The sequence below is a fragment of the Pleurodeles waltl genome, chromosome 12 (genome assembly GCF_031143425.1).
Source record: "Pleurodeles waltl isolate 20211129_DDA chromosome 12, aPleWal1.hap1.20221129, whole genome shotgun sequence".
Taxonomy (NCBI): domain Eukaryota; kingdom Metazoa; phylum Chordata; class Amphibia; order Caudata; family Salamandridae; genus Pleurodeles; species Pleurodeles waltl.
In genome coordinates, this window is record NC_090451.1 from 311654633 (window position 1) to 311726721 (window position 72089).

Below are 72089 nucleotides of genomic sequence, written 5' to 3' on the forward strand. Positions count from 1 at the left end.
GGCCACTGTTGTTTGAAATGACCCACTTGCTAAGAAATGGAGTACTGACAGCACCTGCACTAGAGGGGGGATCCCTGTGGGTTGGCGGATGGGTGACATCAGGTCTGGCTCCAGCTGGGCACACAGTTCCTGTATAGTGGCTCGGTCAAGCCTGTATGTCAGTATGACATGTCGTTCCTCCATTGTCGACAGGTCCACCAGCGGTCTGTACACGGGAAGATTCCTCCATATCCTCGCATGTCCCAGCGGACGGTGCCTACGAAGGACAACAGCGAGCACAGAGTCAAGCAACCCACAGGTACGTAACCACAGCTTGCACATAGCACGATTCCCAATGCATTGAATGGCTTGTATGAGTGTTGGTGCATGGCCTAGGTATGTGTGACGCAGTTGGTAATTAGGCCATGTGGGCCCTTGAAATGGCGGCTGCCTGACCTGTGAAGTGCGACAGTGGGATGTGAGGTCAATGCGCTGACGTTGCACACCGCAGCGGTAGGCGGTCGAAGACCGCGGCGCTAAGCCGCATTGGTTAACATAGAACCCTATGGGTTTCAGGAGCCAATGACGATGTGCGCCGGCGGTCGCGGTACGCACCGCCGCGGGCGTGACCGCCATTTTCTATCTGCTTAATCACTCGATACCTGATCTTTGACAGGAGAGGACCTACACTGCAAGTGCTGCTGTGACCTCGGTCTGAAAGAGACAATGGCTCATGCGACTGGGGAAAGGGCCCCTACCTTCACTGCGGAGGAGTTGGAGAAACTTGTGGATGGGGTCCTCCCCCAGTATGCGCTACTCTACGGTCCTCCAGACCAACAGGTAAGTACCCTGGGACCATGCTTAGTGGGCAATACCTGGGTTGAGTCGGGTGGATGAAAGATGGTGGGGAGGGGAGCGATTGAGGCATGCATCAAACGACAGATGAGAGCTTGTGCCACATGGCAAGGGTGGGGATGGGGGGCCACTCACATCGAGCATGCAGAAGGTGATGACAATTTTTCTCTCCCTGTACATGTCACATAGGTCAGCACCCACCAGAAAGTCACGATTTGGCGTGCCATCACCAAGGACGTCCGGACCCTGGGGGTCCACAACAGACGGGGCACCCACTGCCGGAAGAGGTGAGAGGACATCCGATGCGGGAGCAGGAAGACGGCGGAGGCTCTGCTGGGGATGGCCTTCCAACGTAGGAGGGGTGCCAGTCGTCAATTGACCCCCCTGATGTCCCGGATCCTGGCGGTGGCCTACCCCGATTTGGATTGGCGCGTGAGGACATCACAGCAGACACAAGAGGGTGAGTACAAATACATTCTGCTGACTTTGCGCGCAGTGGAGGTGTCTCGGTGGGGGAGGAGGGCTGTGGGTATCCCTAGGCCAGGGCGATTTCTGAAGGCTAGGCCCCTCCGTAAGACATGGCCCTGTGCCCCCACCCCCCACCTCCATAGGGTGCCAAGTACAGGTATCTATGGCCCTGTGTCATCTTTGTGTGCAGTTGTCGTCCATAGGCTTGTAGGCCATATCCCACGGATTGCGTAGTGGACCACAAGTGCGCGGCGTAGTGCAGGGGGCTTCTGTGTCTGTCTTGTCCACCAACGGTAGCGGTAATCCATGCACTCAACATGTCTTTATTTCTCCTCCCCCCCTTTTTTGTGGTCTTCCTGTTCATGTGTGCATTAGCATCATCAGCCGGAGGAGAAGTGGCATCGGAGCACAAGGGAGCTGCATCTCACATGGCCATGGCTGGCCATGCAACTGACTCGGATTTCACCAATGAGACGGAGGGCGAGGGGAGCTCCACAGCGGGGACGCGTGCTGATGTCAGTGACAGCGACTCGTCCTCTGAAGGGAGCTCCTTTGTTGTGGCGGCAACATCCGTGCCCCCCGCAACAACAGGTACAGCCACCACCTAGCGCACCAGCACCGCCCTCCCAGCAGCCCCTCAGCGTTTGCCCCGTGCCCGCTCACCCAGGAATGTGGGCATCTCCTTCGCCCCAGGCACCTCAGGCCCTGCCCCTGTCACCCCTGCTGCCCTCAGTGAGGAGGTCATTGACCTCCTAAGGACCATCATTGTTGGGCAGTCTACCCTTTTGAATGCCATCCAGGGTGTACAAAGAGAGGTGCACCAGAGTAATGCATACCTGGAGGGCATTAATTCTGGTCAGGCTGCCCATCAGCGATCGTTCAATGCTCTGGCCTCAGCACTGACAGCAGCAATTGTCCCTGTCTCTAGCCTCCCCCCTCCAACTTCCTCCACCCAGACCCAATCCCCTGTACCTCTGCCTATCCCAGACACATCTACAGACCAGCCTGCACACACCTCAACACCCAAGGGAAGCTCATCCAGACATAAGCACCACACATCACACAAGCATTCACACAAGCAACATCCACATGCAGACATACCAAAACCCATTGCCTCCACTGTGTCCCCCTCCTCCTCGTCTCCCTCCTCCCTCCCTGTGACGTCTCCACTCACACTTGCATGCACAACATCTTCAGCCACTACGTCCATCACCAGCACACCCACCAGAACACTCCGCACACGTGCAGTCTCCACCCCCACTACCATTTACAAGTCCCCTGTGTCCTCTCCAATTGTGTCTGTCAACCCCTCCTCCAAACTACACAAACGCAGGCAGCCACCCACCCAACAGCCATCCACCTCACGACAGCCTCCAGCCCAAGCATCTGCACCCAAAGACACCAGACTTCACACTCCTACAACCACATCCTCTTCCTCCACTCCCATACCCACTACACCTACTCGTCCCTCTCTTTCCAAATTGCTTTTCCTTTCCAAACTTGACCTCTTTCCTACAACTCCCCCACCCCGTCCATCTCATAAGACTCCAATCAGCACCTCAGCCACCACAAAACCGGGACCAGTGAAGACTGTTGTCCATGGACTGTGGAGTCCCCCACCCTCAAGGGCATCCAGTTCAGCCAGGAGCCAAGGCACGGCCTGCCCACCACCGGAAAAGCATCCTAAGATTGCCAGTGCCCGGCGCGAGCGACCAAAGACCCCAGTGACCAAAATCCCTACATTGGCTCTGTCAGGAAGTGGGGTGCCACCTGGCACACGGCCAAAGGTGGGAAAGGGCCACAAGCGTGCAGGGAAGGGTGGGAAGGGCAGCACGCCCGACAAGTCCGGCAGCAGGCCAGCTGGCCAGGAGGGCCCCACCAGCCCCATCCCAGGTGTGCAGGAGGACACACACAGGCCCGGTACTGCAGCCCAGGAGGGCCCCGCAAGCCACGTCCCAGGTGGGTAGGAGGACACCCACAGGCCGAGAACTGCAGACCAGGAGAGCCCCGCAAGCCACCAGACAGATGGGCAGGAAGGCCCCGCCAGCCACATGTCAGGTGGCGAGTGACATCCATGCCTGGGCCAGATCCGCTGACCAGGACACTCATCTCAAGCACTGCTCCGTTGGGCACCGCCGTCTCAAGAACCGCTGAACTGGGCCCTTCATCTCAAGCACCGCTCTGCTGGGCACCGCCGTCTCAAACACCGCTGAACTGGGCTCTTCATCTCAAGCACCGCTCCGCTGAGCACCGCCGTCTCAAGCACCGCTGAACTGGGCCCTTCATCTCAAGCACCGCTGAACTGAGCCCTTCATCTCAAGCAGCGCTCCGCTGGGCACCGCCGTCTCAAGAACCGCTGAACTGGGCCCTTCATCTCAAGCACCGCTCCGCTGGGCACCGCCGTCTCAAGCACCGCTGAACTGGGCCCTTCATCTCAAGCACCGCTCCGCTGGGCACCGCCGTCTCAAGAACCGCTGAACTGGGCCCTTCATCTCAAGCACCGCTCCGCTGGGCACCACCGTCTCAAGCACCGCTGAACTGGGCCCTTCATCTCAAGCACCGCTCCGCTGGGCACCGCCGTCTCAAGCACCGCTGAACTGGGCCCTTCATCTCAAGCACCGCTGAACTGGGCCTTTCATCTCAAGTACCGCTCCGCTGGGCACCGCCGTCTCAAGAACCACTGAACTGGGCCCTTCATCTCAAGCACCGCTCCGCTGGGCACCGCCGTCTCAAGCACCGCTGAACTGGGCCCTTCATCTCAAGCACCGCTCCGCTGGGCACCGCCGTCTCAAGCACCGCTGAACTGGGCCCTTCATCTCAAGAACCGCTGAACTGGGCCCTTCATCTCAAGCACCGCTCCGCTGGGCACCGCCATCTCAAGAACCGCTGAACTGGGCCCTTCATCTCACGCACCGCTCCGCTGGGCACCGCCATCTCAAGAACCGCTGAACTGGGCCCTTCATCTCAAGCATCGCTCCGCTGGGCACCGCCGTCTCAAGCACCGCTGAACTGGGCCCTTCATCTCAAGCACCGCTCCGCTGGGCACCGCCGTCTCAAGCACCGCTGAACTGGGCCCTTCATCTCAAGCACCGCTGAACTGGGCCCTTCATCTCAAGCACCGCGCCGCTGGGCACCGCCGTCTCAAGAACCGCTGAACTGGGCCCTTCATCTCAAGCACCGCTCCGCTGGGCACCGCCGTCTCAAGCACCGCTGAACTGGGCCCTTCATCTCAAGCACCGCTCCGCTGGGCACCGCCGTCTCAAGCAGCGCTGAACTGGGCCCTTCATCTCAAGCACCGCTGAACTGGGCCTTTCATCTCAAGCACCGCTCCGCTGGGCACCGCAGTCTCAAGAACCACTGAACTGGGCCCTTCATCTCAAGCACCGCTCCGCTGGGCACCGCCGTCTCAAGCACCGCTGAACTGGGCCCTTCATCTCAAGCACCGCTCCGCTGGGCACCGCCGTCTCAAGCACCGCTGAACTGGGCCCTTCATCTCAAGAACCGCTGAACTGGGCCCTTCATCTCAAGCACCGCTCCGTTGGGCACCGCCGTCTCAAGAACCGCTGAACTGGGCCCTTGATCTCAAGCACCGCTCCGCTGGGCACCGCCATCTCAAGAACCGCTGAACTGGGCCCTTCATCTCAAGCATCGCTCCGCTGGGCACCGCCGTGTCAAGCACAGCTGAACTGGGCCCTTCATCTCAAGCACCGCTCCGCTGGGCACCGCCGTCTCAAGCACCGCTGAACTGGCCCTTCATCTCAAGCACCGCTGAACTGGGCCCTTCATCTCAAGCACCGCACCGCTGGGCACCGCCGTCTCAATAACCGCTGAACAGGGCCCTTCATCTCAAGCACCGCTCCGCTGGGCACCACCGTCTCAAGCACCGCTGAACTGGGCCCTTCATCTCAAGCACCGCTCCGCTGGGCACCGCCGTCTCAAGCACCGCTGAACTGGGCCCTTCATCTCAAGCACCGCTGAACTGGGCCCTTCATCTCAAGCACCACTCTGCTGGGCATCGCTGTCTCAAGAACCGCTGAACTGGGCCCTTCATCTCAAGCACCGCTCCGCTGGGCACCGCCGTCTCAAGCACGGCTGAACTGGGCCCTTCATCTCAAGCACCGCTCCGCTGGGCACCGCCGTCTCAAGCACCGCTGAACTGGGCCCTTCATCTCAAGCACCGCTGAACTGGGCCTTTCATCTCAAGCACCGCTCCGCTGGGCACCGCCGTCTCAAGAACCGCTGAACTGGGCCCTTCATCTCAAGCACCGCTCCGCTGGGCACCGCCGTCTCAAGTACCGCTGAACTGGGCCCTTCATCTCAAGCCCCGCTCCGCTGGGCACCGCCGTCTCAAGCACCGCTGAACTGGGCCCTTCATCTCAAGCACCGCTGAACTGGGCCCTTCTTCTCAAGCACCGCTCCGCTGGGCACCGCCATCTCAAGAACTGCTGAACTGGGCCCTTCATCTCAAGCACCTCTCCGCTGGGCACCGCCGTCTCAAGAACCGCTGAACTGGGCCCTTCATCTCAAGCACCGCTCCGCTGGGCACCGCCGTCTCAAGCACCGCTGAACTGGGCCCTTCATCTCAAGCACCGCTCCGCTGGGCACCTCCGTCTCAAGCACCGCTGAACTTGGCCCTTCATCTCAATCACCGCTCCGCTGGGCACCGCCGTCTCAAGCACCGCTGAACTGGGCCCTTCATCTCAAGCACCGCTCCGCTGGGCCCTTCATCTCAAGCACCGCTGGCCCATTGGCGGAAGGGGCAGGTCCGCATCTGTGTCGGGCAAGGCTGCACGAAGCACTCTGGGCACTAGTCCCCCTCCAGTACCAGAGGAGACTGTTATCCACTTGAGAGACTGTGGCTTTGCACTCCCCAGGATTGAACAGTGGGCAAACCACCCACTGTAGAGACTTGACAGACTGTGGCTTTGCACTCCCTAGGATGGCACAGTGGGCAAGCCACCCACTGTTGAGTCTTGAGAGACTGTGGCTTTGCACTCCCCAGGATGGCACAGTGGGCAACCCACCCACTGTAGAGACTTGAGAGACTGTGGCTTTGCACTCCCCAGGATATGGCAGTGGGCAAGCCACCCACTGTAGAGACTTGAGAGACTGTGGCTTTGCACTCCCCAGGATGGCACAGTGGGCAACCCACCCACTGTAGAGACTTGTGAGACTGTGGCTTTGCACTCCCCAGGATGGCACAGTGGCCATGGAGGCCCCTCGTGGATCTGGCGTCGTGGACTCATCTGGCTGAGGTGCCCCCCCTTCCCTTCCCCCTGAGGTGCCTGTAGTTTTCCTATCTGATGCCCCTGCAGTGTTCTCTCCGTTGGAGGCAGGTATCCTGTCTGGGCTTTGCCCATGTGTTTTGGCCCAGTGGCCCACGAACAGTGGCTGAAAGACATATCGGACTGGACAATTTATGTATATAAAGTTATAGATGTGTGATATATTTTATACTCAGTCTTACAATATAATTATATATTTATAATCATTTCCTTTTGCCTTTGCATTCTTCCGGGGGGTTTGGGGGTGTAACTGTGATGTGTTGCCATGCATTGATGTGTGTGTTGTAGTGGTTGAGGGTGAGGGTGGGTGTGTCGCATATGTGTGTCTCCGTAATTTTTTGCCTCCCCCTCCCCTGTGTCGTAGGTGCAGTACTCACCGTTGTCTTCCGCGCCTGCGTTCGTGCTCCTGGTATTGGAACAGGAAGACAATGGCTGGTAGGATGTGTAGTTCGGGTTCCATGCTGTCCAGATTCCTCGTGGGGTGTATGGAGGTGAGCGTTTTCCGTTTGAAATGTCTGTTTCTGCCGTGTTTTTATCGGCGGGGCTACCGCCCCGGAAAAGGTGGCGGATTGGTGGGTTGTGATAGGGTGGGCGGTACATTGTCTCCCGCCTGTCTGTTGGCGGTGACCACCACGCTGTTTGTTTGTCCCGCCGTGGCGGGCGGTGTGTTAAAGTGGCGGTCTCTGTTGGCGGTTTCTGCCAGGGTCGGAATTGCATTTTTTTTACCGCCAGCCTGTTGGCGGTTTGACGACCGCCACTTTAACACTGACCGCCAGGGTTGGAATGACCCCCATAATTGCTCTTCTCATCAAGATTCTCATGGTTCTAAACTATGACAAGGTACTGGGGGTTTACATAGGAGACTAAGGTGGTCATTTTGATCCTAGCGGACCGCCAGGGCTGCTGTGGCAGTCGTACCACTGACTGGCCGACAGGCCAGCAATGAAGACAGCCACATTACGAGTGTGGTGGTTTGACCTGTGCCAAACCGCCACTTTCCCCTTGCTTAAAGCCAGGGCGGTCAGACCGACGTGCCAGAGATAAGCATCTCTGACCCGGTGGTCCACCCAATACCGCCGGCGGTATCACGAGTCCCCTTTCCACCAGGGATTTTGTGGCGGTAGCACTGCTACGAAATGCCAGGGGGAAAGGCCACTGGTGATGGGAATTTGTGTTCCTGTTGCCAGAAAACAACTCCCCTACCCCATCTACCAAAGAGCTCCCCACCCCCACCTTCCCTTACAACATTCCCACCCCCCACCTCCCCGAACCCCCCCAATCACCACCCCACCCCCAGCTTCCAGTAGTGACGCATACATGTACTTACTCACTACCTCGATCCACGTACTTGCTCCCCAGCATACACACATGCATCCACATGTACCCACAGGCACGCACACCCTTACTCTCACTCAGTTACACTCACAACACCCTTACACTCACACAAACAAACACATGCAACACCCCCAAATCCATACACACATTCATGCACACACGCACACATGCACAACACCCCCACTCAGACATGCACTCACTAAAGTCATCCCCATTGACACGCATACACACTCCCTCCCATCCCCCTCCTTTCCTTAACATACATACACACATAACTCCCACCCCTGTCTATATGCATCCACACACGCACCCCGACCCAGCATTCACATTCACCCACACATGCATCACCATCACTATATTTACACACAGACACACATGCATGCATGCACAAACACTCCCCCTCCTTCCCCCATTCATTACACACATACACACACTCACACACATCCATTCACACCCCCCACCCCACTCCCCTTGCTGAGGACACTTACCTCGTCCAATGAGGTGCTCCTCCCTGAGGGGTTGGGACCCGGCGCTCCCACCTCCGGCCCTGCCCTGCCATCAGGACACTGCCAGTATTGCAGGTCGTAATACGGTTGACAGAGTCTTTTTGGTTGGGCGGTGCCGGCGGTGGAACCATCTCTGTGCCTCCAACCTCAAGCACAACTACTAGAGGATTTCCACCCAAATTGTGGAGAAAATCCTTCAGTACTCATAATATGGCGATTGGAAGACTGCCAGCACTGGCAGTTCTCTGGTGCCCGTGGCTTCGGCGGTCTGAGAAAAAGACCGCCAAAGTCACAATGACCACCTATGTATGTAGTATGTCTTTTGAGGAAGGCTTCATGATCCATAGCCTATACAGGGCAGGATTGGTAATATGTTATAGGTTTTGTACCTTTTGATAATACTTTCTTTTCTTATTTCCATTGTTTTCCCCTGTGTGTGTTTATTCCTTTTTGTTCCTGTCTCTGCCTTGCCCTCATTAAGAGTCTGGCGGTCTATGGTCCGCTGTAGTTGCCGTCTGCCCACCAAATTATGACCATGGCAGAGCCGCCGTGGTCGAAACGCTGCCACTGCCAGGATGCCTCCATCAGGCAGCCTGGCGGCCTCAGCGTTTCAAATCCATCTGGGCAGTGCTGCAAGCAGCGCTGCCCTGGGGATTATGAGTCCCATTCTGCCAGCCTTTCCATGGTGGTTAACACTGCCATGGAAAGGCTGGCAGAATGGGGGACTCTGGTGCTTACTGGGGGCCCCTGCACTGCCCATGCACTTGGCATGGGCAGTGCAGGGGCCCCAATACACAGCCCTGTCACGCATTTCACTGCCCGAATTACAGGCAGTGAAATGCACGACGGGTGCTGCTGCACCCAGAGCCTGCGTCAATGTAGAGGCCCTGTTTCCCACTGGGCCGATGGGCAGAAACACTGTTTCAACCCTCCGGCCCAGCAGGAAACTCAAAATAGGGCAGGCGGGGCCGCCCGTCAAACTCATAATGACCCCCATTGTATATTGGATGGATATCCACCTATGATTTTGAAGCGTCATTTATGCTGATTGACATGACACAAAATCAAGCGATACAAATAATATGGCATTAATCCGGATCGTATATAATTTTATAATTGATTTCTTTAGATGTTGAAGCTAAAAATATGCTAATTTCTAACTAAATTGTTATAGTTGTATAAAATACTTAAAATTTAGAAAATATTTAGAAAAAATCTAAAACACATTTTAAAAAGTTATCCAATGTAAAAAAATAAGATTTTTAATATACTTTATAAGTTTATAAATGTTAGTTACTCTTCATTGAATATTTGAAAAATGTCTTACTAAATAAAATCCAAATTGTATTTTAAAATTTTAATTTGTATGTAAGGGTTAGTAGTAGTACAAAATCTTTATTCGACTTTCAACAAGTCATAAAAAGACATAACAATCATAAAAGATCTCCAATTATGATACATATGTTTCTATATATAATAAAAAGTTGAACAGGTAAAATAATAGAAAATGTAAAAACACACAACAATAAATCAGTCTAGTGTATCAATAAATAAAAACCCTATCACAATAGATTATAATTTGATCACCTCCCCCATAGATTTCCTTATCTTTAATACAGAACATAAAAAGTTAGCTAAAATTCCGCACATCTCTAAAGAAGATAGTGACTGGAGACAAGCATAGGCTGTGCGACACTGGGGGAGATTGATTGACCTTAAAAGCGGAACAACTAGGTGCTTCCTCTGGTAGGCGTAAAAATTACAGAATAAAACCACATGGATTGTGGATTCAAGTGTTTTTGCATCACAGGGCATGGTTTTAGCAAGGTGGACCAATCGTTCATAATTGGAAATGAAACTAGGCGACGAAATGTGTCTAGCCTAAATCTAGCAAGAACGTAACGGTCGCGAGGGAGTACCACGTTTGCCAAGTACGGCTGCATGCCCTCAGCCGTCAGAATTATTTGGTTATAAATGACTGAGGTTTTTTTTTATTCTGCCCCCCAACGTATTTCTTCTAGATAGTTTAGTGCCAAGATACTCAGGTCCTTCCTGGATATCTTCTGCAACGAGACTGGGTTTGTGTAGTAGTCTTTATTGCCCATTTTTTCGAAGAAGGTCATAATGTATTTTAACCATGGTACCCTTGATGTATATAATGATTTCGTACAGTCGGTCAGGATGGCCTTATTAAAACTGGTGTGTTCCGAAGTCCAGACTTTATGCCATAATAGCAGTGGCTGGATCTTTATCAAGTCTGCAATAAAGGGAACCCCGAGTTCCGAGTGTGTGACGTACGATGAAGTGCCTTTTGGTACCCTCAACAGATGTCATAGAAAATCATTTTCCACTGTCTGCACTAGATCACAGTTTGTATGTCCCCAAATTCCTGCCCCGTACGTAACGGCCAGGATACACTTGGCTTTATAGATCTTTATCATGTTAGGTGGTGTGATCCCCCCAAGCCTTTTAGAGAAGAGTCGTAGTGCCATCGTTGTTTTGATCAGGTGCACTCTCTTAATCTTCCTGCAGTTGGCCCAGGAACCCAGCTTATCAAATGTTATGCCCAAATATGAAAAGGTTTGCGCGATTTTGACCTTGCTATCTAAAATAGTGGTGTTATAAGTCTTGCTGCGCTTCCTTCCGCAGTTCATGATAAAAGTTTTGGAGCGGTTGACAGTAAGTCCCAGCTGTGTCATGTATGTAATGCAGGTTGTTAGGAGTTTCTGGAGAGCTATTGGGGGCCTGGCCATTAATACTGCGTCGTCTGCGTAAAGTAATGCTGGAACAGGTCGCTTATCTATTTGGGGTACATCTTTACACCTAGTGGCCAATTCTTTGTCTAGGTTATTTATATACATTGAAAACAGGAACGGAGCGAGAACGCAGCCTTGGCGCACTCCTCTGTGTAGACCAAAGGGGCGAGTACATTCCCCTTTTAGGCCGTACCTCACTCTTGCTCTGCACCCTGTGTACATTTCGCGAATAAATTGAATTAGGGCCGGATCCACCCCCATGCTATTTAAAATGTCCCACAATTTATCATGGATTACACAGTCGAAAGCTGATGATAAGTCAATAAAGGCCAGGTACAGATTGCCTGCTCTAATCTTAGTATACTTTCCAATAATGAGGCTTAAATTTAAACTTTATTCCACTGTTCCGATTCCTTTCCGGAATCCATACTGGACCGGGGATAAGACGTTCTTTTTCTTTGCCCACGTTTGCGGCCTATTCATAATTATTCTCCCTGCTAGTTTAGCTGTTGTGTCCAGCAGGGAGATTGGCCTGTAGCAGGCTGGATTAAGGCGGTCACCCTTTTTATATATTGGAATTATGTTGGAGACTCTCCAAGATGGTAGGGGTCCGCGTGTGCAGATAGCCCTCAGTGTCTGCGTCAGTACAGGCCCCCACAGCTCAATATTGGCCTTAAATATATCTATCGGAACGCCATCAGGGCCTGGCGCTTTCCCTGATTTGCTTTCTATTATGGCTTCCTCTACCTCCTGAAGGCTAAATTGGGGGGTTATAACTAGGCGCGGACCTTCCTGTGAATCGTGGTCATGTGTATGGTCTAATATATCACTCGTCAGTGAATATTTTTGGGAGAAATGTGCTACCCAGTCTTCTTCGGAGATGGCGATTTCCATCCTAGGAATGTCTCTGTCCCCTAACGCGGGGGAATTTATTGTCTGCCAGAAGAGTATATTATCATTCTTACGACTTGCTATATGGAGGGTTTCCCACAAGTTTGTTTTTATAGTCAATTTCCTTTCCTTTATTGCTGTCTTATATTCCTGTCTGCGTTTACGTATGTCACTCAAGCACCTTTTTGGGGCATTTAGGGCCTTTTTCAGTCTCTTGTGTGCTTGAGTGCAGTTATGGTCAAACCATCCGCACGTCCTTTTTTTTCCCTGCCTTATTGCTTCTAATACAGTAGTGAGGGCTTCTTTTATGGTTTGAGTGATCATCGTAAACGCACTTAGACATTGTCCTGGATGTGGGTTCTCTCTTAAACAGTCTGCGAAAGCATGTTTACATTGGCATATTACCTGTTTCAATAAAGACTTGGGGTCTGTCTGAGACCACTTCATAGTGTATCCATTACGCGGTACCAGTTCAATATCATCTACCAGTGTAATACTATCTTCCCTAACTGCTAAAAGGGGGGATAGTAGGAGATTCATGCTCTGGGGGTAGTGATCACTAATTGCGATGTCGTGCAAGGTATAGTTTGTAAGATAGTGTGCGAAGTGAGTAGACATTAGAACATAATCGATCACTGTATTTACTCCCCTTCCGTTATACGTTGGTTTAAACTGTGGTTCGTCCAGAAATAATTCATTTACAAAGGATAGGTTGTAGGTTTGAGCCAGTAAATTCATTTCATCTCCTTCAGTGTTGTGAGAGAAGTGGAGGCTTGCACCTATGCCTTCCGAGTCCCAACCACATATCTTATCTGAAATTTCTTTACACGGATGGACGTTAAAATCACCACCCCATATCAATAGGATCTCGCGGTTATTTTTTCCACATATTTTTTTTAAGTCATTTCCCATTTCCACGAGAATGTTGGAAAATTCTCCTGGAGCAACGTTGTTGTAAAAATTAATAATGACCAGGTGGGTCTTGTGATCTAAGTCACTCTCTATCATTTGGTAGTATGGGCTCGTAAATTGCATCACTAAATTCTGTAAGGACAACTTATTAGAGATATATGTACACAGTCCCCCTTTAGGTCTACCATACCTGGACTGCTCGGCAGGAGTGTGGAATGTTTTGTAGCCGTTTAAATGGGCAGGGGTTAAAAGCCATGTCTCCTGTAGACAAACACATAGATAATCTTCTAAAAAATTATCCCAGATCTCGTTGCCTAACTTATTTGCTAGACCTGCAATGTTCCAAAATAGTAAGACTATTTCAGGTTTCTGGTTAGAATTCTGTTTAAAATTACAGGGCTGGTTCTTTGGGGAGGGAGGGGGGATATTGCCCATAGTGGTATTTGGTATATTACTAGATTCATCATCGCACTGGCTGAGATGAGGTAATATCTCATTCCTTATAGAAACCGTTGTATGTGATGTACCTTCCTTTTGTAGTTCCGTCCCTGATCTATGTATTATCTGTGCCTCTCTATCATGGAGAGCTAACTGTTTCATATCGAGTCAGTCTATATTTTCCAGCGTTGAAAGAGGATAGAATCTATTGCACATTATAGACAAGTCTGGGCTGGATGAGGGTGCTACAGCTCGCTGTGAGCAGGTGGAGTTGTTCCCCTCTGGTCTTTGATAAAAATATCCCAGGGGTAATAGCGAGATTCCTTGTAAAGTAGCTTGTCTGGCTCCTAAGTCATGAATAATCCTATTCACTAAATTTGGTGAGCCAAAAGAAAGGACCACACAGTCTCCCGTCAGCGTTTTCCTGCTGATTCCTATCCATTTAATTCTTCTGACCATTTTTATATAATCAAAAAGTCCTCACCATTCCAGGGCTCATTCGGGCCCCGATCCAATTGAGGGCCTTGTTTCTCAAGGCCGTGCAAGTTTCTCGTTGTTGGCCATCTATCGGTGGGACATTAGCCAAGACCACAACATATGGTGTAGCCTCCGGGGGAAGATGTAACAGGTCACTAGGGAGATAAGCGAGATTCGGGGATCTAGGCCTGCTATTTGTATTTCTCCCTGGATTTAAATAGGGATAGGTATTCGCTGCCCTGCGCATAACACTACTCGCTGTCTTGCATAAAGTGGGATTTAGAACTTTTTTATCTGAAGAAAGATTATGAGGTAAAAATGAGGGTTGGTTATATTGGTTCATAGAAGGAGCTATTGGTGAGATTGGGGCTCATTCTGGAAGTTAACGTTCCGATGTATACTAATTGGCCTGTTAGACGGAATAGATTGTGTGTTGTTCTCGTGTTCTGAGGACCGCAATGTATTTCTGGGGTCCTTGCTAGTAAAATGCGTGTCTTCCCGTTGTAAGGACTTTATTGTTTCAAGGCCTGCCTCAAGACTAGACTCCATCCCCTTTAGGCGCTCCGACATTGAGTCCAGAGTGGCTCCGATAGATAATTTCAATGAGTTTACTATCTTGTGGAGATTTATGAGGAGTGATCAAATAGTGTCTCCTGCTAAGGTTGAGGGTTTCTTCCGGGTTAGTTTTTTTGAATGTTTTTTAATTGGAGTAGTTATTAAGTCTATCACTGGCGTTTTTTTTGAGGTCTTGTCCACCAGGCCTGTCTCCGGTTTCCTTGGTCGCTTAGCAACAGGGGATATTTCATCCATGGAATAGATTATGTTCGAAGAGTCTTTAATACAGCCGTTTGTAGGCCTTACTTTTGAGTGTCCGTCCCCAAGTTCACTAGATGGGGAGTTATGTTGCGGTAGTACAGACCCTAATGAATCACGGGATTGCTCTTTAGATAGTGACATTTTTGCCTTCAACAGTAGCAATTTGCTTATCTATCATTCCCATCGCCCCAGAGATGTATTTTAATATAGATGAACTGTCTTTTAAATTTGTTGAGGTGTTTAATTTTGAGTGCTTCCTTTTGCCCATATTTTACGTAGTGGCCGGTAACTTAGAGAGCTGTATTCGTATGTCTGAAGCAATTTCCCTTAATATGAAAGAGAAAAAGGGCTCTAATCACTAGGGGACCAGCTTAAAGCACAGAGATAAAGAGGGGGGGACCAGCCCAGGCGAGGGACAGAGGGTTCCTGCGTGAAATGGGCCTTGCGGCCAGTCCAGTTAAAAAGTTGAATTTAGAGGGCTCCTGCCCCCTCAGCAAAACACAACGCGACAGTTGAAAGAGAAGGTTGAAAGAAAAGGGGAGCAAACAAATCGTCACAGTAGCTTCCGGCAGCCTTATGCTTGTAGGTATCTAGTCCAGAGTTTTTTTTTTGTTTTTTTTGGAGAAATGTCAGGGGGGTGGCCCTGCCCTGCCTCTTCCTGGCAATGACGGGCCTGCCCTTGGCCCAGGCTTTGCCCGGGCACTGCCCGCGCGCGTCCCGCGACGGCGGGATCGCTAATCAGATTTAAAGGGCTCCTGCCCCACTGGTCTCCTTCTCAGCGCTTCCCGCAACGGCGGGAGCGCGATTTCGAAATTGAAGGGCTCCTGCCCCACTGGTCTCCTTCTTAGCCCTTCCCACGACGGCGGGAGCGCTAATCAGATTTAAAGGGCTCCTGCCCCACTGGTCTCCTTCTCAGCGCTTCCCGCGACGGCGGGAGCGCGATTTCGAAATTAAAGGGCTCCTGCCCCACTGGTCTCCTTCTCAGCGCTTCCCGCGACGGCGGGAGCGCGATTTAGAAATTAAAGGGCTCCTGCCCCACTGGTCTCCTTCTCAGCGCTTCCCGCGACGGCAAGAGCGCTAGTCAGATTTAAAGGGCTCCTGCCCCACTGGCCTCCTTCTCAGCGCTTCCCCCGACGGCGGGAGCGCTAATCAGATTTAAAGGGCTCCTGCCCCACTGGTCTCCTTCTCAGCGCTTCCCGCGACGGCGGGAGCGCTAATCAGATTTAAAGGGCTCCTGCCCCACTGGTCTCCTTCTCAGCGCTTCCCGCGACGGCGGGAGCGCGATTTCGAAATTAAAGGGCTCCTGCCCCACTGGTCTCCTTCTCAGCGCTTCCCGCGACGGCAGGAGCGCTAATCAGATTTAAAGGGCTCCTGCCCCACTGGTCTCCATCTCAGCGCTTCCCGCGACGGCGGGAGCGCAATTTCGTAGTTAAGGGGCTCCTGCCCCACTGGTCTCCTTCTCAGCGCTTCCTGCGACGGCGGGAGCGCGATTTCTAAATTAAAGGGCTCCTGCCCCACTGGTCTCCTTCTCAGCGCTTCCCGTGACGGCGGGAGCGCGATTTCGAAATTAAAGGGCTCCTGCCCCACTGGTCTCCTTCTCAACGCTAAAGGTTAGTAGTTTTAAAATAGTGTCTTATAATATTTTTAAAATCAAAAGAAATAGTAATGTCTGATCTTTTGTACTATTAAATGTGTATTTTAAAAATATATTATAGAAATTAAAAGCTTTCTTTTGAACTTCATTAAATAAATGTAGTGTTCAGTGTTTATAGCTTCCTTATGTTGGTATAGACTGGAGTGGGAATAATAGATGTCATCCCTTTAGTGTCCCCATGTTGGTGTAGGAAGGAGTACAAATAGTAAGTTTTACCCCTTTAGTGTCCAGTACCTCCCCCCAATTGGTTAGACTGGGGTGGGAGTTTTAAATGTCACAACTTTAGTGTTCAGCACCTTCCTCAATATTGTTAGGCTGGAGTGGAAATAGTTAATGTCACCCTTTTAATGTCCAATGCCTTCCCCAATATGGTTAGGCTGGAGTGAGTGTGGTAATTGTTACCCGATTAGTTTCCAAAATCTTCCCCAACTTAGTTTACATTGGAGTGGAAATAGCAAATGATGCCCAACACCTTCCCCAAGTTTATTTTGGGGTGGGAATAGTAAATGTTACCCTTCTAGTGCCCAACGCCTTTCTCAAGTTGGTTTAAATTTGAGTTGGGATAGTAAATGCCACCTCTTTATTGCCCAATACCACTCCTAAGTTGGTTTAGTTTTGAGCGGAAATAGTAAATGTCACCTTTAGTGTCCAACACCTTCCACAATTTGATTTAGTTTGGAGTGGGAAAATTAAATGTCACTCTTTTAGTGTCCAACATCTTCTATCAGCTAGTTTAGTTGGATTAGTTTGGAGTGGGAATAGTAAATGCCACTCCTTTAGTGTCCAATATTTTCCCAAGTTGGTGTAGATTAGAGTGGATATAGGTGATATCATCCCTTTAGTGTCCAACATCTTATCCGATATGGTTAGACTGGAGTGGGAATAGTACATTTCACCCCTTTAGTGTGCAACACATTTCCCAAGTTGGTTTAGGTTGAGGTAGGAATAGTAAATGTCACCTTTGTAGTGTGTAAGATATTCACAATATTAAGTATAATTTTAAAAAAATGGTTTTATTAAACATATTTTTTTATGTAATTTTAGATTCAGTATCATTTTCTTAAACCTTTTTTTGATGCATTTTTAAACATAACTTAATATATTTTTTACTAATTTATATGAAATAATTGTATATATTTTGTGCAAATGTTTAATTTATACTTTTCAAATTTTGCAACATTTTTTAGAATACTGTTTGACATGTAGCATTTGTTTTACTTTTTTACATGTACATTACGAGGTTGCACACCGCCAATGTGATGGCGGTGGTCCACCACCACGTCTCAGATGGGGGAAAAGGGGACTAGAAAGGGAGACACTTACCTGTAGGCAGCCTTAAATGTCTGCTGTCACCATGGAACCCATGGCGCACGTCCTGCCACTGTTGTTGAGCATTGAAGGAGCACACCTACCTGTGTCATTAACCATAAAAACAGCTTGCTGTGCCGTCATTCACATTGTATGGTGGACACACTACGGTCACCAAGTACACGTCTCATTGTGTACACAGTCTAAATCATACATAAAGTTGGGCACATTCAGTCACAGTACGCCCCCTTTGGGAAGGTTACTCACACTGCACTGCAACACTACACAAAAACACACAGCCACACATCTCAGGCACAGGGATAGTGAAGGCTGCATAACATTTTCCCACACATCACCAACAACACAGCATCATCATATATGCAAATACAACTCACATACTCACATTCCTCACAGGTCATGGACTGCCATCACATAAAACACACATATGTATAGATGTGGCATTGAACACAAACACCACTACCATTAAACAGCCCTGCAACGGACACACACATCACCCACGCCACAGCACAATGGAAGGACATTGGCATGCACAATAGACAGAGAGACAAATAGACAGAGAGCAATATGCTAACAATACCTGCAAAATAGAGATTGGGGCAACATCTGGGAAGGAGGATGCAGTGGGACATATATTACTTTGCACACACCCCTTAAACAACATCTGCACAGGAAATGGCCCTGCATGTGTCACAGGCACAAACAGTATTAGACCCAAAGAATATGCCCATTTGCACAATTTGGAAGTAGAAGTCAACAAAGCACATACAATTCCAATTGCATGAGGCATACATCTACAGAAAGTAGCTGCAAGGGACACACAGCTAAATGGGCATGCACACAGTCAAATGTAAACAAAGCTTTCACAATTGAATACACTCCATGTCTGCACAAACAAAACTCAAGCTGACACACATAAGATGAATCTATAATCCTTATCAAGGGAACAAGTCTAGCACCATACATGCTCACATTGGATAACACAAGATGAAATACTTTCCACAACAAACATAACACAATGCTATGACACCACCTCTTCATTTACACCCACATATCCATATACTCAACATACACATTTGCCTTGTGGGACACCATCACTGCCTACAAAGCCAGATACTGCAAACAGCAACAAATGGATCAGCAAACAGGCTGAAACACACACAACTGTAGGCGCACAACACAAGTTACTCAGGAGCAATATAACTGCCATTAGTTTGGAGGCCAGAGCATGAAAAGAACACTGTCAGCCAGACCATGGAATGCATTGGTCTGTTGCAGCTGACTTGCCAATCCCTGGATGGCATTCACAATGGCTATCTGATCAACAGAGATACTTCTCAGGAGGTCAATACCCTCCTCACTGAGGGCAGCAAGGGTAACAGATGCTGGGGTGGAAGTGCCTGCTGCAAAGGAGACACCCAGCCTCTTAGGTGAGCTGGCACAGCCAACTGGATGGGGAGCAACGGGGGGTGATATAAAGGGGGTGGCAGACAAGGGGGAATGCCCCAATGGGTCTGCTACCACTAGGCAGTGTCCACTTGAGGAAGAATCTGATGATGATGTTTCGGTTTCTCCATGGCACTCCTCTCACCCTCGAGGCTACTGGGTCCCTCTGTGTCAGTGGTGTCATGACTCAAGGTACCATGGCCAGTTGCTTCCTCACTCATCTATGCCCTGTCCCCTTTGCTTGCCGGTGCTGATGCCACCAATACAAAGAGAAAAAAGGTCACCACATGTCCATGATGACACTTGAACTGCGGCTCTGATTAGCACACAGTACCATGATGTCAAGTAGGCCCCAGCAACAAACTCCACCTAAGTGGCCCATACATGTGCCATACCATGTGCATGCGTGCCATCTGAACTGTCAACAGTTGCCCACAGGAAAAACAGGAACACAAACAACTAAGATTGCAGGGCTGAAGTTGTGCAATCATAATGACCATACATTCATTAGGAGGCTCCATCAGCCTCAAAGCTTTGCCCCATGCAGCAGACCACATTCCCCCCTTGGCATACAATAGTAGGCCAATACAAAATGCATTTCCAGAGATCCCAGACAAGGTCATGCCCACATACATTAAACCCATCAATGAGAACTGATTACCAAAATCATGCCATGTTGATGACAACAGGACAATGGGAAATACCCATGTCACAATGGAAACATGTCAACAATGGAAACTTCACCAAGTGACATTTGTCCCAATAGAGTCATGTAGGTAGTATTAATGTTGCTCGAATATGCCACACATGTGGCTTGAAAATGGGCACTGTAGACATCATATGCAATGTATCACTGAGAGATGACCCCAACATTCACAACACAATGAATCAGCGAGCCAGAGGATAATCACCACATATGTCTGGCACCCCTTACAATGACATACTCTGAGTGCATCAGCAGAAGCCTTTAGTCCCTCGAATGTTGAAAAGGCCCTGAGAAGTATTTGTTGAAGGCCCTCAACATGTTGCCCAATTGGAAGGTACGTCACTCTCCATATTCTGGTCATGCAAACCCAGATGTCTGTCTGTGGATGAATGCCTGTACCAAATACATGTTATATTTACATAACTGCAAGTCACTCCATGATGCATGCCAAAAGTCAGGAGACAAACCTTACCCATTACACTTGTGCAGTGCATCTAGCCACCTGATGCCACATCAAGGGAATATATATACACATTGTGGCTCTACATTCCAGGCTTACTTGTAATGTCCCTCATTGCTACTGCAGAAATACATGCCAAATGACTGGTGAGGGTATGTGTCAGCCAATAAATAATGGTGGCACACTCCTATCTGTGGCACAACATGAAATGTAGCCCCATTGTTAATGTCCTATTCCACAAACAATGTGCCATTCACACATTGTGAGGGAATACAGAGATCATCCCATCAACAAAGGTAGACCATGCATGAAACTGCAGCTCACAAATGTTTAATACAGAGAAAGGGGCACATGTTAACTTGTAGACACAAACAAGTCATGTTGACAACAATGATGGCACATAAATCATTTCAATGGACATTCTCCATTACTAAGGGAAAGCAGTGATCTAAAGATGCATCCAAAAAACAATGTGAGCTCTGTCACATGTATGCTGGACATCTTCACACTACAGACTCCAGTGAGGCACCAGCACCCATCATACGCTGAAGACAACTAGCTTCTGGGAGGCAGATGCCTATATACACTTTTACGCAGACACATGGTAGAGGACAGTGATCCATCACCTACTTACCTTTGGCCTGAAACATTTAGGAGTAGTGGTCTGTTATACCCACTACAACAACATACACTACTTGATTGATCAATGTACACTTTCATATGTCATCCCTGGAGAGTAAATTGTTTGTGAATTCAACCCTGTTGTGTCCTAGGTCCCTGGGACAATAGGCAAGGCACATCAGTATACAACACGTAACATGGCTATAAAAATAATCACTCATGCTGTGTGACATGTGGCTCGTCGCTTATTGTCAGGGGGAGCTGTAAGAATCTGAATCAATCACTTGGCAATTTGACAGGTAGGAATATGTCCCGTACTCACCCCTTTGTGGCTGCTGTGCTGCCCTCAAACACCCATCAAGCTTCACATAGGCCACCGCCAGAATGTGGGCCATTAGAAGGGTCATGGTCTGAGGAGTACCCCACCCACATCGGAAGGACAGTCCCAGCTGAGCCTCCACAATCTTCCGGGCCCAGCGTCTCAGGTCTTCCTACCTTTTTCTACAGTGTGACAAATACAAGCCAGTAAGTACAGGGCCATGCCTACAGACATAAATTTCCCATTCTAAAGACCAATCCACCCCCCGCTCGGGCCCTACAACGGCTAAGCAAGTTTACTGACATTATGTGGGCCATGCTCTATCAACCTGACTGAGATGTGAGCCACTATGAGACTTATCACACCTCCGTGGCTGCTGAAGGGTAAACCCCTTAGGCATAAATGGACCAACACAGACACCCTATGTGAGAATGACTCTCTCTCTCTGCATTGAGCCCCTACAGGCTACTGCCAGAGTTAAAACTCACACATCACACATGGGTAACAATGAAGGGACTGGCATGGTGGGTACATAAAGTGTCCATGTGTGGACATGTGACGTAACAAACACATACACTTGCCACTTCAGGGGTTTGGGTTCTGGGTTATGTACCTGTACCATAGAACATGCTTTTGGACATATGTGTCCATCCCACAGAGATGCCATCCAACAAACAAAGGCATGCATTGTCCAGTTTCTGCTATGTGACCAAGCAACTGAGTCACATATCATGGCCTCCCAGGAATAAACGCACTGTCTGCACTGTGAGAAAGTAATTTATACAATAAGTCTGCACAGGAGAAATATGACTTGTGTGAAGATGACAAAAGGGCTGTGGGAGTAAGAGACCTGTCATGAGTCAAAGACACACATTGACAATGTTGTTAAGTGCCCATGTGGACTAGATCAGTAACTTACCTCTGGACCCATTCCTAATCTAATCAAAGGAATGAGGCATTCTGGGCAGGATATCACACCAAAGCCTCACATTGCCCACATGAAAGGATCTGCTTGGGTACTGGGAGTGGCCACAGTGCCACAGTTGTTTAGCCAGGGTGACTCCTCCCCAGCCTAGACTTGGACCCATACTGGGAGAAACGTGTGACAAGCCCTGGTCTCTGCAGGCTGAGCAGACAGAACCTACATGACACTATATTCCCATCACTTCCATGCATTACAGTACATTATGTAGCCAACAACAAATTGGAAGGTGGTGTGTGTAGCAACCTGAAGGGCAGAGGCAGCCATGATATGCCTTCCAAATAACAGTCTAGCAAGGCCAGATGCATAGAGAAATATCTGGGGGACCATACACATTGCACACATTACTCACAAATAAGTTAAACAACATGCATACTCAGCTCATACTGCCATGCACATACATGTTGTCTGACACATACAACAATCATGAGTAAAGAGATGTATATGGATGGCAGTATTGTCTCCTCACCTAGTTATGTACACCCATCACAAGGAGGATCTGGGATCCCAAAAAACCCACACAACACAATATGAATGAACTCAACATATGGCATTGGCAACCAATACCTGCACATTGACCCTCCCATTGATGCCATACAGACTACAGACACATGAATAGTCAAACTGGCATACATGGCCACAATCTAGCCTGTGAGGAGGGAAAGGATGGTGAAGTACAGAGAAAACTGTGCACATGAGGTACTTACCTGCTCCTCTCGTGCACCATATAGCTGTTCATACAGGAGTAGGACCTCATCCACTAGCCCCTCCAGCTCCTCTGGAGAGAAGACAAGGGCCCTATCACCTGCTGGACACGGCATGGTTGCTCCAAGAGGTGGTACTCAACAACTCGGTAATGGAGGTCTTGCTGGCAGCAGTGTCATAAGTCAAGTGAGTGATTCAGCAGAACATGGTGGTCACATCTTCCATGTACACGGTCGTCACCACCAGCTGACAAAGCCATTGGTCCGTGACCGCCATTGCCAACAGAGTTAGCCTATGGCTGTGTCTGCCACGGTTGCAACCGCCTACTGACATGATGACTTCCACTGGCGTTCACGGGCAGTTCCTAATGTCCAGTGGAGTAGGTCAGGCAGCAACCATTTTAGAGGCATGCAATGCAGTATTGGGCTTCACTAACTGCCTAACACCTTTGAATATGTTGTTTTGAGTTTTGAGCTCAAAAACATGCTTATCCTGTCTTGTCATGTAGGCCCTACTTCTCAAACACCATTGTAGTATTTTGCAGCGCACAGCCGGGATTTTACAGTGGGGCACAGTCCACCTCCTTTGAAGGTCCTTAATGCGGGTGGGATATCCAGTTACATTTTGAGGGGAATTTGTGATGCACATGTTTGAGTTTGATCCAGATACATGTTGTGGACACGTGTGGCAAACTATGAGAGTCCCATATGAACCTTGTGGTGTTAGCAGCTGTGACGTTTACTGGTTACCATGTCTATCCCTTCTAAAATGACTTGTCAATGTTGTCATTGACATGCATCATGTATTTAGCTGGGGACACAATGACTAATGTTAGAATTAATTTCTTGTCATATATAGATACCTAGGAAGAGGGAGGATCAACCACTTGCCTACTGTCCCCTGCCAGACCATCAGAGTGTGGAAGAATGACACATTATAGTCCTATCATCTGAATCAACAAACAATAGTAGACTTATGTCATCAGTTGGAGCCAGATGTGATGCCAGCTATTAGTTATCCAACCAGCATACCACCCATTATATAAGTCATATCAGTATTGCCCTTTCTAACCACATGGTCCTTCCAACATACTGTCAGCTGTCTCAATCTATGTTCAGTCTGGTTTTGAAGGATGTCCTCTCAGCAATGTTGAAACACCTGGACAGCTATATCCAGTTTCCACAACATGAGCATTTAGCCTAAGTGAAGGCTGACTTTTATGTTTTTTCATGTATCCCACATGTGGTGGGAGCCATTGATGGTGCACAGGTTGGCTTGGTCCCATCTCATGCCAATGAACAAGTAAACTGCAACAGAAAGAACTTCCATTCCATCAACGTGCAAGTTGTCTGTTTGGCGGATCTCTACATTTCACAGGTCTTTGCCTGTTATCAGGGTTCAGCCTATGATTCCTTCATTACGCAGAACAGCACTATCCCCTAGCTGATGTCACAACTGAACCCAGAGAGGGCATGGCTGGTTGGTAAGACATTTCTGTCCTGTTTATGTGTGTGCAATGTCCAGTGCCACAGTTCTGATAAGAGGGACTCATTGTTGCACATATGTCCCATTCCATTACAGGTGACTCTGAATATCCAAGCTGTTCTTGGTTGTTGACGCCAATAAGAAATCTAACTACACCAGTGGAAGTCCTCTTCAATGAGGCTCATTACAAAACACATTGTGTAGTGGAGAGGGCTTTTGGGCTCCTGAAGGCCAGATTTAGGTGGCAGGACCGGACAGGAGGAGCTCTCCTGTACTCACCCAGAAAAGTGTGTCAGATCACTGTTGCATGCTGCATGCTCCACAACATTGCCCTGCAGAGGAATATTCCACTTCAAACCAGAGGAGGGGAAGCCTGTAGTGCAACTCCTGAAATGCCAAGTGAGGATGGCAGTGGTGAAGAGGGAGGAACTGACTTCAGGGAAGAGCTCATCAATAGCTACTTTTCATGAGAGTAAGTATGTTACATCACGTAATGTCTGTGACTGTACAAGGGACTGTAGTTGTTAGATTGTGTGGAGTAGAGTGTTTTAGCGAAAGTCAGGTTGCTACTACTCTGCAATTTTCAGCCAAAGGGTGGTTGAGGGTTAGTCTTTGACATTTCCCCACCTTGATGTAGCTACATTGTTTGTATCAGTCTCATTGCAATGTAATTTTCTTTCCAGATGCTTGGGATATTAATTGTGTAATAGGGATTTTTCAAGCCTATACTTCTCTGTCTTTGTTCAGGAACCTTCACCACAACATCCTCATGTGGGCATTTCAGAATTGTGACATTGGCAGGTATCTGATGCTGTTCCGACATAGGAAGTGGACATGGATTGTTTCAAGTAATATAGGTCACAGATGTTGGGTATATGAGACCTGTGTCAAGGCAGCTTGTACAGTGTTTGGGTAGAAGGTCCAAAAGGTACATTGTACTTGTTTATTGTGCTGTTTTGGGCCGATTGCATCATGTGTGTGATCATGTGAGCATGAAATATGTTGTCAGCTAGTGGGAGCATGGCATTCACCCTTCACATAGGCTAATCTTGTATGACCTGTATGTAGCTGCAGATGTTTTTCATCATTGCAGGCCACAGTGCCTGTGTCACAACACGGACATATATTTGTGTCATACCACCAGATGCAAGGTCATTGGACCTGTGATCAGGGACTGTTGTACTGCCCTCTGTCTGTACCTTGGCTTATATGATGTTGGAATACTTTGGTTTGGTATGTGAAAAGGCTCAAGCTGGTAACACCATTCACTTTTCTCTTAGGCTTTTCTACAGGACAATGTCTGACAAGGCCCTTCCTTCTGTGGTCTGGGGCCCTGTACTTTGGCATATGTACCTTTACACAATATGAGTCAGACACTCTTTGTTCTGACAGTCCAGACATATAGACAGTCTATGTGCTGTACAGTAAAATAAAATGTATGGTGTGACCAGACGCTTGTAGCAAAGTGCGTGTTGTTAGTAATCCTTAGCAGAACACTGTATCTGTAACATATCTCTCCTTGCATTAGGATCTTGTGTCTCCCTCATTTGCTTCAGATGGTCTTACATTTCTACATACCAAAATGTGAAACAGAAGCAAGCAGACAATGACTCTGTGATAGGTGGATTTATTGAAAATGTGTGTTTTAAAGTTGAATTGGGACATGATTGACAAGAACAGTGAATGGTTCAGTCATGGTGGATGAAATAATTGGAGTAGATGCCACACAATTGTAAGTCCAAAGTCCAGTGTACTCCTCCATAGGAAATGAAGGATGGTTGAAGTACTGCCAACAGAGTGGATATATGGTAGACAAGGGAGATTCATTAGGATGAGGTCACTTGCTGGCAGTGGTGGGACTTGTCATTTGCACCTCCTGGAGTCTTTTCTGGATGTCTCCGCTTGCGTGGTGGGGGGGATCTGCTGCTGCTACAAAGCCAGGTGTGGCTGGGGAGGAATCTTCTCATGACAGGTCCTCCCTTCCAGTGGCTGGCACGAATGAAGGGCCTGGTGCTGCTGTGCCAAAAGTAAGAGGTAGATTGATGTTGATGATCCATGTTTAGGGTACTGTTAATGTTGCTCAACACCCATGCTAGGAAGTCCATGTTGGTGTTGTGTGCCTCCCACTGTTCCCGCATGTCCATATGGATATCCCTCCGCAGCTGCTTGATCTTCTAGAGTTCTGCAGTACCAGGCCCATTACACCTTGGGACTCCTGATAGATTCCCAAGACATGGTTGATAGGGTCCTTGCCAGGAGCATCCCCAGTGGCCTAACGCCACTGGCTCACAGCATCCCTCCCATGTACCCTACACCCACAGGCCTGTGCTCTTGCCATAGGGTGCCCCCTCCCACTGGTTCCAGAACCAACATTGTCTAAGGTGTGGTGCTACGACCCAAGATCCTTGACTGGTGGGCACAAGATGGTAGTCACTATCCTAGGGAGACAGGTTGGGGGGCGAATGGCTGCTTGTGATGTTGGGGCAACTGAGCTGGGAGGTGTAGATGTGGCCATAGTGAGACTCACTGTTGGGGCCTGCCCAGGAAGTTCAGATGGTCATGACTCATCCTTCACATCCAGACATCCAGGAGTGTCTTCTACACTGAGGGCTCCATCTATCAGGGTAGTGACAGTCTCTTCAGTGGTAGCTCGACCTGTTGATGTGAAACATACAATTATACTGGTTGTATTGTGACATCTACCTCTAAAAGTTTACAATGACATTATGTGAGGCCCTTGTACATAGTTGATTTGTGACTCATCCTCCACATCCAGACATCCAGAAGTGTCTTCTACACTGAGGGCTCCATCTATCAGGGTAGTGACAGTCTCTTCAGTGAGAGCTCGACCTGTTGATGTGAAACATACAATTATACTGGTTATATTGTGACATCTACCTCTAAAAGTTTACAATTACATTATGCGAAGCCCTTGTACATAGTTGATTTGCAGATTATTCTGTTGTGATAGGTACCCATGCTATTGGTTGTATTGATGTGATATTTGTGAAGCATGCCTATTCCATTAAAGTTAAGCAGCTGCTGAATTGTGCAGGTCATAAGCACTATGGAGGATCAGCTAAGAATTACATCTTGCCACCAATACAGGGGCTAACTGATTGTCATGCAGGCAGACCCAGGAGTATGTTGTATATGTGATTTGATTCATCATGTGGTCAGGGCAGTGTGACTGTGTCTTCTACCAAACCCATTCTGGTGATGCATCTTGAGGCCTTTGGGATCATGTTTTGCACATTGTGTAAGCTGCCGTACCTGTCCTCAATAGTTTCATCTTGGGTTAGCTGTTCAAGAATGAGGTAGGTGGCAAGACACTTCTCTGAATTAAGCATGATCTGTATCTTGGTCCCTCCCAGGTGAGTAAACTTCAATTGAGAGTTAGCAGGCAACTGTTTTTAGACAAGTGACCACTGTTCTGCTGTTTGAAGTCACTTGAACAGTGCCTCTTGGAAGTTGCAGTCATGTCACTCTCACTACTTCCTGTTAGACCTGACAGTCTTAGGGTGGTCACCCCTAACTTTTTGCCTGCCTCCCTCCACTTTTTGGACACTGTTTTTGCTGGTTTTTAGACTCTGCGCACTTTACCACTACTAACCAGTACTAAAGTGCATATTCTCTCTACCTTTAAACATGGTAACATTGGATTATAGCCAATTGGACTATTAATTTACTTATAAGTCCATGGTAATGTGAATTGTATGTGCCCAGGGCCTGTAAATTAAATGCTACTAGTAGGCCTGCAGCACTGGTTGTGCCACCCACTTATGTAGCCCCTTAACCTTGTCTCAGGCCTGCCATTGCAAGGCCTGTGTGTGCAGTTTCACTGCCACTTCGACTTGGCATTTAAAAGTACTTGCCAAGCCTAAAACTCCCCCTTTTCTACATATAAGTCACCCCTAAGGTGTGTCCTAGGTAACCCCTAGAGCTGGGTTCTTTGTGAGTAAAAGGCAGGACATGTACCTGTGTAGTTTACATGTCCTGGTAGTGTAAAACTCCTAAATTTGTTTTTCCACTACTGTGAGGCCTGCTCCCTTCATAGGCTAACATTGGGGCTGCCCTCATACATTATTGAAGTGGTAGCTGCTGATCTGAAAGGAGTAGGAAGGTCACATTTAGTATGGCCAGAATGGTAATACAAAATCATGCTGACTGGTGAAGTTGGATTTAATATTACTATTTTAGAAATGCCAGTTTTAGAAAGTGAGCATTTCTCAGCACTTAAATCTTTCTGTGCCTTACAATCCACATCTGGCTGGGTTTAGTTGACAGCTCCTTGTGCATTCACTCAGACACACCCCAAACACAGGGTACTCAGGCTCACTTGCATACATCTGCATTTTGAATGGGTCTTCCTGGGATGGGAGGGTGGAGGGCCTGCTCTCACACAAAGGACTGCCACACCCCCTACTGAGACCCTGGCAGACAGGATTGAACTGAAAGGGGACCTGGTGCACTTCTAAGCCACTCTTTGAAGTCTCCCCCTCTTCAAAGGCACATTTGGGTATAAAACAGGGCCTCTGCCCTTCCACCTCAGACACTTACTGGAGAAGAACTTGTAACCAGAACTTGCATCCTGCCAAGAAGAACTGCCTGGCTGCTCAAAGGACTCACCTGACTGCTTTCTGTGAAGGAATGCTGCCTTGCTGTTGCCCTGCTGCCTTGCTGTCCCCTGGCTGTGGTGAAGAAGTGCTCTGCAAGGGCTTGGCTACAGCTTGCCTCCTGTTCCCTGAAGTCTCAGGACCAAAAAGACTTCTCTCTTGCAACTGGACTCCTTGTGCGGTGAAAATTCGATGCACAGCTTGCTAAAAACGATGCACAGCCTGTTCCGCGGTGAAAAATCCCTGCACGCCGAACCGGGACAACGCTGCTCAACCTCACAAGGAAAAGAACAACGCAGCACCTGTGGTGTGACCGGAACTTCGACCCACGGCCCACCAGATCGACGCACAGCTGACCTGGGACGACGTTGCCCGACTTCCAGAGGGGAAATCGACGCAGCTCCTGCCGTGAGGGGGAAATTTCCCCGTACCGCCCACCAGAACGACGCAGAGCTTGTCCACAAGCCCAGGATTCCACGCACAGACCCCGGGGCGTCTGAAAACCCCACAACCCGAAGAGGATCCATGACCGAGCGCCAGAAACCGCCGCCCAGCCGTCCCTGCGTGGAAACTAAACGACGCATCGACCGCGTGCGGCCCGAGAAATCGACGCACACCCCTTTGTTTCCCCTCTTCTCCTCTTCTGCGGCCCCTTTGCAGAGATTTTTCACACAAAGCAGGTACTTTGTGCTTGAAAGAGACTTTGTTTGCTTTTAAAAGACTTAAGACACTTTTCAGTGATATCTTTACATTTTCTTATTGCATCTTTGATCGTTTTGACCTGCAAATATCCAGATAAATATTGTATATTTTTCTAAACACTGTGTGGCGTATTTTTGTGGTGCTATATGATGTTATTGTAGGATTTATTGCAAAAATACTTTACACATTGCCTTCTAAGTTAAGCCTGACTGCTCAGTGCCAAGCTACCAGAGGGAGGGCACAGGATAATTTAGATTGTGTGTGACTTACCCTGACTAGAGTGAGGGTCCTTGCTTGGACAGGGGGTAACCTGACTGCCAACCAAACACCCCATTTCTAACATTTCCCAACACTTGACAATAGGTATCCTCCTAGGTGAGTAAACTTCATTTGAGAGTTCACTGACAAATGTATTGTGACAAGTGGACACTTGGGTGGTAATTGTCAGCGAAACAGGGCCCATTGGGATTTGCAGTCACGTCACCCCCTCTATGCTCCAACAGTTGACAATTGGTAACTTCACATCTGAGACAACCTCATTTGAGAGTTCACTAACAGATGCATTGTGGCAAGTGCACACTGGGCTGGTGATTCGAGTTACAAGAACAGGCCCTCCTGGGAGTTGCAGTCATACTACTCCCTGTGCTACATGCAGTATACAAATGTTATCCTCCCAGGTGAGCAAAGTTCCATTAAGAGTTGACAAACAAGAGCGTTTAGACAAGTAAACACTGGGCTTGTGTTTGGAGTAGGAAAGACAGGGCCTCCTGGCATTGGAGTGAGTGGAGTGACAGTGAAGGTGGGAAAAGGTGAGCAGTGAGCATGCATGACATAGCATTTTGGTGACATTTTTGGTATTGTGACTTACCAGACTCCACTCCCCCAGGTATTCCTGTCAAGCCCCCAGGATGCAGGATGGTCATAGAGTTGTAATGAGGAACATGGAGGGCCACCACCAATTGTCTTGGTCTGAAGTTTATGCATGGAGACCAGGGAATGGACCTTGCCAGGAGGTCATTCCACCTCTTCCTAATGTCCTCCTACTGTGCAGGGTGGTCTCTAGAGCATTCACTCTGTTGACAATCCTGTCCCACACTTCTATTTTCCTACTGAGAGGAGTATGCTGGAGTTGTGCTCCAAACAACTGTGCTCTACTCTTATGATTTCATCCACTATGACTCTTAACTCTTCATCTGTGAAACAGGATTTTTGGAATGTGACATGGTGGGAAAAAAACAAATTGAAAATTAGAAGAGTGACAGTGACTTACTAAAAGGGGTAGTGCAAAGGGGTTTGACTGGACAAAAGTGTGTGTAGGGTGTTGTATTGGATGGTGCAAAAATGGTGCCTAGTATTTGTGCAGTGTGGGAAAAGAGTTGCTCTGTCTTTCTGGGTCTTGCAGCGTAAATGCAAAGGAGTGTGGTGTGTTAAGGGGTGTGTTTTATAGTGACCTTTGCAGGCGTGTCCAGTGTGGTAATGTGTGACAGCTGTGTTGTTTTCGAATCTATCCAATGTACTTTGGTGACCGGGAACCGCCATGGTTCGGACTGCCATTGGCTGACCGCCATGGGTGCCAGCCAATGCGACTTTGGACTTGTAATATGGTCAGTGGTTGGTCACTGTTCTGTCAAGGCTGGAGCCTATTTCCAGACCTCCTCTCTGCTGCTGGTCTGCCATTTTTGGTTAGTGGTCAGTGCTCCTGCCTGTGTAACTGATAACATGGCGGTCTGTGAGACCTCCAACATGGAGATCTTTTCAGGACCACCAACATGGCAGTCTGGAGGTTCGACTGCCAAATTGGTAGTGAAGCTCTAAGTCCTTTTTAAGGGTTTTTAAGGGTTTTGAGGCTAAAGGGATCTAGGATGGATTTGTAAAAATTGGCTGTAGTGTTTTTTGGGAGTTTACAGTATATTTAGGTTTGTTTTTATTAGTGTGTAACACTATTTTGTTATTTCCCTTTTTTTACATTCTATTACTAATGTATGATTATGTTCTGTTAAAATATGTATGTCCAGATTTAAGACGGTCTACCGCCTCCCTGCGCCACATTAGCGTAATTTTTTATGATGCTAATGTGGCTCAACAAGGCCAAATTCACCACACCAACATTTTTGCAGCAAATCCTGCGATGTACAACAGTAGCATCCAAAATGATGACGCTATTGTCACTCACTTGTGGCATGGTGCGCCATATGTTAAATATGGCACAAACATTGTGGCGTTAAGGGGGCCCTAAGGGGTGCAAGAAAAGTGGTGCTGCATATAATGCAGCGCCACTTTTCTCAAATTTGGGCCGTAATGTTACTTCTGTTTTGATGATTAAATATAATGCATGTGTATATTTGGTAATGTTATATATTGTACAGGATGTTTAAGTTTTAATTTTCTTCTTTTTATGGATTATTATTATTTGTTAAAGGTGGAAAAAGATCTATAGCTACCCATTGGTGTTATATTGATTTTCTGTTGTGAGTGGGAAAAGTTATTTATTGTTTATGTTATGTTTATGTTATTATTATCTGAAGTTTTTGGATTATGTGCTATATTTATTTAATGTGACAGTTTGAATTTGTTTTTAGGTTGATTAGGTGTTTAGTTATTTATTTTTTAAATAATTAGTATCTATATTTTTACTACAGCAGTGTTTATTGATTTATTGATTGTACATGATTATCACACTGATGTAATAAAATATTTATATAATTATTATACAAAACATTAATTTGGTTCATTTGTTTAGCCTATGTTGTAATTTTTTTTATTTATTTTTATCGTAGCCTGTTCAAAGTGTATGTTTATTTGTTGGAGGTAGTAGTTATTTGTTTATTGTTTTATATAGTTTAGGAGCTCATAGTAGGTGCTGTTTTGTTTATTTGGGAGTGAAGCATATATGAAAGGGAAGTTGGTGTGTTGATATTCACCCTGTAGGGTATATATCTAAATGATCAGTTTGGGACACATTTTAAAAATCCCCTCCATCATCCACATTTAGCATTGGGAAAGCTTCATTAAGTTATTTTCAATAAAGAAAATGAGGCTTTGTTTTTCATTTAGATTGTGAGGTAAAAGGAAGGGTTCCTCATTATATGTAGCTGTCAAATGGTCTGGTATTTGTATGTCTTGATATATTTTAGGAGCAGGTGGTACATTGCTGGTTGGTCTTTTAGTGTGTGCAATTAGATGCTTTACAGAGGGCACAGATGGTAATTGGCCTTTTATGTGTTTGCGGATTTTGGATAGTATGTTTTTACGGATTTTGCTTGTGGGTTCCTGAGAACTAGTGCTTGCCTCTTCTATATCTTATTAACTTTTTGTGGTTGCCCTTTCGTAGCATGCATTAGAGTAATATGTAGTACGTTTTCAGTTTAACATTTTTGTCAATGCACTTTCTTCGCTGTAGGTATTGCCCATGTGCCCATGTGACTTAGGGCCTGATTATGACTTTGGTGGTCCTAAAAGCAGACCACCAAAGCCAAGGGGAGGATGCCACCGTCATTCTGGTGGTGTCCCCCCAAGCGTATTACAATGTTCCTGCCGGGCTGACCGGCAAGAACATAGTATTAAGTGTTCCCGTTGGTTGACCGGTGGGAACAATGCTGCAATATTGATCTTGACTCCTTTAAGGGAGCCGAGGCCAATATCGTAGCTCACCAGCACCATAGGACCCCTGCACTACCCAGGCCATGGGTCCAGAGTGTTGCTATTTGTTTGTTAATTTATATTTTGCTTACTTTAGCAACAGTTCATTTTTAGGTAAAAAATAAGTATTGCTTACTTGAATAGTTAGTTGTAGAGCTGTATTTTTTATTCATTTGTAGTAAGAATCCAGCAGAATTTCCTCCTCTTTCAGAGTTTGTGGATTTTTAGAGTATTTATTTGCTTTAACTAATGTTCTTTTTATATTGTTTAGTTATTTGTATGTGTTATTTTATAAGTTAAAGTTCTATTGTGTTCCTTCATTGGTTGATTAGTTTAGTTTAGCATGATTTTTTTTATATTAGTTGAGTCCTCGTTTGGTAAACACTAATTTATGTTGTATTTTTTTTAGTATAAGTTTTAGTATAAGTTGCAGTTGTTTTAATTAAATTTAAAACTATTGTTTTTGATATAATATATTTTTGTTTGTGTTTCAATATTTATGGTTTTTAATAATGTTTTTGGTGTATTTATTGCATGTTATGTAGGGGTATGATTTTCTTCTAGGGTGAATGTTTAATTTTTGGTTGGTGAGACTTGCAGATGTTAATAATAAGAGTAGGGTTTATTGGAAGTAAATGGTTTATATTGAAATCGGGATTTTGTTTTTTATTGTGTATTTACCAGTTATTTTAACAATAATTTTGCAGTTGATATTGTGGTGATCGATATTTGTGACATGTCATATATTTATTTATAGGTGATGATATTTGTGTTCCCAATATTTTTGTTATTGATATTTGTAAAAATCTGGGACAGCAATATTTTTGTGCTTGATATTAGTGTTTATGTTAGTTATGTATACTGAGGCAATATTTTTGTACTCAATAACATTTACGATATTTGTGTATCTCAATATTTGTTGGATCAATATTATATGAGTGATCCCCCACACTCTACACATTTATGATGCAATGCACATGTTCTCTGTATCCAAAATGGAACAATTAGATAAATAATATTAACGTTTAAATAGTAATATTATACTTTTAGATTACATTTATGAATTAGGGATGTTACAAATAAATATTAACTTTTCACCTTTTAATTTCAATCCTTATTACTAAAATATGTTTTCAAAAAAACAAAAAATTACTACTTCTAGTATTGAAAATGTGATCAACATTTCTTTTACTGAATGTCTCGACAAGGATCTGGAGCCTGCTGGTGGGAAATTGCCCTAATTTGCAACAAAATGGTTTGTCTTATGTGGATGGAAGAGAAATCACATGCACTCCCACAGCAGTTTTTTAGACATTATGCAGACTCCAGGCCAAGAGCTTGAGGCTGAATAAATTATCTGGACATCACTGTGGAAGTATAAATACTACCCACCTGATACCCCAATAGATATCTGAAAGCAAATTAAAGAATATGTTCATCAAATAAATATATGCATCTTATATTATAATTTACAATGTAAAATTAACATAAAGCAAACTAAATACCATACAAAAACAGTATTGAATTCCATGGTATTAAAGTAATAAATATTTACAGTTTCAATAGTATTCTTTAGAAAATAGATACCCATTCCTTCCTCAGTATTTTTTATATACAATATTTTGGCGTCAAAATGAAGGTAAAAAAATATTTTGGAGTTGATATTCTGCCTCCATACTCACCTGATATTTGTAGTACATGAAGAATCTGCACATAAAGCAGGGACCAATTAATTTTTAAACATCTCACAATTGTTTACTGTATTATACTGTGCCACATGATATACAGGCAGTATTCAGATAAAACCAGAGAAGACAGAGTACCCACTGTACTGCAGCTAAACTTCCATAAAAACTGACTAAATGAATGACTGACAACATTATTAAAGCTCCCATCAGCTGGCAGAGTATCCTGGCACTGGCAATATAAATGTCCAAGACCAACACACTATTTCTCAGCTTTTGCCTCAATGATTTCAGAGAGGGTACTTCTGAGATGCAAGGTACTGAACTGAAAAGCAGAATTCCCCGTGTAGTGTGAGATATAATTTATGGTTCTGCAGAAGGCCTCTATCTTTACCCCACAGATTGCAGTGATTGTTGATACAGACAGTTTTATCTGCCAGATAGGCTGGTGCAAGTAAGTATAGACATATAAAAGCTAGGCATGCTATTTTAAAGCACATTATTATTGCCTCTGGAACCCATGGAGGAGTCTTCCATACTATTCAAACATGGGCATTTTGGCCCAAGCCAGTGAAACAGCTTTCTCAACTCTTTGCAGCCACTGAAGCTAAGGATTTAGTAATATACAATATAGGGAATTACTGTAATTAATATGGGTACTAATAGTTGCTCCTATCACCAGAAAATGATTTTATTTCATAAAGTTGGTAAAACAATGGCCTCCATCTACCAAGATGGAGAAAATATATGAGCATTGTTGAACTGTAGGTAGTTCTCTGGTCATCCAAGCATGAACCCTGTGCAACACATGGTCAAGGTCATACTCTGGAGAGGATTTAACATACATCCATGAATCATCGGCACATGATTGGAAGGACACACTTAAACCATGAAAGAACTGAACTCTGACGTACATCACAGTGATCATAATAGTTTTTGAGGTAAAATAGCATAGTTTAACTTATTAAGGCAGGTCTTTGATAAGAGAGATTCAATCCATTTGATGGTATGTCCTGATTCTCACAGCATAGGGTCTTATTCACAAAGGTAAACAAAGACCAAAAGTCTACGTCTAAGTTTTGACCAAAAGTATAAACTTAGACCAAAAGTCTAACTTTACTATGGGTAAAGTTAGACTTTTGGCATAAGTTTAGACTTTTGGTCTAAACCTGGACCAAAATGTGAACTTAGACCAAAAGTGTATCTTTACTACGAGTAAAGTTAGACTTTCGGTCTAAACTTAGACTTTTGGTCTATGTTTAGCTTTGTGAATTGGGCACAGCTTGACTAATAGACTTATAGAATGGAAGGGTCTTTGGTATTTGGTTCCCAGTTGCCACAAAAGTCAAACATGAATGCTGGTTTCAGTCACAGCATATGAGGCCAGGTATAGGTCACAGGAAAGTAATACATTGCCCTCTGGCTGTCTCATGAACTAGTTGTCACTTTCAAACAAAACTACGATGTACCCCTAAAATACTTCCGGACAACACAGTCTAATAAATAATTTCTGCATTAGGTTATAGGAGAGATTAATATGTAGCTTCCTGTCAGATGTTTGTCAAATATCAATAGTCTAACCTCAGAAAACAAACGAAAGGTGTAGATATGAGGACTGGTTTTGTGATTGATGAACTTTTGAGGAATATGAGTCAACTGGCAATTATGATGTAACTTACACTCTTCAAACATCATATTGGACATAAGACACCGGGATGTTTTGACTTCTGGGCGTATGCAAGTCATTAAGTATGTACAGTGGGCAAAACACTCTAACACATATAATCAGGTGAAATAGAAATATAGAAAACCAGCGACTAAAAAGAAAGCAATGATGAAAGAGGGCCTGAAAGAATGAGAAAAAGAGAAAAGAGATTCTCTGGTAGTGGATGAAAGAATCATTAAGTGTAATCAAGATCACGCAGCCTTGGTATTTGGCACCTCTGACATTTGGTAGCTCTGGTGCAGTCTAGGAGCAGCATTCTGGGCACAGGCACATATTTATTTACAAATTAAGCATTAAAATCCATATATTTTAAGCCTATGGTCTGTGGGTGGACTTCTGCTTGAACATTGTATATGAAGTCACCTTTCACCTACAATGAGCATGCCACACATCATCTAATTTCCTAACAGTGAATTTTGCTAGTGTCGAACATGAAGCAGTGTCACACATCCTCTTATACAGGTTCTGTAAAACATTTTATTCATGGAGCAAGTCTGTCATGAATGCAAAGTACACAACCAACATAACAAAAGCAGAAATCATGCAAAATACAGATAACTGAGTAATCAAAATTTATGTAAGGACACCTGTGGTAAGAACACTACAATTATGGAGTGAGAGAACAACATAGCATCAACCAACTTGCATTCCTCTTGTTCTGCCTCCACTTTTTATACCTATCCATCCCACAAATTTTCAGAAATAGTCTACTGTCTTCTTTTCCCTGGAAATTGAGATTAAATATCCTAATAAATTAAGTGGGTAGGAGCCAATACCACAGTTACATATATCACACATGAACAGACGTTACCTTTGGAATGGGTTTTTGCAAGATTACACAATTGGGGAAAAAACATCTGATTAAGGGGGTATTTTGGTTACCATACTTCATCAGATATATTTACAGGAAGATATAAGTCAAGTTAATGATGTAGAAACTATTGAGATCATTATCACTGATCATGAGCCTGATACCGTTCTTAGATACCATGATTTATTAATAGAACTGAAATACGGAAGTCCATTAGAAAGAGGAGAATATTGGATTCTCCAGTATGAACATCCTAAAATTCCTATTGTGTATCTTCTTCCAAAGGTAGATAAAAATTTGAATAACCCTCCATAAAGGCTGAGTGTCTCTTCTCTTGATAGTCTACTGGAATTTCTTCCAGATACACCAACTATTCATTATTTCAGTGTGTGGCAGCTTTTCTATCTTATGTAAAAGGCAGGCAAGAGTTTTTAATGAAAATTCAGGACATTCAATAGGAGAACAATTTTGCATTACTTCAGATGTCAACCTATTATGTAAGAGCATGGCAGGATGAAATCATTCATGCCTGCAATCATTTTTAGGGAAGGAAAGATCAAACATTAAGGTCCTGATTACGACCCTGGTGGTCTTCAGCCCGCAGGGGATGTAGTGGCAGTCTTACCCGCTGAAGCAGTGGTCCATCCGCTTTGGCTGCAGTGTGACTGCCACATTATGACCATGGCGGTCATGCCACTGTGGGACCACCAACACCACTAGTTCTCTTCCACAGGAGGGACTGGTAGTCCTGGTGGTGGTAATCTGCCAAGGCACCGCCATATAAAGGCTGGTGGAGACGGGGTGCAGGGTGACCCAGGGGGGCCCATGCACTTGGCCAGCCACAGAGAGTACAGACAGTGAACATTGCAATGGATGCTGTTGCACACTACGCACTACAGCATTGCAGGCAGCTCTATTATGAGCCAGCGTCAATGTTGTAGGCCGTTTCCCGCTGGGTCAGAGGGCGGAAACAGACTGACCCAGCGGGGAACTCTTAATGGGCCCCACTGGAAGGTGGCCACACTGGCGGCAACCTGACCGTCGGGACTTCGGCAGACAGTGTAAACCGTCCACCGAAGTCATAATGGCCTCCTATGTATTATTCTTTATATGATGAGTTTTTATCTTCAAGAGAATATTTTTTTTTCTAATGGGAATCTGCAGAGAGAGAGATGAATTGCTGCAATTGGCACCTGAATCATCCCTCTCTGCATCAAACTTCTATTGGGCTGCTGGAAGGAGCAGGTGATCACATCCGGTGACTTAGAAATGTTCACACAATATGTAGTCATATCACTATGCTATATCAACAACGTGTTGTTTGTCACAAACTCACATTATTGCAACTGCAGAGATGATGTTGGACTGCTTATCCCCCCTGGGTTAGTGAATGAAACAAGTAATCAAAACCTCAATTCACACACCGCCCCTGAAGGGAAGGGGGCGTGGGAGAAAATAAGAAAAAATTGACTTATGGAAAAAGATCTGCTCTGCAGCCCTGCAATACTGCATAACAGGATCTGCACTCTATGGGCCTTTTGTGTTAGTGAGGATGCAGTGCAATAGAAACAACCAGAAGAAATGTTTACCAACTGTTCTTCAGTATACAATGATTAAATAGCTATTAACAATATTATACACTTACAGGTGTCATCACAAATACTGCTTGAGCCCACTATAAATCAATATAAGGCTGGAGTTTCTGGCACTGCCAAAAATATCTTCACATACAGTTTCTGTTCAAGTTCGTACTGATATATCATGCGTTCTAAAACGTTTTTTCTTGTTACAAAAAAATTGTCAAGAAATACTAGTGTGAGATTTTTGGTTCTGATGTAATTATAGTTCGAAGAGCCCCCTCTATAAATGTGTGAGGAGTGCTAAAATGATTAAAGCACAGGAAAACTAAATAATGTCCAATATCCAGAAGGCATGTCTTTTCTTATAAACAACTCAGTCTTGTTTTTAATCTTTTGATTAACCTTTTTGATTAGTGCACTCTAATTTGTGAACAGGTACTTAGCCTTGTCTCTCATACTTAAACTGGAATCAGAAAAAAAGTCCTGTAACTGTTGTGCAGGGAGCCAAAGTGAAAGAGCAATCACAGTGCAGGAAATGGAGATGGTGGAGACACAGATGATGCCAGGATCATAGGAACAGGAGGTAGGCTTGGACTGAGGGAGACTAGAGCACAGAGGGATTCCAGCCATCTCAGCAGATGAGTGATAATACTGGCTCAGGACAGGAATGCGGCCAAGTAACTGACTCAAGTTTCAGGCACGGTTTAAATGCCATGTCCGTGGTCCAATAGGTGTGGTTGATTCCTGAGTGGCATGTGGTGCACCTGGCAGATGGGGAGACTCATAACGGACCTGGGAGAGAACTCATGTCAGCAGAACAGTTTTGATCTTTAATGAAGGCAGGTGCAAAATGTGAGGTCTGTGCCAATAAACCATGGCAGATGGAACCAATAAACATTAGCATGTCGAATCAATAAGCAATGCCAATTGGAGCCAATAAACCAGGAAACATTTGTCATTCTTTCAAAAGTATGCAATCCAAAAACCTAAATAAACAATAGTACAAGGTATTCAATGGGTCCATGTGCTCTGGGAGGTGCTGTGCCATAGTTTTACGTGCAGTTGGACCATGGGCCCTGAGGAAAGTCTGTCCTGGTGTCACAGTAGGCCATACAGTACCACAATGTAATACCACATGTGCCCTCTGTGCCAGACCTATTCTACAGAGCGTCCAAAAGGGGGTCATGACATTCCTTATTTGAAATGGTCCAAATTGCAAAGCAGATACATTCTCAGAGCATTAACTGAGAATGATTTGAAACTGAGTTTAATTTCTACCATGAGTCAAACCTCCATTGAATTCTTAGGGCCCTTTTTAGAGTTTGTTTTTTGTATTTGCCCATGTCCACACATCAACAAGCTAGACTCTTTCTGTACCCACCTTGCTAGTCAGATTGCTACAACATGTCCCATGAGATGTCTGTGACCTACCTAGTCAGTGCACGGCCCAAGCAGATTTGTCAGTTGGTCTACAGATTAGTGTTTGTAGTCATGTGCCTGTACTCAATATTTAGTATGTGCCACACTTAGGCAGTATGGGCAAAGCAGAATGTTCCTAGCTTGGTGTACTGACATGTATGTGACTCAGCCATTTTGGATAAGACTTTTGGACATAATTTCTTCTTTTGTCTTTTGCATCCATGCAGGTCAACCCCCATCTGAAGAAAGGGATTTAGAGAGCCATCGCCAAGAAGGTGTGGACCCTGGAAGTCCACAGCCAGCTAGCACCCGCTGGCACAAGAGGTGGGAGGACCTGAGATGCTGGGCCTGGAGGATCACGGAGACCCAGCTGAGACCGTCCTCCCAATTTGGGCGGGGTGCCCGCTGGACAATGACCCCCTTAATGACCCACATTCTGGCGGTGACCTAAATGTAGCTTGATGGGCATTTGAGGCCAGCACAGCAGCCACAAGGAGATGAGTACACAGCAAATTCCTGCCTGTCCCATTGCTATGTGATTGAGTGAAGTTCTGAATGCTCCCCCTGAAAATTAGGGATGAGCCATGTGTCACACAGTAGATGGGAGATTGTTTGTTTTGACATTCCATGTGTATCAAACTGATGTGCCTTGCCTTTTGGACCTGGAACCTAGGACAACACTGGGGGAATCCTCAAACCACTTGCTCTGCAGGGATCACAAATGGCTGTGTACAGTGATTATTCATGTACTGTCTGTTGTTGCAGTGGGCGTAATTTCTATCCAAAAGATCACTATTCCTAAATGTTACAGGCTAAAGGTAAGTAGGTGATGGATCACTGTCCTCTGCCATGTGTCTGGGTAAATGTATATATAGACATCTGCCACCTAGTGGCCACCTGGAGGCCAGTTGTCTTCAGCGTATGATGGGTGCTGGTGCCTCACTGCAGTCTGTAATATGAAGATGTCCAACATACATGTGACATAGCTTACACTGTTCTTTGGATGCTGCTATAGTTCAATACTTTCCCTTGGTGAGTGGGGAATGTTCATTGACATGATTTGTGTGCCATCACTGTTGCCAACGTTCCTTGTGTCTACATGTCAGGATGTGCCCCTTTCTCTTTTAAAAACATTTGTAAGCTGTTGTTTCATGAATGGCTACCTATGTTGATGGGAGGATGTCTGTATTCTCTCATATATGTGCATGGCAAACTGTGTGGGAATAGGACATTTACAATGGGGGTACATTTCATCTTGTGCCACATACAGGAATGTGTTAACATTGTTTATTGGCTGACACATACCCTCACCCCTCATAGCATGTCATTTGGCATATAGAACTGCAGTAGCAATGATGGATCTGACAGGTATGCCCAGAGTGTGGAACCACTTTGTGTTTATCTATGCCCTTGATGTAGAATCATGTGGAAAAGTGTACTGCACATGTTTAATGCTTAAGAATTATGCCCTGACTGTTGGCATGCATAATAGAGTGGCTTGAAGTAATGTAGACCTCACATGTGTTTGGGTACAGACATTCATCCATAGACAGACACCAGGGTTGGCATGTCTAAGATGTGGATAGTGATTTTGCTTCTCATTGGGCAACAGGGTGAGGGCCTTCTATTAGTCCTTGCAAGTTCTGTTTCTCTCCAAAATGCAAAGGACAGATGGCTTCTACAGAAACACTCAGAGAATGTCATTGTTATGGGTGTCAGATATTAGTGATGACTATCCTGGGGCTTGCTGATTCACTGTTTTGTGTAGTCTGGGGACATCTCTCCTTGACATATTGGACATGACGTCAAAAGTGGTCCTTTAAATGCCACATGTGAGGCCTATCTGAGTACCACGGTTGCTACCTTGACTCTATTGGGACAGATGCCACTTGGTGAAGTGTATATTATTGAGATGTTTTAAGCGTGACATGGATATTTCCATGTCACCTACTCTCGGATATTGTACTTTTGTAAGCAACGTAGCATGACTTCAGGGTATCATTTCTCATTGTTGGTTCATTATGTATATGCCAAAATGATTTGTGCCTGACTTTGTGTGGGATATGTAGAAATGGACTTTACATTGTGATGCTATTGTTTGCCAATAGATAACTGAGGTCTGCTGCATGGGGCACATCTTAGAGGGTGAAGAGGTCTCCTAGTTTTTGTATGGTTATTGTGGTTGCATGATTTTAACCATGCAATTGTAGCTGTCCCAGATTAAGATTTTCCTGTGGGTAACTTTAGAAAATCTAGATGACATGCATGCAAATGTTAATGCCATTGTATGGGCCATTGAGTTGGAATTTGTTGCTGGGGCCTACTTGACATAATGGTATTGTTTGTCAATCAGAGTTGAAGTTCAAGTGTTATCATGAACATGTGATGACCCTATTCCTCTTTGTTTTTGCAGTATCAGCACCGGCAGGCGGAGGAGAAGGGGCTGAGCCGAGTGGGGAGGCATCTGCACACAGGACCTCGGGTCAAGACACAACTGACACAGAGGGACCCAGTGGCTTGGAGGACAAGGGGAGTGCCATGGGGAGACCGAAAGATCAACATCATCATCAGGTTCTTCCTCCAGTGGACACTGCCTAATGGTAGAAGACCCATCGGGGCATCCCCCTATACCATCCTTGTCTGCCACCCCCATTCTATCACTACACTCCCTGTTGCTCCCCATCAAGATGGTCGTGCTCGTTCACCTAAGAGGTTGGGAATCTCCTTCACCGCAGGCACCTCTGCCCCAGCCCCTGTTACCCCTGCTGCCCTCAGTAAGGAGGCTATTGACCTCCTGAGGATTATCTCTGTGGGTCAGTCAGCCATTGTGAATGCCATCCAGGGATTTGCAAGTGAGCTACAACAGACCATTGCATTCCTGGAAGGCATTCATGGTGCAATGGCTGCCCTATAGATATCTTTTCAGGCTCTGGCCTCCTCAGTGACGGTAGCCAGTCACCTTTCATCCCCCCTCCAACTCACTCTTTCCAATCTAAATCCCCCTTCCCCTTACCTACCGAAGGCACATAGACAGATCCACAGACATCCACCTCAACACCCAAGAGTAGCTCACATAAACACAAGCACCACAAAACACACTGGCACACATGCAAACCACTTCCACCCACTGACACAACAACGGTGCTTGGAGTGCACTTCTAAGTCCTGGATACAAGCAGGAAGAGATCCATCCCCTCAGTTCTTCAAGCAAGTCACAAATAGCACATCTAATCCTCTTCTTCTCTTCCGCAGGTCCAGGTTCAGATGAGCTGGGGGTCTGGTCCTTCATTTTCAGGGTCAAGAGCAAAGCTGTCTGTCCCTGCTGTAATCTCTGAATGGGCTTGTAACCACACCCACCACACACCCATGAGTTTGGTTGGTTTGTGGGCTTGCCTTTTAACATTTGCTTGGTTTCTTTAGTGGAAGGCATGCATCCGTCATGCCTTTTCTGGTGTTTAGCCCTGCTTGAGCACACTGGCCAACTACTGAAAACATACTAGGCTCTGTGTTTTCTGTATGATTTCTGGACTACTTTTTTCTATTTATTTCCTACGCAGCACAATATCGCTGGGCAGTAGTGGAGCACTTTGCATCACATCGACCCTGTTACATGGATGATTGCATTTTTGACGATAATACGTTTGGCTGCGAGCAAACTTCTGTTTTACTTTTTATTTTCAATTTATGTAGCAAGAAATGACCAGTTCAGAATTTACAATGCAAATAGCTCTTACTCGAGCAAACGCAAGACCCATTGCGTTGCAAATGCTTGTTACAATTTACTAGCAGTGGGTGGGATGATTCCTCGACACTCCCTAACCAACTAGAAAAAGATTCCCAAAGGCAAACATTCAAACTTTTGCATTACATTATGTTTGCTGTGCTACAAAGTATCCCACAGTGTACCGTTCTCATTAAAATTCAACATGGCAGAACCCTTTGACATTGGACAAGGCGCATATCTCAGACAAGGGTGTTTCTGGTGAAATGAGCAGTTCAAAAACCAGCAATACCAGCCAGCACACAAGAGATGTGATTATGAGAAACAAGGAATATACTCACAATATGTATTTCTGATTACTTTGTGCATGCAATCATGTGTCCCAGTGGGCACATGTGACAGTATCATTAATCCTATGAAAAAGAGTTTTTTTAGGATATATGTCTCATAAACAAAAATGATAGAGCTTATCCAGAGGCCCAGGACTTCCATGAATAACATGATGGCCGTAGTGCCCTTTTAGTATTCTTTGGAGTGGATACTGTCTCCCAAAGCTCTCCAGATGACCACATAGTCCTACAGCTAAAATGGTTCAAATCCCACTGCATTGTTGATTTAAAAGCAAATGTCCAACAGCAATGAATGTAGAAGAGAGACTGGCTATTTACTTATGGGTAAATTACAGTTCATTTATATTGTAGGACAGTATTTGGCAGCTGAGAATCATTGCCTTTAGCAATCAATATTTTAACTGCACTTTACTTAATGTATTTACTCAGTCAGTCACTCAGTCAGATAAACTTTATTTTGCTTGTAAGATGCCATAAAAGCACACTGAAGAATAATTTTATAGAATATTAAAGCTGTACACACATCTTAAAAATATAAAATAAACCTTAAAACTTCAACAGCAATATATATATATATATATATATATATATATATATATATATAAAACAACCAAAAAAAACGAAGGCCCATATTTATACTTTTTAGAGCTGCATTTGCGTAATTTTTTGTCGCAAAAACAGCACAAACTTACAAAATTCAATTATATTCTGTAAGTTTGTGCCGCTTTTGCGTAAAAAATGATGCAAATGAGGCGCTAAAAAAGTATAAATATGGGCCTAAGCTTGTAATACATTACAGTGTCCTATATCTATTTCTGATCCTCATGGCCCAGTGGACAAAGTTTCCCACAGCAACACACCGATCCATATTACCCAAATTTTGTACGAGAACAAAGGCCGCACTGTGGGATCTAATCTTAGAGGAATGTAAAATTGGGGTCAGGAAACGCTTCCTTGCATAGAAATACAGGTGACTAAAAAAGAATAAAGTGCAATGTGCTTTGTTGGGAAACATTGTCACATGGGCATTTTGGGAGTAATGAGCACCAAGCTGCTTTCTCAGCCAATAAAACTGCAACATATTAAAGTGAAATATTGTAAAATAAACCCTAAAATTTATATGAAGAAGAGGTTTTTAGGATATATGTTTCATAAACAAAAATGATAGAGCTTCCCCAGTGGCCCAGGACTTCCATGAATAACATGATGGCCGTAGTCCCCTTTTAGTATTCTTTGGAGTGGATACTGTCTCCAATAGCTCTCTAGATGACCACATAGTCCTACAGCTAAAATGGTTCAAATCCCACTGCATTGTTGATGTAAAAGCAAATGTTCAACAGCAATGAATGTAGAAGAGGGACTGGCTATTTACGTATGGTTAAATTAGAGTTCATTTATACTGTAGGACAGTATTTGGCAGCTGAGAATCCTTGCCTTTAGCAATCAGTATATTAACTGCACTTTACTCAATGTATTTACTCAGTCAGTCACTCAGTCAGATAAACTTTATTTTGCTTGTAAGATGCCATAAAAGCACACTGAAGAATGATTTTATAGAATATTAAAGCTGTACACACATCTTAAAAATATAAAACAAACCTTAAAACTTCAACAGCAATATATATATATATATATATATATAAAAATATATAAAACAACCCCCAAAAAATGAAGGCCCACTTTTTAGAGCTGCATTTTCGTAATTTTTTGTCGCAAAAACAGCACAAACTTACAAAATTCAATTATATTCTGTAAATTTGTGCCGCTTTTGCGTAAAAAATGATGCAAATGAGGCGCTAAAAAAGTATAAATATGGGCCTAAGCTTGAAATACATTACAGTGTCCTATATCTGTTTCTGATCCTCATGACACAGTGGACAAAGTTTCCTACAGCAACACACCGATCCATATTACCCAAATTCTGTGAGAGAACAAAGGCCACCCTGTGGGATCTAATCTTAGAGGAATGTAAAATTGGGGTCAGGAAATGCTTCCTTGCATAGGAATACAGGTGACTAAAAAAGAATAAAGTGCAATGTGCTTTGTTGGGAAACATTGTCACATGGGCATTTTGGGAGTAATGAGCACCAAGCTGCTTTCTCAGCTAATAAAACTGCAACATATTAAAGTGAAATATTGTAAAATAAACCCTAAAATTTATGTTAGAGATTAATAGGAGATATGAATCACACTCCAATGATGATCTGATCAAATTATAATTAGTGCTAGCACACAATTTATCAAAATTCGCCTCATGGAGTCTTCCTTGCCTTGCCTGAAACATCTCTTTTAATTGTAAAACAGCCTTTGGAATTATGTTCTCATGACTAGAGAATAATTTTTGTAAACCTAAGTCTGCACAACCTGATTTAATATAAATAATCCAAGGAAATACCAGGGCATTATCGAGGGAGAGACAGTTTTCCAACACAGCTCTAAATAGATAATTTTCTGAGTTTCCCCAAATTCTAAGCCAGAGTGGTAGGGGTTCCAACTTTATCCTTTCCTCCATGGTAGTCAAACCAACCTCAGAATGGCACATGAAAGAGGGAGTAGATTGAGGGACTGCCGACAGTCTTCACCAAAATATGTTCTCAACCTGCTGTAGTGGCCTGGCATCCTTGTAAGCCCAGGCCCCTGCTCCATAAGTCGCCACAGAGATACATTTGTTTTAGAGATATCAATAATTTCTCTAATCGTCTTGTGCCCCAGCTAATGAGCACAGGAAAAAAACAACTCCACTGCTCTTTGACACTGAATAACCGGGGTATTATGTAGATAATGGCTGGCTGGTTATGATCCATGGGTATGCCTAAATAGGTAGCAGTCTCTTAAGATTTCTGATCCACCTAAATAAAACAAACCTTGTTTTAACATTTTTTAGACCATTACTCATTGCAAAGAATTTCCTAAAATTAGTTTTGAGGTCCAAATAAAACTATAAAATGCATCTAAGAAATGTTGTAGCCAATGTTCCCTATAATTTTTTTCCACTGTGTGCGGCAGTGTGCGGTCTCTGTGCGCTGCAGCCAAGGATACGTGCGCCAAGAAATTGACCACTCATGCGCGCGCAGCGCATAACTAGCCAAGATCTTTGGCATTAGCCTCTCCATACCACTAAAGCAAAAAAGGGATATCTTTGCTCCATGCAATAGGGCATCAAGGCAGTTTTGTGACCTGGTTGCACACCCCAAGGACATGACCTGTTAGGGGAGCACGTATATTGCTCTGAAAGGCTTATTTAGGCTTAGAAAGTGATAACGCATATAAACTACCACAAAGTATAGGAATGGTGGAACATTTGATAACAGCACATTTTCTACTGTTCTGAAGCATTTCCTAGCTCATTAACCATTAATTTCCAAGACAAATATCACTTGCTTGCTTGTATGCTAAAGTACGCCAAATGATGTTTAAAACACTTCCCGCGGCATTTAAACGCTGTTTTCATTTACTTCAATCCAGATTCAAATATGAGCATTATCTGCCTTAGGGGAGCACATATATCGCTCTAAAAGGCTTATTTAGGCTTAGAAAGTGATAACGCATATAAACTACCACAAAGTATAGGAATGGTGGAACATTTGATAACAGCACATTTTCTACTGTTCTGAAGCATTTCCTAGCTCACTAACCATTAATTTCCAAGACAAATATCACTTGATCGCTTGTATGCTAAAGTACGCCAAATGATGTTTAAAACACTCCCCGCGGCATTTAAACGCTGTTTTCATTGACTTTAATCCAGATTCAAATATAAGCATTATCTGCCTTAGGGGAGCACGTATATCGCTCAAAAAGGCTTATTTAAGCTTAGAAAGTGATAACGCATATAAACTACCACAAAGTATAGGAATGGTGGAACATTTGATAACAGCACATTTTCTACTGTTCTGAAGCATTTCCTAGCTCATTAACCATTAATTTCCAAGACAAATATCACTTGCTCGCTTGTATGCTAAAGTACGCCAAATGATGTTTAAAACACTCCCCGCGGCATTTAAACGCTGTTTTCATTGACTTCAATCCAGATTCAAATATGAGCATTATCTGCCTTAGGTGAGCACGACTATCGCTCTAAAAGGCTTATTTGAGCTGAGAATGTGATAATGCATATAAACAACTATGAAGTATGACAATGATGGAAAAGTTGATAACAGCACATTTTCTACTGTTCTGAAGCATTTCCTAGCTCATTAACCATTAATTTTCAACATAAATATCACTTGCTCGCTTGTATGCTAAAGTATGCCAAATGATGTTTAAAACACTCCCGCGGCCTTTAAACGCTGTTTTCATTGACGTCAATCCAGATTCAAATATGAGCATTTTCTGCAATAGAAGAGCACGACTATCGCTCTAAAAGGCTTTTTTGAGCTGAGAAAGTGATAATGCATATAAACAACTACGAAGTATGACAATGAAGGAAAAGTTGATAACAGCACATTTTCTACTGTTCTGAAGCATTTCCTAGCTCATTAACCATTAATTTTCAACACAAATATCACTTGCTCGCTTGTATGCTAAAGTACGCCAAATGATGTTTAAAACACTCCCCGCGGCCTTTAAACGCTGTTTTCATTGACTTCAATCCAGATTCAAATATGAGCATTTTCTGCAATAGGAGAGCACGACTATCGCTCTAAAAGGCTTATTTGAGCTGAGAAAGTGATAATGCATATAAACAACTATGAAGTATGACAATGATGGAAAAGTTGATAACAGCACATTTTCTACTGTTCTGAAGCAAACCTCGTCCTGAAGATGTCCTTCCTGCTCGGCGGCAAAGAGTGACCCTGTCCTCGCGCTGTGTCTGTTTTGTAGACGCAGCGCTGACGTCCTCTCTGCCGCACGATGCAGGGAGCGACGTTGCAAGAACGTGCGCACTTGCCAAAGGGGCCTGCGCGATGGGGGAAGGAAAATGCGCGCGCCCTCGCGCGCGTGCCTTACAGGGAACATTGGTTGTAGCCCATTTGCGGTCCTCCACATTAAAACTGTGATGTCTGCATATAGTAAAACCGGTAAAAACACTAGACTTAACTTTAGGCAGATCTCTCCCTCCTTTACCCAAATGATATTCTAGATCATTAATGTAGATAGGAAACAGCAGCAGTGCCATTGCACACCCTTCTCTAATCATTAGCAAGGAATAGATTTTAGGGGAGAGTTCACCATCTTTGCCATATCTGATTCTAACAATGAAAACCCAATGCATTCTTTGTATCAATTCTTTTAAAGCCTGATCAATTCCTATTCTAGCCATAAGATCCCAGAACTTCACTCTGTTATCCATTTTGTGAGTTACAGGATGACCTTTTTTGCCTAGATTAGGATCAAGTGCCAGATTCCAGCCCCTTCTCAGATGGAGTGGTGTGCCCCTAAAAGCAGTTATGAGTCTTCAGAGATGGGCAAAATGAAGTGCCTCGTCTGCCTTAGATTCATAAATGATTTTATTATATGTGTCTTCTTCAACATTAATATCTTGGTGAAGACCCACAGACCCTTGTTGTCAGCCAGGTTTTAAGGATTTTATGAGGGAGTCTCTGTCTGAATAATATGGCCACTCCTCATCTCTGATAGGAATTGCATGGAGGGGAGTTCTGTCAATAGCTGCCACCAACCTGCCATTGCTAACTATTGTACCGACCCATTCCTGCTTGAGTTTAAGGGATGCCTCAGGGATAGGTGGTTTCTTGTATGTGGGCAATATCTACTTGTTTCATGTGAAGGTAGTATAGGGTCTTCTTTCTTTTAAAATATTTGAATAAACGATTAACATTCAGGATAATTAACTATAGGGGTTTAGCCATCTAAATGAGCTATCCTAACTGCATGACTTTGAGATCAAAGCTGCAAATCTCACTGGTCGGGGGGAAACTCTACTAAGCTGGGAATTTCCTGTCCCTTTAAAACTTTTCAGGAACTAACACACCCGAATTAAAATGAACAAAGTTGGGGAAGAAATGGGAACAGTCAAACCGAAGGGGAACAAGGTGGTAAAGACTTCCCTGTGTGTCAAAGGAGATAGAAGGCTAGGCAGGAGGCTCCTAACAGTGATCTAGAGTAGTGCAGGTTGGGTTGCTGTGACCGTATAAGCAGACCTTGCTTGGTCAGTAGGAGATGTATGAATGGGGGAGGAAAGAGGGGATGAGAGGGGATATTGGGGTGTGCAAGGTGGAAAGACCCAAGGGAGTGGGGAACATACACATTTTAAGTTTTGAACTAACTCCTGCACCATCCAACTCTCCTGTCCAAACGTGGGTAGGGTGCATGTGAACATAGAAGAGGCCAAACTCACGCTAGTGTCTAACAACATGGGGGCCTCATCACTCTCTAACAAAAGAGCATAGGATAGGGACGGAGCTCTCTGTCACTTAAAAGGGCCATGCATGAAATGTTGCTTGGATGTGAATGGGTGGGGATGGGTCTAAGTTTGATGTTCAATAGATATGGTTATCTGTAGCTGATATACCTGTTGCTGACCAATTACAAGGACATTTGGATCAAGTATAAAGGTGTTGGGTCAGCCTCAATGAAGGCTGTGAGGGTGAGGTGCAATGTACCATAACAAGTTCAAAGGCAATACACGTGATGCAAGTTTGAAAAATAGTTTCATGCTTGCTTGACTCTGGCTTCATTTGTTCTCTTGGCTGATGAGTGCTTAACGGGCAATTGTGGTTTGTCTCTGTCCCTAACTTTGTGGAGGGTCTCAACAACCCAATGGAGGCCAACACGAGGAGATTATCGGTGTAGAAAACCTGCTGTCCCTAATGCTTCAGCTGATGATAAGGTTACATCTAAGGAACAGATGCAACTGTTGCCAGAGGAGAGTTGTGTGCCAGACAAGAGGCTGCAGTGTCCATGACAGTGTTACCTAGAGTGTCTAGGAAGGATTTTAACTCTCAAAGGTCATCAAAGATTTTGGGATTAGCATCCATTGTCACTTTCATGTTTGCTGAGTTTTTGAGGCTATATTTGAAATCCCAGGGTCTTGGTCAAAGAAGAAAAAGGTTTATTCTTGAGGCTTCTTGCAGACAAATAGTCCACAGAGTAGGTGAGATGATGTCCCTTGAAAAGTATTGGCTCTTTAGGATGTGAGTAGGTCACAAACAGAATTTTAGTATGGTTTTGAATATCTGATCTAGTTTAACCAGGCAGTAATTCCACCTGGAAAAATTGCATGAGGTTTTGACTGGAGCAACAGACATATCTCTCACAATTTTTCTGGCAGTGAGGAGAAATGGTTCACCCTGCCGGGACCTCCCTTCGCCTTCCCACCCCTACTTCTCACACCCTCTCCCTCCATTCTACACAGGGTACATTTCCATTCTGCTCAGAGTAAATGGTAAACATATGCATTACACCGCATGGACTTGGGATTTCTACGTGGTTTTATGACCTGCACATTCAGTCCACAACGATTACTCATAACTCCTAATTGCATGATATTAGTGTGCTGGTACTTAATTTGTATGCATGTATGCGGAATTTGCACCCTGCCAGTACCGCAAAACTCATAATCCGGACCAAAGTGGAAGGACTGTGCAGACGGTAAACTATGACTGTAATAGGGTACTGTGGTATTGGAAAAGTTCGATAGGCAGATTATTGTCATGTCAATTTTTACTTGTATTGAAATATAACCAATATTACATTTATGGTAGAAAATAGCCCAGACATAATACAAACATAAAAAACTAGTGCAAGAAGTCGAAAGATCAAAGAAAAATTTACATGATTCTACAATGGATAGCAATTCTCACTCAGGTTAATTATATTTTACAGCTATTGATTTACGTGTATTTGAAGAAGATGAAGTCTCATGAATGGAACTGTCAAAATAATAATTTCCTTTTTTTGTTGATAAACAATTCAGATTATGCGTTTGTATTAAATGCGTTTTTCACTTGTATCAAAACCTTCAATTTCCAAAATGTATGCATGGAAAATTCAACAAACATGGGAAGGGTGGAGAAAATGTTCATGAAAAAATAAGTTATGTTATTAACAATCAGCAGCACTGAATAGACTTACTCAAATTAATAATTTTCATTCTAAGCAGGATTCCACTCAGCATTCAGAAATTTATGCGCTGAATCTTACTATGAATATATAGTATCCAAAACGTCTCTTTTCTGAATACAAAATATAAAACCACATTCACTTGTTGCAGGTACGTAAAATAATGGTTCTGGATACACATATGCACACACTCTGACCTACAGATTCCATGCTTACTCAAACATGTATATATATATATATATATATATATATATATATATATATATATATATATATATATATATATATATATATTAAAGTGAAGCTATAGTTAGGTGTTCAATTAAGGTAAAATCGAATTTTTTAAAAATATCTGAAATTTAACATTTATAGTGGGAAAGCAAGGTATTACTTGCACCCTCACCATGCATTGCTTACAACTTCACATTTATTACTCATGGCATGTTAAATGACATAATTGATGGCATCACTGATGACATCCCATTTGAGATCAATGAGGACATTATACAATCATTGTGACACCATTCTATGGGGTGGTGGACTTTAAGTAATTCTACACACTACATCTGTGGACAATTTTCTATTTACTGTAATGGAATTACCCTTTGAGAGACTTCACATGATTCACAGTTTTAAGTAAAGAGATTGACAAGTATGCATTTGTTAAAATAAAGGCACCTTTTGTGAGTCCCTATTGACAACGCTCTACAGTTTAGTAAATTAAACTATATACATTTCTATGATGTGCATAATGGCATACAACTTTACAACCAGGCTTGTAACACAAGTGTGGGATAAACCTTCTCTAAGTGGGATGCCTATACACTCTACATTATTGAATAATCTAAAATGAGTCAAAATCTTTAGTGACATTCTGTCAATAAATATGCACAGCTTATACAATATCTCTCTGCCACTGTCTTACAGCTATTTAACATGGGAAAATGTCTAGATATCAACCGGTGGGTAACATATTGTCCAGCAGAAGCTTTGGCCTTTCTCACAGATTTTTTCCAGAACAAACTTTGGCTTTCAGCCACAAACTTACTTTCATATATATCTCAGCAACCCACATCAGGTGCGCTCATCTTTTCATCCAAAACTTTAGTGATTTGTAAATGGTGTACAATATAACTTGTAATATGCAGAATTACATGTGTCTCCAGGGCTTACACTACTTCCCTGCTTTAGTCCCAGGGATTTGTAAACAAAGCACTACATAACTTTTAAAATGCATAATTACACTTTTCTCCAGGGCTTACAGTATTTATCAGCTATCAACCCAGTGATTTGTAAATGGTGCACTATATAACATTTCAAATGCACAATTGCATTATTCTCCAGGGCTTACACTACTTACCTGGTATTGATACTCAGGGATACAACGAGTAACTCTATCCTACATATGACTATGGTGTTATCACTGATGTCATGGATGATGTCATTAATGATGTATTTTTAAATATCATCAGTGATGTCATGAATGATTTTACATTTCATCAATGATGACATAGCTGAGGTACTAAGCAGTGCATGGTATGGGCACAAGTTACAGTAAACTTTAACTGCTGAATTTGTTTTTTAAACATTCGTTTTTACCTTATTTTAACATCTAACTATAGTGCTACTTTAATCTTCTAACCTTTGCTTTTTTCAGTGAAAGTCTATATTTTTTAAACAGGATAATACCTTATTTAGTATAACTAAGAATAATATCACGTTAACCTTTGGTTTTGTCAGCGAATATTCATTGAAAAAAACAATGGTTAAGGAACCATTAGGTAAAGATTTCAGTGATCATGTAATGTTTCAAACCCAAAAAACACAGAAATTCAGCAGTTATGGTAAAGGGTTCCCCCACCATGCACTGCCTATGAACTCATGCATTACATCACTCATGACATGTTCTATGACATCATTGATGACATCACTGATGATATATCAAATTACATCTTTGATAACATCACCGATGACATCTTTCTAGCTACTTTTTACATATTACTTTTTAAAGCTGTACATCATTAGTGGTGTGAAGGTAAGTAAAAAACTGGTTAGAATAATATGATGCATCCATTATGGTACACACACAACCCCCCTTTGGTGAAGCAAGCTTTTGTAATGTACATCATTGATGCTACACTGTGCAATTCATGAGTGGGAAAGTTTATATTGATGATCAACCACACATACATAGGTAACTCTTAATTTTCATGATTTTCAATCAGTGTGCAACTGCAGGTACTCAAACCATCTTATTTTACCAATAGCCTACTACACACATCATTTAGACTGTATCAAACACATCATAGGTACTCAACATCTCATAAGAAATGACATGCGCATGAGTAGGTAAGAAGGTATTGTAAAAAATATGCAGAGAGATTACTCTGGATCAAACTGTTTGGAGAAAGCAAAACACATATGAACAATTAAACAAACCTTGCTAAAAAAGTAACTACCAGGAAGAGAGTTCACTCTGGGTAAACCTTTGCCAAATAGAGAGCACTCACTCTAAATACAGAAGGTCTGAAAGCGCACAAGGACATACTTCCCACAGCTTTCTTGCTCTGCTAAAAATGTTACAGATAGCCCACCACTTTTGACTGATCATGGTTCAGAAATATGGCCATGGGTAGTACCATGGGTAATTAACTGGTGTATACAGTCTTCTATCCTATATATAAATTGACATGCTGTGATGATTCCATCAAAATACTCAAGACTGACTTGCAAAACTTATGGCCTCATTACGAGTTCCTCCATCAGGCCGCCTGTGCGGCCTGCATGCCGCCAGCCCCATTAAGACTTCACCACAGTGCCTTAACATTGATGCCTGCTCGTAATGGAGCCGGCGTGAATGTGGCGGTGCGGTGGGTGCAGCAACCGCAACGGGACTGTGCATGGAGGCCACTGCACTGCCCATGCCAAGTGCATGGGCAGTGCAGGGGCCCCTATGAGCACTGCTTGCAGCTCTGCCCCTGTGGATTACAACCACCGGGACCGCCACGCTGCAGACTTGCAGCAGCCTGGCAGTGTCGGTAGTCAGACCGTGGTAGCTCCGCCACAGTTATAATGTGGTGGTCGGACCTCCACAACTGTGGCAGTCCGACCGCCACTGTGGGTCTGGCGGTCTGATAACTGCCAGACTCATAATGAGGCCCTTAGTATCCACTACAAAGAATCATAACCCTATCTGAAAAATTACAGCAAAACCAAAGTACTTGTGTTCACCATATGGAACACAAGTTATTAACTGTTGTTTACCTACCAAAACGTAAAGTATAATACAAACTCATTGGATGATGTCATCACTGATGTCATCAAAGATGTCATGTGAGAAGTCGTCAGTGATGTAATCAATTTAGTCATAAAACATGAGTTTATAACATTAAGTTTTCACAGAAATTTTCAACTAACTATAACTTCCCTTTAATATTTTTTCTTATATTCTTTCGGTGAATTTCTACATTTTTTTAGATGCAGACTAAGATATTATTACCATACTTAACTATAATGTTACTTTAACCTTTGTTTTTACTAGTGAATTGTTAGGATTTTTTTTTAACATAAAGTTACATCTTTTTACTGAACATATTACAAAAAATCAAGAAGACATATTACAAGCTCAATTATAATGGAAGAGGACAAACTGAATGGAATAATTGAAGTTCAGGTAAATATTGGGATTTGGCTTCTACAAGTTCAATGCTCTCTGTCTGTTTTTTTACAGTTTTATATAGCACTAACATGACCCAAGGGCATTAGAGTGCTTTACATGATGAAAGTTTGTATCTGACAAGGCCTTTTGAGGGCAAGAATGCTAAATTAGTGTTGGGTGCTGTGCCTCAGCTTCAGGATATACAAGCAGTGTTCTGTAAATAAAATATGAGAATAAGTTGCAAAAAGGTATGGATCGTTGCATTTTTTACTTCATCAACCTCATAATGTGCAGAAAATAAGGAAATGAAGTGCTCACATTTATAGATAAAGGAGATAGATGCAATAGGATGAGTGATGTTAGAGCCAAGACTTAGTAACCAATGATGTCCACGCAACTGCTGAACAGAGAGCACTAAGGAAGTGAAAATGTTTGAGCCTATATTGCTAGTTTTGATAACTTACAAGTGGTCCAGTGATCTGTCATCCAAAATTACCAGTGTGTGACTATTGTGCCTGATTCTACCAGGTGCACAAACACAGTTGCTAAAACACAAGGGGGGAGGGAGCACACTGCCTCTCATCCCATCACGGTACACCCCATTGCATCCCCATAAATGTATTTCAGCAACCCCAGATGACTTTTCTCTGCTCTCTACTGATGAAGGGCTAAACCCAGAAACACATATCTAGAGATAACAGCATTACCTGAACCATCTTTAGTGAAAAACTACAGCAGCAGTGAAGTTAGCGTACTGCATTCACCAGGATGCAATGGGGTGAACTGAGCTTGGAGGTGAGTCAGTGTTCTACCTCCACCCTAAAGTTGCTAAAACCACCACGACAACAGGGAAGACTCAGAGTGCTAAAGGACAGCCCATATATTTAAATAAAAGTTTATAAGGTGGATTTATGTTGACAGAAATGCAGTCATAGCAGTTTGCATCTATCTGTACACATTATGCTATAAACATAAAGGCTCAATTATGACTTCGGCAGTCTTATCTTAAGACCACCAAAGCCATGGGAACCAGGAGACTGCCAGTGCTGCCTGTCGTCCGCCCATCATAATATGGGTACTGGTGGATTTTTGCCACACTGTGGGTGGAAATCCAGCAGTATCCATGCTGGCGGTTGGAGGCGCCTGGGCGGCGCTACACCCTAGGGAGTCAGGTGATTGCTGGGGGGGGGCGTATACCAGTGACAGGGAAGAAATTCCCTGTTACTGGTAGCCCTGCCGCCATGGTTTTCATGGCGGTGCTACCACCACGGAAACCATGGTGGTAGACAGGCCCATAATGCCCCCAGCGGTCTTGTGTGGACTGCCGGGTCAGAGAAGAACATCTCTGGCACGGGCGGTTCATACCGCCACAGCGGTATAAGTAGAGATGTGGCAGGTTGCCAGTGGCCAACCCACCACACTCATAATGAAGCGGTATGCACCGCCAGCATGTTGGCGGTGATACCGCCACATTAACCTTGATGGTCAAAGGACCGCCAGGGTCAAAATGAGGGCCAAAGACTCTTTTCAGAGCCACTCTACTTCTGTTTACTTCACCTTATCTTTTTTTAATAAAAAAAAATCATTTTTTTACAAAACAAACATCACAGGGCTCTCACAGGAGTGGGCGAACTCAAACAGCACCCTCCTCTTATACATTTGTCCAATACCCATGAAAATTCAGTGGTCTTATGGCGTATTTATTAGCAACTGTTGCAGTGTAGCATAGGAAGTCACCTTGCTGCTCTGGACCATGTCACTAGGAAAAGGCAGGAATCTGCCACATTTAAGGCATACAACTCATTTTGGATTATTCCCCTGCGCTGGTGCAACTTGGCTGACTAGAGCTAGCACAGGCATCCTTGCATCTTTGTCAAGGGTGCCTGCATTGCCTTCAGGAAAAACAATCCTGAGAATCATATTCCTCTATCTATATATGCTGCAGAATGCAGCACACAGAGAAAGAAGAAATAACAAGGAAAAATAAAAGTATTTCTCCTTGTTATGCTTCCCCTGGAGAGGTGTGTCTTTTTTATTCATTTCCAGGTTTACAAGGTCTTGTAAATCTGAAAATGCATGAGAAACTATGAGAGCTGCGTGGGAATACCCATGCTATGCCCAAGAAATGCCTTCCCAGGACAGAGTAACACAATGCAGGGCTTTGTGCTGCTTTGGGTTACTCTAGATTTTTGGATCCACTCAAAGCTATGGAAAAATCTGACTTAAAGTTTTGCATCATGCATGTACCACTTTGTGTGGTGCAAATGTGATGCAACCCTCTCATAAATATGCCCCTTAATCTATACAATCTGCTTAAGAACTGTGCAATGTAAAATAATAGTAAGAAGCTTACCTCTCTTTAAAAACCTTTCACCAGTGAGGCAGACGTGCATAGTAGGAAGTACTCTACAAAGTGCTGTGTGTGTGTACTATGATGTAAAGAGGGACTAGACTCTCTACTGACACCCCACCACAGGGTGCAAAGGATGACAGCTGTGCATAAAAGGGCATAGGGAGGGACTGCTCTCTCAACTGAGACCTCTCTCTTGAATGACAGGTGTGTGTAATAGGTTGTGGAGAGAAACTACCCCCCCTATTGACATCTCACTCTTGGGTGATAGCTTTCCATAGTAGGGTGTGGGGAGTGACTGGCTTCTCTGCTTGGATTTCCCTCTTGCATGACAGAAGTGCACAGTATGGGTGGGGAGGGAGTGGCCTTTCCTCTGTGACCTCTCTCTTGGATGATGGGTTTGCATAGTAGGGGGCACAGCTACACTGGCATCTCTGTTGAGACCTCTTTCTTCGATTAAAGTTGTCCATAGAAGGGTGTGGAGAGGGACTGCCCTCTTTACTGACACTTCTCTCTTAGATGAAAGACGTCCATATTAATGTGTAGGTAGGGTCTAGCCTCTCCACAGAGACCTGTCTCTTGGATGACTGCTTGCTTTAGAAGGGTATAGAGGGGGATTTTCCTCTCGGCTGACACTTCTCTCTTGGATGACAAGTGTCCCCAATGGGCTAGGCAGAGAGACAGCCTCACCGCTGAGACTCCTCTCTTGGGTAAATGGTGTGCATAATAGCGTGTGTGGAGCGACTGGCCTCTGTAGTGACACTTCACTCTTGGATGGCAGACGTATGTAGTAGGGTGTGGGGAGTGATTAACCTCTCTGCCGAGACCTCCTTCTTACATGACAGAAATGCATTATAGTGTATCGGGAGAGAGTGGTCTTTTCCTGTGTCCTCTCTCTTGGGTGATGGGTGTGCATAGTAGGATGCAGAGAGAGTCTGGCCTTTCTGCTGAGAACTATCTCTTGGATGCAAGCTGTGCATAGAAGGGTGTGGAGTGGGACTGCCCTCTCTTCTTTTCTCTGAGATGACACATGTGCATGAGAGTGTGTGTGTAGGGATTAGTCTCGCTGCTACCACCTATCCCAAGGGCATCAGGTGTGCATAGTAAAGTGTGGGGAGAGACAGACATCTTTACTAACACCCTCTACCCGGATGATAAGCATGCATAGTAGTGTTTGGGGAGGGACTAGTCTCTCTGCTAAGATCTTTCTCTTGGATGACAGGTGTGCATGCTAGAGAATGGACAGAGACTGGGTTTTCCACTGAGACCTCTCTCTTGAATGACAGGTGTGCGTAATAGAGCATGATGTTTGCACTGAGACTTTTGGCTTTGATGACAGGTGTTCTTAGTAGTGTGTGGAGAGAGACTGGCTTCTCTGCTGAGACCTCTCTCTTGGGTGAAGGTTGTGCATAGAGGGACTGCCCTCTCTACTGGCACTTCTCTCTTGGATGGCAGGTGTGCGTGGTAGAGTGTGGGGAGGGGCTGGCCTCTTTGCTGGGACCTGACTCTTGAATCATGATTGTAGTTAGTAGGGTGTGGGGAGGGAGTAACCTTTCTGCAGAGATCTGTGTCTTGGATGATGGGAGTGTGAAATAGAGTGTGGCCATACCTTTGAGGCCTCCGTCATACATGACAGAAGTACATAGGATCATATTTACAGGCCCCTAGCGCCATCCTAGCATAATGTTTTTTACTCTAAGATGACATTAAGGAGGCCTTACTCCCATGCCGTATTTACAATGTGTCACAATGCTTGCATTGTGCCACTTTGTAAACCCTTGCACCACATTATGCCTGCGACAGGCACAAGGTATGCAAAGGGTGTTTCCAAAGCAGTAGGGCCTGAAAAAATGGTGCAGTGAAATTAAAAATTTTCTGTGCCATTTTTCCATCATTTTTAACGCCTTCTCAGAGCAGGTGTTAAAATGGCGCACCCATTTTAATCAATGGGCCTCCCTGTGATGTGCTGCACTAATGTCAAAATGTTGGACGCTAGTGCATGAAAGCACCACAATAGTGTCAAACATTTTGACGCTATTGTCCTAATGACCGCCATGGTGCACCATAATGGAAATACAGGGCAACCATGGTGTAGTTAGGTGCGTCAGGGGCGACGCAAGAAACCTGGGGGCATATTTATGCTCCGTTTGCGCCGAATTTGCGTCGTTTTTTTCGACGCAAATTCGACGCAAAACTAACTCCATATTTATACTTTGGCGTTAGACGCGTCTAGCGCCAAAGTTCATGGAGTTAGCGTCATTTTTTGGCGTGAACACCTTCCTTGCGTTAATGAGATGCAAGGTAGGCGTTCCCGTCTTAAAAAATGACTCCCAGGCATGTGCGTGGTATTTATACTCCCGGGCAAAAATGACACCCAGGAGTGGGCGGGGCAAAAAACCCCGAATTTGCGCCTCTTTTTAACGCCTGGGTCAGGGCAGGCGTTAAGGGACCTGTGGGCTCAGAATGAGCCCAGAGGTGCCCTCCCCTGCCCCCAGGGACACCCCCTGCCACCCTAGCCCACACCAGGAGGACACCCAAGGATGGAGGGACCCATCCCAGGGAAGAAAAGGTAAGTTGTGGTAAGTATTTTTTTTAATTTTTTTGGTGGCATAGGGGGGCCTGATTTGTGCCCCCCTACATGCCACTATGCCCAATGACCATGCCCAGGGGACAGAAGTCACCTGGGCATGGCCATTGGGCAAGGGGGCATGACTCCTGTCTTTGCTAAGACATGAGTCATGTTAATGGCGTCTGGGCGCCCCAAAAAAAATGGCGCAAATCAGGTTAAGACGATTTTTTTGCCTCAGCCTGACTTGTCCCATTTTGGGACGCCCAAACGCCATTTTTCCCTACGCCGGCGCTGCCTGGTGTACGTCGTTTTTTTTCACGCACACCTGGCAGGGCCGGTCAGCTAACGCCATTCAATAAATACGGCGCCCGCATGGCGCTTCAGAATGGCGTTAGCCGGCGCTAATTTTTTTGGCGCAAAACTGCGTTAGCGCAGTTTTGCGTCAAAAAGTATAAATATGGCCCCTGGTGTTTCATGACCGATGATCCACTTTCTTGTAAATATGCCCATAGTACGGTGTTGGAAAGGAATGGCCTTTCTGTTGAGACCTCTCTCTTGAATTATAGGTGTGTATAGTAGGGTTTGAAGAGACTAGCCTATCCACAGAGACCGCTTTCTTGAATGATAGGTGTGGATAGCAGGGTTTGGAGAGGGATAGGGCTCTGCGCAGACACCTGAATCCTAACTAATGGGTGTGTGGAGTAGGATTATGAGAGCTACAGGTCTCTCCACTGAGATCTCTCACTTGGATGAAGAGTGTGCTTTATAGGATGTGAGGAGGAACTTTACTATTTGCTAGGACCTCTATCTTGGGTGATAAAAGGATATAGTAGGGTATGGGGAGGAAGTGGACTTTTGCTAAGATCTCCCTTTTGGGTGACAGGTTAGCAGAGAGGGGTTGAAAGGGACTTGCCTCTCTGTTGAGACTCACATCTTTGGTGACGGATGTGCATAATAGGGTGTGGGAAGGGTCTGGCTTCTTCACTATCACCTCTCTTTTGGATGGCGGGTGTGCAAAGTAGGGTGTGGGAAGGGACTAGCCTCTCCACTGAGATCTGTCTCTTCAATGATGAATTACATAGTACGGTGTGATGAGGGGCTGCCCTCTCCCCCTTGGAACTCTGTTGGATGACAAGTGTACATACTAGTGTGCGGAGAGTGACTGGCTTCTCCACATGAAACCTCTTCCTAGCCTGCCAGAAGTGTGTAGTTGGGTGTGGGAAGGAACTGGCCTCCTATCTGACACCTCTTTCTTAGATGACGGGTTTGCAGGAGGAGAACCGGTGACAGCAGGAATGGGTGCTGGTAAGTCATATTGCTCTTGCTCATTGACAGTTGCTAATATACTCACTGCAAGGCCGTTGGTTCTAAAGCCTTTGGTTTAGCAGATGCAGTGGCGATTTTGGGTCAGATTTATGAAAAGATTTTGGGGCAGATTTACAGAAAGTGGTGCTGCACTGAGTGCAGTGCCACTTTTCCTGCGTTCCTTAGCATCCCTTACCTCCACCATGTGTGCGCCATATTTAAAATACGGCGCACCATGGCAGAGGGTAGGGGGAAATAGAATCATTTTTCATTACGCTATTGATGTACTCTGCAGGAGTAGCGCCAAAATATTGGTGTTACTCCTGCAGAGTACATAGGGCCCCATTCTAAAGAATGGAAGCCCCCTTTTAATGCCTACACTTGATCAGGCATTAAAAGTGCCGTAAAAAATGACGCAAGGAAATCTCATAGCTTTCCTTATGCTATTTTTCCGTCCTCCCTAACAGAGGAACGCCCCTTCTGCATACATTATGCCTGGAGCAAGCATAATGTAGCACAAAGGGTTACAGAGTAATGCAATGCATGCATTGTGCAGTCCTGTAAATATGGTGTGGGGATTTCGGCCTCTTTGGGCTCCATTAACACAAACAATAATGATGTTAATGTGGCGCAAGGTGGCGCTGGGGCATTATAAATATGCCCCTGAGTTCTTCATGGCCTCCTCTCTCTGCTAATCAGTACACACAATCTCATAATGAATGGACACTACAAATGATGGATCAAATGAAGGATGGACTGCTAAAGGAAGAGTGATTTAAATGCTATTTGTTCGAAACAATGTGTGGGTGAAAGGAAAAGAGGCATAGGTGAGTGATAGGAGATGCTTTTCTGTATGAAAGGATGTATGAAAGGGGTGAAAAGAAGTGAAAGGATGCCTCAGTGGGTGAAGGGTAGATAGAAAAAATCTGAGGCGCGGGTGAGAAATGGGTGGATGGTAATGAACAATATGTGTGTAAATGGATGGATAAGTGTAAGCCGGGTGTTTGAAAGAGTGGATACTGGATAGGTGAGTGTATGGATGGACAGGTGGATAAATATGGATGGCTGGATTGGAATAGTGAGAGACTGGATGAGAAATTGTAAACCTTAAATGATGGGTATCAAAGGGTGAATAGAATAGATGAATGAACAGATGAATGTATAGTTGCTTGGATCCATAAAAAAGGGAGCTGTTGTTGAGGGGGACTTGTATGCTGTTCACCTACTTCACTTGGTTTGCATGGTTATCAAAGCTTTGGTTCAAAGTAGGGATATTGTAATTTTCTGCCTTCTCCCTTAACTCGCTGTAGTTGAAGCAGGGCAGAAATGTATCCTCCTGTTCTGCTTTTCCTCTTATCTCATAACCGAGCTTACAGAACCTCTCTGGAATGCACTTCTGAGTTTAAAGTAGACATTTATTGTTGTTAATCCCCCACCCACAAATTCCTGAGACACGAAATTAGTAGATTGGAAGCACACATTCAAAAGTAGTCGCAGCAATGAAAGCAAAATATATCAAAGTACTTCTCAGTTGCAATGTACACAACAAATATAGGTGAAGACATTTATAGCATAACTTCAAAGCAAAGCATAAAAGTCCAAATTCATCACCGTATGGGCAAGGCGGTAGGGCCTATACTCAGCTTCATCTTTCTGGGGTCTGCAAGTTGATGACTCCGGTCGACTGCGAGAAAGAGATTCTCTACCCAAACGGGAGATGGGCAACTGACCAGTAGTTCCAGTCTGAAGTCAAGCAGATTCAAATCTAACTCACTGTAGCCCAGAGTCATCCCTAAAAGCAAACTCAGTGTGAGAGCTGAAGAACCTTGAAGTGGGGCCAATTCTCCTGAGCTCACTCGCTCTCAGACTGGATTGTGAGGTAAACACAAAATCTACGTTCTCTTATCAGCTAAGGTCTGGTGTGAAGAAAACAGCTTGGTCCATCTTGTGGAAAAACACAGCTTGGAAAAACACAGCTTATCTGCAATGTCTCAACTGCAATGTCTAAGCCCATGTTAAAGCCAATAGACAGCTAACCTAAATATCAAATGTAATGTCTAATGTCATGTCAAAGCCAATAGGCAGCTAAGCTGAATATCAAATGTAATGTCTAATGTCATGTCAAAGCCAATAGGCAGCTAACCTAAATATCAAATGTAATGTCTAATATCATGTCAAAGCCAATAGGTAGCTGAACTGAATACAAAATTTAATGGATAACTCCATGTTAAAGCCAATAGGCAGCTAAACTGAATACAACATATAGGGCCTGATTCTAATGTTGGCGGGCGGCGGGAGCCGTCCGCCAAGCTACCGCCGCTGAATGACCGCACCGCGGTCAAAAGACCGCGGCGGCCATTTAGACATTTCCTCTGGGCCGGCGGGCGCTCTCCAAAAGAGCGCCTGCCGGCCCAGAGGAAATGCCCCTGCAACGAGGACGCCGGCTCTGAATTGAGCCGGCGGAGTTGCAGGGGTGCGACGGGTGCAGTTTGCACCCGTCGCGTATTTCAGTGTCTGCTTAGCAGACACTGAAATACTTGGCGGGGCCCTCTTACGGGGGCCCCGCGGCACCCCCTACCGCGATCCTGCGCCAGGAACAGGATGGCGGTAGGGGGTGTCAGAATCCCCCATGGCGGCGCAGCAAGCTGCGCCGCCATGGGGGATTCAAAGGGCAGCGGTAAACCGGCGGGAGACCGCCGGTTTGCCTCTTCTGACCGCGGCCGAAGCGCCGCGGTCAGAATGCCCTGCGGGGCACTGCCGGCCTGTCGCCGGTGCTCCTGCCGACCCTGGCCCCGGCGGTCTTAGACCGCCGGGGTCAGAATGACCCCCATAATGTGCTACTGGTGAACATTGAGCAACTAATATGCGCAGTGGTGAAACACAAAGTCATTGGTCAAACACAATTAATAGCATCACACCTCCCACTAATCATCATACCTCCCTCTTCATTAGTCAGCAATGCTACTATACCGTAACTGCAGCGTGGGTCAATGCACCAGTACAGTAGTGTATTCTGTGCAAAGTCCATCTGCTTCAGTTAATGCAGCATCTACAAAGTTGCCTATGCGTTGCAAACTTAAATGTTGTGTTTCTCTTTGCTCCCCATACCCACCCTGTCACCTCCTAGTACTTCAGTCCTTAATTTCTTTCCAAAGTTCTGTCCCAGCTACCAAAAAAATATTTAAAAATCCCATGCATGCGCCACATTGATGTATAATTGAGTAATATTTCATGTCCTCCATAATGGATTCAAACCAGTTTAAATGTTACCCTTTTGACATACGTCAACTAGAGTGGTGCATTTATGGGTAAAAAATGGCCTGTGACTGGCCTTAATCAGTCACATCAAATTCCAATGGCCCTAGGGGACCAACAATTTAATGCTTCTGCGCCACTTTGCTTTAAAAAAAAAAAACAGGGCACAGTTTATAATTTGTCATTTTCCTTTTTCTTTCCTGCTATAGCTAGTCCTGGTGGACATCATCCAACTCGTCTGGAGATTGCAACCCGGACGCGACGACAGAATCTCGAGGGCAGCCACAATGAATATCAGCAGCAGGTGTCTCTTCAGGACAAGGAGGATGAGGCCAAGGCAGCAGTGGCCACCGGCCCAACCTTCTCCAACTGGCCGCCAGCACCTCCAGCCTCCCAGCATCACCCCTATCGCAGCCACCAGCTGGCATCAGCACGTCCCGGTTCCACCACTGCTGTCCCCCCTACACTCGGACCGCATTTTCTAATGCTGCATCCTGCAACACCTTACACACCTGGACCGCCGGGTGGCACACATGGAGGCAACCCTCAAAGATCTCTGGACCCGTGTTGAGAACACCCTCTTCTGACTCTTTTTACATTTTTTTTTTGGTGGGGGGGGGGCACTTTTTGTGGGTAGAGAGGGTGGAAAGGGAGTTGGGATGTGTTTTTTTTCAAGAACATTATTTATGATCTCATTATGAGTTTGGCGGTCCAAACACAGGTTTGCCAAATTCTCGGGGAGGACGGCACCACCATGGCGGTGGCTTCCCCCTCCCCATTACAATGTTTCCACTGGTTTGATCAGAGAAAACATTGTAATGCACTGATCCCTCCGGTCAGAGTGGTGGGATCAATGCTACTAGACAGCATTTGACTCCCTTAATGGAGCTGAGTGCTACCTTGCAGCACAGAGGGGGCCCACCAGCACCCTCGGAACGCATACTGTCTGAAAAGCAGACAGTGCCCATTCCGATGTTGCTGGGTAGAGGGGCCCCCAGCACATTCTCACTGCCAACCTTTCCATCCCACTGAAGCCGTCATTGGAAGGCTGGCAGTGACTGGAGTTGTAATCAGTCAGGTGGCGTTGAATTCAGCTGGCTGTGTACAACTTGGACCGCGGTCACCATGTAAGGAATCATGTTCCTGGTGGGGACAGTGGTCCCCTGGCGGGTCTGCCCATCAGGTTTGCAATTGGGCAGTCAGACCACCTAGAGTGCAGTGGTCTGACTGTAAATGGGAGTGTGGGGGTCCTCTGACCCCCACACTCATAATGAGGCCCTTATTTCCTATTGGACTTTGCGTTTGACTTTCTGGGGATGGGGCTATTTGATTGGGGAGAGGGGTTGGATTGTTGTGGGTATAAAGGGTGGGTTTTTGTAACTGTTTAAAATAAAGGGAGTCATTTATTTTACTCGATTTACACCTCAAAAGTTCATCTTGGTGTTTTAGTTTGCACTGCTCTCTTTTAGTGTATGCTGTTATTTGAATCTGTTAAAAAAGTGTATTTCACTTACTTATACCCTTGGTCCATTGCCCTCTGCAACTATATTTACCACTAGGGGATAATTGCCATTTTCCATTTTGCCTACAAAAACCTAGATACACGTAGACAAGTAAGACACCAGCTTCTTTAGTAGGAGTTAATTACTAAGTAAACAAGTTAACTTCATTTCATAGTTCTCCTCTTTCCTGAATAGATGAAGTGAAGGAGTCTTCTTACTTCAGGGGTTTTCCCAAGATGGCATCTTAAGGGGGTGGTAGGTAGTAGTAGTAGCAGGCTTGCATGTTAATAGAGAAGACAGCGGTGCCACTCCCACCTATGCAAACTCCAACTGCAGAGTTACCCAAAGGGTTATCCATTACTGTCAAGTATATTGAAATAAAACAGAGAATTAGTGCATCATAATATATCATGACTTTAAGAAGACTGAGAACACATTATCATAATGACTGTATTTGACACACAGCAAAGAAGACTTGATATGATAATTAAAAAAATAGCAATATCAAATTCTTCTGAGCATTGGCGGAGAGCTAGTATTTAAAAACTAAAGTTAAGAAATCAAATCATGGAGTCAGAAGAAGTGGGCTCAGAGTCAAGAGTGGTTGGACACGGTTAAGCATTTACACAACACACAACACAACAGGCTTTAATGATGATGTTGATGGGGCCCGTATGGAATATTGCTTAGGTAATTGAAGGTCATGCAGTGAGTTTGTGTCACTTTCACCACATTGCCCCAGCAAGTGTGTTATCCATTTATGGTGCAAATTTTAAGTCACACCTCAATAAATCACAAAGACTGGGGCAAGAGTGTTAGGTGGCTCGATGAATGGATGGGAAAGGGGATTTAGGGAAAGGTATGACAAAGTCAAACACCACATAAAATAAACCATGACAATATTCAATGTTGTGCAGATCAGCCAAAGTTCATCAATTCGTTGTGGAAACAATGAAGGAATATTTATGACACGGTTCAGTTAAACACAGTCCTTCTGCCCCAGAGAGCCCCAAGATGGTATATCGCTAAATGTTATGTCTTCTAGGTTTGAAAAATACAAATGATTGGGAATTGAAGATAACCCACCCAGTTCTAAAAATGTGATTGTTAAAAGGAAAATGATGCTGTATTGCCAAATTGGGTAGTGCATCTACGTTCTTCTTAAAATGTCCGTTACTCTTGGGTGCCTGGCTGAACCTGTCTAGTAGGTAAGTTGGAGTCTTGAGTTTTCACCAATGTTTTTCAATGTTTGTTTGTGGAGGACTATGAGAAGGCCTGTGTATTGAAAAAATTACTAACTGTATTATAGAGTAAAAGAGAAGGACAAAAGTTCTAAGAAAGGCAAGCCTCATGAGGAGTCATGTGTGTTTCTGTTTGAGCCAGCAATGTAGCAAACACACACTCAGCAGCATTTATCAAATCTAAGAACCTCTCTTCAGTCCACAGAGTTGAGTGAGTACTAGGCATCAGAGTCCTTGCCATTACCCTGGTTTGTCTTTGAAGTCGATAACTTTCTCATTCTCACTGTTGAGGTAGTCCCGCCTTGAGTCCTTCCATCCTCTTCCTCCTGGTTCTGAGGAACTCTGTCCCGAACCAAACGAGGTAGACCTGTGTAGACAAGTGCACTGCTGTTGAACCACAAATAGAGAAACAGAAGTGGAGTATTTTATGTAGATTTGTGTTTGGTAACTAAAGTGACTGGTCTTGTCTGAGGAACCATAAAAAAGGAGTGGACCTTGCAGGTACATTTCAATAAGCTTGAGAGACCAATCACGTAAAAAAAATGATCACCCATTAGCCCCCAAACATTGCAAATCATTAGAACCAAGTTTACAAATGTGTTGAACTCCGCCCTTCACTGTCAGACAGCCACCACATACATCATCAGTCATCACTCACAATCACTCAATATATAACCATTCATTTGTACAATTATTAGTAGTTACCTCTTCCAAACCAAGCAAGTTTAGTTTAACTAAATGTCTCCTCTTTGATAGTATCATCAACAAATTGGAATTCAGCATTGGCACTTGCAGCCTTTTAATCAATGATCTTCTAGGCCAGCCCTGCTAGGTGATGTAAAAACATAGGATAGGCAATGGTATGTGAGGGAGGCAGGCAACATCTCCAATGTCTTGAAGGATATGTTGGGGCTTCTTCACTGCACATGCATCCAACTCCAATCCGGGCTTCAATATGACCATAAAATGCTGAGGCAGTATAAATCTGACACCTGTAAATGTAATGTTCCACTAGCATTTTTTTGCTACAAAAGAAAGAAAAAAAGAAGTTCAACAAGAATTTAAAAGTTTTATGTTGGCACTGGCATACTCAGTCAGGGAAGTAGAGTTGGTCTTCAGTCTTCAGAGGTTCACCCAGAAGTTGGTCAGCTAGCAAACTTCATTCTGACCAATCATCCTCTTCATCCTCCTGTGGTGTTTCAGGAAATGTATAATCAGGTGTTAAAAAATGTTGGTTCATTTTGATCATGGTCAATCTTTCCACGTTTTGAGGCAAGAGACTGGTCCTTCTCACTGTAACAACTGCAGCAGCTGCACTGAACACACCTTTAGCAGACACACTGGCTATAGGACAAGCCAGAAGATTTATTGCCAGCCTGCTGAGCTCTGGCTACTGGCGCATCTTCCCATACCAATGCTCTAATGGGTCATCCAAATACTCCTGGAACATCCTATTGGTCCCGCCACTTGCTCGATCGCTTTGGCCTTCACCTATGCACTGTACTAAAGTCCTGCCACTTGAAACCAAGCCAATGCAGAGGTTGGGTCTGATTTTTCTGTTGCTGTTGTCACCGGTTTTCTTGTTGGTGGGGCTGACAGAAGTGAAACAACAAAACTGCCCTCTCTGGAGGTTAAAGGCGGCATCCCAGAACTGTGGAGAAGGACTCTAAGTTCCAGTCACTTTTCTCCCAGTTCTTCTGCTTGCTCAACAATCCACCTCTTGTATTGTGAAACATCCTCTTCTGAAAAAGGAGTGAAAGTGGGAAGAATGTTTTTCGTAACAGACTCTTTGGAGGAGATCCTGTCATTTTGCAGCCTTGCATTACAAGTCAAACAATAGGTTAGGCTCTCAACCAAGGCATGCAGTTCTGGGTTTTCGTTCGCACTCCGGAATGTGAACCTTGCAATGCCTTCTTTAGCAGCTCCTGTAGCAGATGCAGTAAGGGGATAGTTTGGCCCATTGTATTGTCCTCATAGCTAACTTCCCACGTGAAAAGGAAGTAGCATCTGTGTGAGGAGCTTGACTAGGCCCCATTTGCACGCATCCATGGTCATAGCTTTCCCAATCACATCCCCTCCTCTTTGAATTGCATAGTCATTGATATGTTTTTGGTGCACAAACAGAATTTGCAACATATAACAGGATTAGTTCCAATGTGTTGGCACTCCCGTATCAGGGCTTTAACTGGTACTCTGTTACCACACTGACTAATCCGCAACTGTTTCCAGGCTTTAAAAGAATGCCTCAAATTAATGCAGATGTGTTTGAAGGTGGTCAATATGTTGCTGACTATTGGCCTCATTACAAATTTAGCGGTCCCACCCCTGCCTAAGTGCAACTCTGGCCTCAGTCATGCCATCAGGAACCAGGTTCCCATTGGGGACGGTGGTCCTGTGGCAGGTCCACCCTCCAGGGTTGTTATTGGGCTGTTGGACAGCCCGGAGTGTGGTGGTCTTACTGTCAACGTGAGTGTGGTGGTCTTCAGAATGCCACACTCGTAATGAGGCACTACGTCATCTTTTTTTTTTAAAGTCTTACACAACCAGGTTGATGCAGTGTGCAAAACACAGGGCCCTAAAAAAGCCACTGTTTGCCACAACCTTGACTATGTTGCTACCATTGTCATGGCAACAAATCCAATTCAAAGCTCTCCTGGTCACAGCCATTCAAACACCTTGCTATTAAATTCTTCCAAGATGTTTGCAACTCTGTGTGATTTCTCCATGGCAAAAATGGCTACTGTTGCGTGCCACCGAACCCTCTTAAAAATGTCTTCAGGGCCAAGTCCTGTAGATAGCTTTTGCTTTACCCCCACAAAAGAGATCAAGTGTAATCAGTGGCCTAACAACTAGTCCACATGTCTATCATCAGGTGGCTAGTATGGACAACACTTTGCTGTTAAGCTTGTCCAACCAATTGCAGCACATTGTGATGCAGCGCTGGAACAGCAACTCTTGCAAAATAGGTCTGACTTAGAAACTTCCATTTTGGGAAGATAGCTGCCACAGAAAAAGAAGAAGAGAGGAGGTCCAGTGCTAACATTTTTGCCAGCTTCCCATTGTACAAATGTACCATTGGGTGGTTGTGATCGTAGGGCCTCTCCTGCCTAGACATGCTGTTAGAAATGGGGTCTCTAGTTGCAGAGGTTTACACCCTTGTCTAAGTAGGGACTATAATCCTAGTAAGGGTAAATCACACACAATGGAAATTATCCCGTGCCCACCCTCTGGTAGCTTGGATAAAGGTCAAATTCAGAATTAAACAAAAAATAAACTAAAAATTTTTACAAAATTAAAAAAAGTAAAATCTAAAAATTAAAATAAAAACATTAAAAAAAATTACATCTAAAATCAAAATAAAAAAATGTAATAAATATAAAAATATAAAACTATAAAAGAAATGGAATAAACTAAAATATGAAAATGAAAATTGAACACATAAACCTAAAATAAAATAAAATAAATAAAATAAAAAGTTAAAATAGAGAATTAAAATAAAAAGTAAAACAGAAAATA